The sequence below is a fragment of the Populus trichocarpa genome, chromosome 15 (assembly GCF_000002775.5).
Source record: "Populus trichocarpa isolate Nisqually-1 chromosome 15, P.trichocarpa_v4.1, whole genome shotgun sequence".
Classification (NCBI taxonomy): Eukaryota; Viridiplantae; Streptophyta; class Magnoliopsida; order Malpighiales; family Salicaceae; genus Populus; species Populus trichocarpa.
The window spans coordinates 4723853-4795941 of record NC_037299.2 but is presented as its reverse complement, the minus strand read 5'-3'; the positions used below and the strand labels follow the sequence as shown (position 1 = coordinate 4795941).

The 72089-nt window shown below is 34.9% G+C and overlaps 3 protein-coding genes across 6 annotated transcripts; 1 reads left to right on the top strand and 2 right to left on the bottom strand.

The window, feature by feature from the left end:
* Positions 1-37013: 37013 nt before the first annotated feature.
* LOC7475630 (pentatricopeptide repeat-containing protein At1g18485) lies at positions 37014-40722 on the bottom strand. Of its 3 annotated transcripts, none has more exons than XM_024586125.2 (2): positions 37909-40722; positions 37014-37785 (listed from the first exon to the last, which is right to left on the bottom strand). In XM_024586125.2, the coding sequence occupies exons 1-2, from the start codon at positions 40637-40639 to the stop codon at positions 37667-37669; spliced, it is 2850 nt and encodes a 949-aa protein (XP_024441893.2). In that variant the 5' UTR covers positions 40640-40722; the 3' UTR covers positions 37014-37666. The 3 variants fall into 3 exon arrangements, with proteins under 3 accessions (XP_024441893.2, XP_002322051.4, XP_024441892.2); XM_002322015.4 differs by having other exon boundaries at positions 37014-37493; positions 37593-40720; XM_024586124.2 differs by having other exon boundaries at positions 37014-37401; positions 37593-40720.
* A 4999-nt stretch (positions 40723-45721) lies between these two features.
* Positions 45722-53886, bottom strand: LOC7453871 (serine protease SPPA, chloroplastic). The gene is made up of 13 exons (XM_002322018.4): positions 53352-53886; positions 53096-53279; positions 52877-53014; positions 52336-52506; positions 52092-52195; positions 51354-51421; positions 50475-50641; positions 49731-49800; positions 47811-47965; positions 47441-47546; positions 47086-47173; positions 46828-46971; positions 45722-46311 (listed from the first exon to the last, which is right to left on the bottom strand). The coding sequence occupies exons 1-13, from the start codon at positions 53799-53801 to the stop codon at positions 46081-46083; spliced, it is 2076 nt and encodes a 691-aa protein (XP_002322054.3). The 5' UTR covers positions 53802-53886; the 3' UTR covers positions 45722-46080.
* Positions 53887-58566: 4680 nt separating this feature from the next.
* LOC7453872 (kinesin-like protein KIN-14C) lies at positions 58567-66673 on the top strand. Of its 2 annotated transcripts, none has more exons than XM_052447478.1 (22): positions 58567-58779; positions 59433-59616; positions 59703-59860; positions 59955-60047; positions 60335-60548; positions 60825-60952; positions 61068-61151; positions 61293-61370; positions 61468-61560; positions 61642-61671; positions 62098-62439; positions 62518-62599; positions 62682-62777; positions 62860-63039; positions 63186-63292; positions 63388-63567; positions 63770-63933; positions 64026-64279; positions 64426-64589; positions 65472-65908; positions 66145-66242; positions 66335-66673. In XM_052447478.1, the coding sequence occupies exons 2-22, from the start codon at positions 59502-59504 to the stop codon at positions 66388-66390; spliced, it is 3153 nt and encodes a 1050-aa protein (XP_052303438.1). In that variant the 5' UTR covers positions 58567-58779; positions 59433-59501; the 3' UTR covers positions 66391-66673. The 2 variants fall into 2 exon arrangements, with proteins under 2 accessions (XP_052303438.1, XP_052303439.1); XM_052447479.1 differs by lacking the exon at positions 58567-58779 and adding an exon at positions 58834-58909.
* The last annotated feature ends 5416 nt before the right edge of the window (positions 66674-72089 follow it).

Sequence of the window (72089 nt, the reverse complement as noted above, 5' to 3'; positions counted from 1 at the left end):
AAATAGAGTTACCATGGCCCTTTGGTAGGTGGCCCCAACATTCTTTGACCCAAATGGCATGACCTTGTAACAAAAGGTTCCCCATGGTGTTACAAATGTTGTCTTCTTCTTATCCTCTTACGCCATTTTTATCTGATTGTAGCCCGAAAATCCGTCCATAAAAGAATGTGGAGATACGTGCTGCATTTATCAAACATATCTATGTGTGGTAGACAAACTCTAATTTTATCTTCCTTTTTTGGTACAACCACTATGTTGGACACCCGTTGTGGATATTTGACTACTTCTAGAAAATCGGTGTTCCATTGCTTTTCAATTTCTACCTTTACTTTGATCAAGACATCCGAATGGATTCTTCTCAACTTTTCCTTAATCGATTTGCATCCTTCTACCAGCAGTACCCTTTGTACTACAATATCCGTATCTAAGCCAGACATATCCTCATAGGACCAAGCAAAAACATCTATATAATCTCGAAGTAACCAACTCTTCTCTTTCTTTAGGAGTGATCAAAGTCCCTATCTTCAGCTCTCTTTTAATTTCTTCATTACCTACATTTATGATTTCAAGTTCCTCTTTAGGGGTCCTCCAAGCTTGTTCATGTTGTCCTATTTCTATCCCATTCTTCCTCTTCTACAGCTACTATGTATTCTTTAAAGTTTGGCCATTCATTCTCAGTGTAAAGTGTAGGCGTTTGTTTTGGAAGATCCACTTTGAAAACGGAAAGTGATGTGTAAAAACATCAAGATGAACTTTTAAAAATGCATGATCTCATTAAAGGGAAAAGGTTGTCTCAAAACATTTGCTCGAGCAAACCGATTAGGTGTGCATCATCATTCCAAATTCCTTCAAGCTCTTTTTGGTACTAGGTGTGACCTTTCATCATTTTCCTTAGTCAGGTGTTGTGGATTCTAGAAGGGGGACCTATGTTTCTAGGTCTGCAGATGCATGCATAGATGTATAAGAAAATGCATGATATAATGCATGATTATGATAAGAACGTATTTGTATATTGGGTATGGATGCAGCCTTCTTGTGAACAAATAATAGCCACCACCTTATAAACATAGGTTCTCTTGTCACATTGCTAGGAGTACTGCCTTTCAAGTCGTTTGCTTGAATCATATTCACCAAGAGACAGATTTTGCATAAGAAGATGGGTCAACGCCCTTTTCATTAATGCTTGATAAGTTTATTACATTTATAAATAAAAAGGAAATACAAAATATATTAATCCCTTTCCTCCACAAACTCTCTAGCCAAAGGTAAAAAGGCAAAGCTGCGATTCTCAATCTTCCCTAGAAAGGCATCGGTTTCAGCTAGGCTTCGGCGATAGCGAATGATGTCCCCTCCCACATTTCGCGCATTGATTCTAATAATTCGAGCATGTGCAGCAGCTTCGTCCATTGCTCATCTGTCTTGGTCATCTTTTCTATGAGTAACATATTGGTTCTGTTTAAAGTAGTGTTGTTGGCGTCGATTTGATCCTTGTGTTTTTCCATTGCTGCTAGTTTCTCGTCCAAATACTTCACCTTTTCACGTTCCTTGTCAAGTTTTATCCTCATAAATTTTATCTCATTCTTCTTAACGGTTAATTCTGTTTCAATAGCCTCAAAACCTTTCCTTTTACTTTCTTTTGCAATCCCCATCGAATGGCTTTCCAACTCCATATATTTCTTGTTCAAATCCTCATACTTCCCAATTCTATCCATCAGTTCGAACTGGACTTGTGCAAATTTTTCTTGGAAATATTCTGCACTTCCTTAGCAATCGTTAAAGTCAATCTCCATTGCTTCAAGTTCAGAGCAACTTTGCATCCAATCGAAACTCATCCCTCTTAGCTCCTCACTCCTTTCCCTAGCAATCTTCTCCTCACCTAGCTTTAACTCAAGCTTTGTTATTCTCGCATCTCTAGATTGTATTTGCTTATCTAGAAATGCTCTCCTTTTATCCCTTTCCAGCATCATTTCTTCCAACATTGCCTTGTCTTTTCTGCTTTTGGTCAACTCTATCCGAAGTTTTTCCACTTGTCTTCTCAACTCCTCTTCATTATTGACCCTTTTCCTCTTAATAGGCTCTTCTACAGTTTAGGGAGTTTGACTTCTACACAAGGCATGGCTAAAGTAGCTAAGTCTCTCCATCTTGCATATCCTTCACTTGCACTTGGATCCTTTAAACCTTCTATCTCAACCAAAACTAGATGCTTCTAATCTTGTTTGATAATCTCCAAAACTTCTTGTGCAATGAGATCTTTAAACAAACCAAAGAATTGAGCAATTCCCATAGTCCTTGGAACAAACTGCATGCCCCTAAGTTGCCTTACGACCAGGGCAGGAGCATAACTCACATAGCCTGTAATCCCCACCAATGGCACCCAACGTCTCTGTCCATAACTCATTAGGACTTTCACTGTCATTACCCATGGGGCTCTCCACTTGAAATCACTATTAGGCAAACCTTCTAATTTGTCAACCCAACCTTGGTTGTCTAGATCTCCCCATTCTTCTTCTTCTACCAACTTCAGGGGTCTTTGGGTGAACCACCAAAAATTATTGAAGACAGATTTTTTTGTTTCGATATGGCTAACCATCCAGATATACAACAATTGCGTGCAACATCTCATTGCTCCTTTTCCGGTCCTCCTACAATGATTAAGCGTCAAGATGGTTTCAGCTAAAATAGCAGCCACTAGATTGATTTGTGTATTCTCATACTCTACATAAGTAGCAGCGGCCTCCAAACTCACTACACCTGTCTGACTTGGGAACAACACAAGGCCAAATATGCCCAAGGCAATCAATCTCTCTTTTTCTAATCCTGACTTCTTGTCCAGTTCAATTTCTAGCATCCTCCATTTCAGACCGGTAGCATTTTTTTCCAAAAACTTTTCCAAGTTGGAGATTCTGAGCAGTTTTGACAGTTCGGGGATGATCTTGTCAGATCTCAAAGGCAAATAAATCCGATATAAATTGTTTGGAAACTCAGTCAACATCCCATATTCCTCCATAGTGGGATATAGGTCTATGCTTCCAAAAGAAAAACACCGGTAGTCTGGATCCTAAAAATGCACTATGGCTCGCACAGCTGGGCTTAAAACTTCTACCCTTGCAATTTCCATCAAACATCCGTATTTCCTAAAAAATGCATCCTTATCCACATTCTGAAAGTGAGTCGTTAACTTGTTCACCTCATTCATAATGCAATTCAAGTTCTTGATTGGTGACAGTTTCTTAACATCGCTTCTAAGGCAGTCTCCTTCAGTCAATTGTGACAGTTCAGAATTTTTCCCATATTCTATGATGGAAAATTTAGCAATGGTGGCCATTTCGTTCACAAGTCCTGCAATTCAAAATGCCTTGGGGGTAGACTTGTTTTGATGCAAAAGATATTATGGAGCATACAACCTAAGGATAGGTTCTAGTTCCTTTACGTGAGACATAGGGTAGGTTTACTACTTGGTCTCTAAAAAAGGGTCTCTTGTTGTCCCAGTGATCGCCCTCGTAAAGGCAATATGGGGGTTCAGCAGATAGTGAGATGGCACATGTACCAATCACTATCAGTCTAAACACTCAGCAAAGAGTTGGGGTTTATACAAACTTAAACCTTCACTCAAGTCATAAGGCAAGCTGCTAGTTCCCCACTTAAAGTTAAATGTGTGTGCCCTCAAAAAAATAATAATAATAAAGTGATGCATTATTATACCATGTATGACAAAATGTAAAGATGCATGCTAAAGCTTTTAAAACAAAGTATCATTCATATAAGAAAACAAAAACCAATAACACATAGCATAAACAAACAAATTACCAAGCCTAGTCCTAAGTCCCCAGTGGAGTCGCCATCCTGTCGCACCCTCGCGGCGGGTTGCGGCGTCGCGGCGACCCTCGATTGATTTCAGTTTATTTGTTTTTTTGTGTAAAAGGGAGTCGCCACCTAGTATTATGGTCACTAGGAACCCTAACTGGTCTTTCAGAGATTCTAAGGCAAGGGACTGGTTGCGTAAAGGGAAGGTATTAGCACCCCTAGTACGCCCTACCTAAGGTAAGTTGCTTGGTGTTTGGTTTGTCTTAAAATTGTTATGGTGTTGGTGTTTTCTAATTCCATCAGTTTTTCTAAGTTTGATTCTAACTAAATTTATTAAGATAGAAATCCAAGAAGATTCCATGTGCTTTAAAAGCTCATTTTTCCCTTGGTATTTCAAGAGTTTGCGACTCGTAAATCGCAAGGAGGAGGGACAAAAATTTAGAAATCTAGGGCACTTTAAAAGCCTATTTTTACCTTAGTGTTTTATACTCTCACGGCTCGTAAACCGTGAAGTAAAAAATTGAAATGTCCTCGATTATAATCAAGGCTTCTTTCAAGGATGTGTGCGGATTTATTATTTCTAGAAAATTATTTTGGATATTTACCACTCCGGGTTTCTTTATCCAAATATTAACAGTGAATAATAACAAATTATTCCCAATAATATTTTGGATATTCGTCCTTTAAGGATTTCTTTATCCAAACATTAGCGGTGAATAATAGATGAATTCCCCCCAAAATAAGATTTTTATATTTTTTGGAATATTGGCCAATACCCTTTGGAGTTTTACAAACATGTTGTAAAATCCAGAAATGCAAGAAAACAATTTTTTTGTTGTGTTTAAGAAATCCATGCGAAAACACATTTTCAAAACTTCCAATATTTTTTGTATATAAAAAAACATTCAAAATATGTTAGGGTATTGGCCGTATGCAACACACAAGAAAACAAATTTGATATATATGTATATTTGTCACATTGCGTAAAAAAACAAAAACGGGTATTCTAAACACAAGACTAATATTTTTTACAACAAAAAAAAATTCAGACCTTAAAATAAATATACCAAAAAAATCATAAATCACTTTCTCTTTCTTTTATTTTTTTGAAGAAAAAGGGGGGGGGGGTTCTGGCCGGGTCACTTGCTTGGGCAAGTGACCCGGCTGGACACAAAAGGGGTGCAGCTCTCTTTTGTGAATGGAGAGCTACTGTTCAAGTGAATTAATTCACTTGAACAGTACAGACACATACATTACAAAGAAAAAGACCACACTAAAGTGCAAATACAAAGAAAAAGAAAGCATGCAACAGGTGAATAGAAAACCAACCTGGAGACGAAGAAACTGCAGTGGCGTTGGAAGAGTGATGGTTGCTGGGTCTGCGTCTGTCCTTCTTCTTATGTTCTGTGTTTGGGTCTGCCTATTGCCTCCTTCTTTACTCTGCGCCTCCGTCACTTTCTCTACTGATTCCTAACTTTCTTTTCCCGTTTCTGCAGTTTTTATTTGCAGAAAACAAATGGAGCAAAGGCGTCTTTCTTGTTTTTCTTTTGCTGTCTCTCTCCCGTTCTCTATTCTCTCCTCTCTTTTCTTATTTTTCTGCTCTCTTTTTCCTATTTTTCTGCTCTCTTTCTCCTCTTTCACGTTCCAGTGCAGGCTTTTTAGTATCAAAGAAAAGCCTCCTTTCTTTCCCCTTGTTTTGCCTCCATCTCCTCTTTTTTCCCTCCTCTCTTCTCCCTTTTTCTGCCCCCTTTTATGCTCTTTCTTTGTGCGTTTTTCCCCCTCCCTTTAGGTCAGCAGCCGAGGCTTCTATATAGCCTATACAGGGCTTTACTTAGGAAACAAATATTACATTAACTCTAGGGTGTATTCTCGGGTGAGCAGAAATAGGAAACCAGAATGTTTGATTCTGATTTTGTGATCAGCACTGATTTCTTTCCTAGTTAGAGGATGGTGTGGCTCTTTTCTTTCCTTCCATAGGGCCAGCTGCTCCCTTTGAAATGATTCAATAAAAACGTGGTCTCAAGCTCTCCAATCAGAAAGACAAACATGGAAACCAGCAGGAAATTTGCAGAGGAAAAAAAAGGAAAGAAATCAGATGGGTAAGGGTGCATGCAAGGTCTTATTTTCCTTATTCGGTGTGGTAAAAATCCTGTCATTTATGATGATCCAACCCCCCTTTCCAGCTTTCAATATCATTCTTCAATTCAATCCCTCATTTTAACACTTTTCGATTCAGTCCTTGGTCCAAAAAAATCCTTCGAATCATTCCCGCGAACTTGGGCTATATCCTTCCCGCAGCAGAATTTTCTGCCCTCACGTTAGATATTCAAATGGGAATATCTTGAGCTTCTGATATCGAAATCAAGTGATTCAAAAGCTCAAATTCATCTACGCGTCTAGGACTACAACTTTGATGAAGGAGTCGAAGTGAGATAAAATCTTTTTACAAAACAGAAACTGACAGTAATCTAGTTGGTCAAAAGGTTCTTGATCTGACAATACTGAGCATCCAAATCTGACTGAGAATCTGCTCTAAGAAAAATGATCCCTAGGACCTAATAAAGGTGTATGTCAATTTTTCAACATGTAATGAGTGACAGGATATACCTAGGATGGTCAGATATCGTACGAAACTGAGTCAGAATCAGAGCCTAAGTTGGAACCAAAAAATTGCGACAGCAGCATAACTATTTTTTAGTGCAAATTCTGAGGGATTTATTCAACCTTAAAGACCAGATAAAAAAGAACAAATTTAGCATTATGAAGACTCCTGATCAACCTAAGAAAACCTGATGATTTTGGTAGTAAAGGGGAAGGATAAAAAGAGCAGAAAACAGCTCAAACAAGGTTTCAAAAAAACAAAATATTTCTTTCTGTGCTTTTGTCAATCTTTTGGCGAATATGAGCTAAACTCCTACACTCTGTTCAAAAGAGGTATACACCGTCTCCAGCACGTGGGGTCCAAAATTGAGTAACAACAAAACATAAGATTCCATTCTAATATGAACTTGACACTAAAATGCCGGAAAGGGTCAATCTAATGAAGATAAAATATGTTGATCAAAGATTTGGGCTTGAATGTAAGCTCAAAACTAAAGATTATAGACGAGTTGTTGGTATAAGAAGAGAGAAAATAATGGCTAAAATTGAGGGAAGAGAGCCTGAAGAAGATCTGGTTATCCCTCTAATTAGGGTTTCATTCCCAAATACTGCATATGTGATGCAACCTGATAAAGAACTAGAAAACCTTGGTTAGAAACTTTCTATAATGAACATAAACACCTTGGAGAAAAAAAAAGGTTAAGGGAGATGCCAAGAGGACAAAGCTTAGAAATGAGGATAAAATGTTGCCATAACTGACCATCTATAATTTTAAAGAAGTCTCTACCAAGAATTTCATGCAAAAGCTGGCTAAAGGTGAGAAATTTCAAAACCTAGTGACCTAGAAAGCCCCATTGATAGTTAAAATGTAAACTAGCATTGATTGTCTCAAAGTGCTTTTATATGTCAACTAAGTTTTATCTTTGTTGTTGAGCCTACTTTTTCTGAATGATGAGGTCATGCATTTTTTAAAATTCTTTTTTTATTTTATTTGCGCATTTACACAGAACACTTTCCGCTTTCAAGACTTCTGAAAGCAGATCTTCCACAACATCATATACACCTTGCACCAATAATAAATTGTCAAATTTTAATGAATATGTAGTGGCTATAGAAGAAGAATAATGAGATGAAAATAATATCAAGGAATTCATAAAATTAATAGAGTAGTATGAATAAGCCTGGAAGCCCGTTATAGAAGAACTTGAGACCATAAACGTAGGTGATGATGAAGTTAAAAAGGACCTAAAAATATAAGCCTAGATTACTCTTGAGAAAATAGCATAAATGATTGCCCTACTACAAGAATATATAGATGTTTTTTCCTGGTCCTACAAAGATATGTCTGGTTTGGATACAAATATTATAGTACACAGGGTATCACTTGTAGAAGGATGTAGACCAGTCAAACAAAAGTTAAGGAAAACCCACCCAAACGTCTTGATCAAAGTCAAAAAAGAAATTGAGAATTAGTGGAACACTAATTTTTTAAAAGTAGTTAAATATCCACAATAGGTATCTAACATAGTTATCGTACCAAAAAAGGAGGGGAAGATCAAAGTTTGCATGGACTTTAGAGATTTGAATAGAACTAGCCCTAAATATAACTTTTGTTTTTCGTATATAGATGTTTTGGTCAACAACGTTGCATTCAATTCCATATATTCCTTTATGGATGACTTTTCAAGGTACGAACCAAATAAAAATAACTCTAGAAGATAAAGAGAAAATAATCTTTGTCACGCCTAGGAACATTCTGCTACAAAGTTATGTCATTCGGGTTGAAGAATGCAGGGAGCACCTACCAGAATGCCATGATGACTCTTTTTCATGATATAATGCAAAAAGAAATTGAGGTGTATATGGATGATATGATTGCCAAGTCTAAGAAAAGAGTCATGTTTAGGTTTTAAAAAAGTTGTTCAACAAATTAAGAAAGTACAAACCGAGGCTCAACTCTACAAAATGTTCATTTGGATTTAAGTCTGGGAAGTTACTAGGATTCGTGGTAAATAAGAGATGGATAGAGGTGGATCTTGATAAAGTGAAGGTCATTCAATCTATGCCATCTCTTAAGACAAAAAAGGAGGTGAAGAGGGATTCTTAGGGAGATTGAATATATTTCTCGATTTATATCTCAGCTAATAACATGTGAACCTATCTTTCGGTTATTGAGGAAAAAGAATCCTAGAACTGGAATAAGGAGTCTCAAGAAGCCTTCAACAAAATCAAGCAGTACTTACAGAATTCACCTTTGCTTGTTCCTTGTATACTAGGAAGGCCTTTAATATTATATCTGATAGTGACTAAAACAGTTATGAAATGTGTACTAGGCCAGCATGATGAAACCATAAAGAAAGAAAGAGCCATTTATTATTTGAGTAAAAAGTTCACAGAATGTGAGTCTAGATATACTGTAATAAAAAAAAAAAAGCTATGTTATGCACTAGTGTGGGCAGGAAAAAGATTACAACATTATATGTTGTATCATACTATATGGATAATTTCAAAGGAGGATCCTTGAGGTATATATGTGAGAAGCCCTATCTATCAAGTCAAATTGCAAGGCGATAAGTTCTGTTTGCGGAATACAACATAGTGTATATGAAAAGGAAGTCGTGAAAGAGAACGTAATTGGTGACCATTTGGCTAACAATGCCTTTGAAGATTATAAGTCATTGAATTTTGACTTTCTTGAAGAAGATGTGTTGTTGGTTGATGAAAGAAAAAAAGAAAACAAATTGGTGGACCATATATTTTGATGGAGAAATAAATATGTGTGGTAATGGAGCTAACACAATAATAATCTCTCATGATTAAAAACAATACCCGGTTTCGGCTAAACTGCAATTTGAATGCACCAACAATACAGACGAGTATGAGGCTTGCATCCTTAGTTAAGAAGCTGCATTAGAGCTGAAGATTAGAAAGATAGATGTGTATGGTAAATCAATGTTGATTATCTATCAGGTGAAAGGAGAGTGGCAAACCAAGGAAGAAAAGTTGAGACCCTATCAAGAATATATGTCTAAACTTATAAAAGAGTTTCAAGAGATAGAGTCCGTTCATCTAAGAAGATAAGGGAACCAGTTTACTAATGTTTTGGCCACACTGGTTGTCATGGCTAGAATTGACTTTGAGCATAGGGTACAACCAATACACATTGATATCAAAAATTTCTCAGCCCATTGTTGCTTAGTTGAAGAAAAGATAAATGGAAACCATTAGTACTACAATATCAAGAACTTTGTGCAAAGCTAGGAATATCCCAAGGAAGCATCCAAAAAAGATAGAAAAACCTCAAGAAGATTGGTTATGGATTTTTACTTAGACGAAGAGGTCTTGTATAAAAGATCATTCGGCGAAACCTTATTGATATGTTTCGAATAAGGTTGAGGCTAGAAATGCATTATGAGAAGTCCATGAAGAAATTTGCTCAACTCACGCAAGTGGTCACATAATGACAAAAAAGATACATAGAGCTGGTTATTTCTAGATGACTTTAAAAAGAGATTGCATCGACTATGTCAAAAAATGTCATTAATGTCAAGTGTATATTGATAAAATAAATGCACCTCCAGCTCCTCTGTTCCATGGACATTTGCGATGTGAGGAATTGATGTGATTGGGTCTGTCAATCCAAAATCCAATAAAAGGCACAGGTTTATCCTTGTGGCTATCGACTACTTCACAAAATGAATAGAAGCTAGTTCATATGCTTATGTGACATCGATGGTGGTGAAAAGGTTTATAGAAAATGACTTAATCTGTCGATATGGTCCACCAAAAAGATAGTGATTGATAATGCTCAAAACTTCAACAACAAGATGATAGTGGAGCTTTGTGCGAAATGAAAAATCAAGTATTCTATTTCCTCACCATATAAGCAAAAAAATGAACATTGTAGAAGCTTTCAACATGAATGTCAAGAAGATTATTTAGAAGATTATGGTCATTTACAAAGATTGGCATAAAATGTTCTCATTTTCCCTTCACACATTTTACGCTGCAGTTAGAACTTTAATGGGAACTACCCTGTATTTTTTAGTATATCGAATAAAGGTTGTGATGCCTTTAGAAGTAGAAATATTGTCTTTGAGATTTTTGATAGATGTTGAGCTGGAAGAGGCCGAGAAGGCCAAAGTGAGATATGAATAGCTAAACCTCATCAGTAAGAAAAGGGTAGCTGTGATTTTTCATCACCAACTTTACTAGAAAAGAATAGCTAAGGCATATAGTATGATGGTTTGACCTTGAGTGTTCCACGAAGGGAATCTAGTGCTGAATGGATGGAGAAGACCAGAGAAAATAAGTATCAAACTACGAGGATCCTTATGTAGTGAAGATAGTTCTCTTAAAAAAGCTTTAATGTGCTTAGAATGAATGGATAAGATCTAGTTAGACTTATGAATTCTGATTTTGTAAAGAAATACTACGTATGATGTATCCAATTTCTTCCCAAATCAATAAAGTGAAGTTTGGCCATGAATTCTTCATGTAAAGAACCTTTCTTTATAAATGGCATAATCTTATAGCATTTAAAATCCTTCCTAAAAAAATCTTGAAAAGAACTAGCTTTATGTATGATTACAAGGAATGAATCATAATATGTTCAAGATGAGATTTAAGTAATTATTGATTAGGAGGTGACCAAACCAAACAAACTAAAACTAACAATGAGATAAAACCTGTCTCAAAATGACATTATAAATTGCATGGATAAATGGTTGGTAGTGACTTAGTAATCACCCGCAAGTTCTTTTGGAAAAGGATAGTTTTTTTTTTATAATAAAGATGTGTTTGAAATGAAAAAATGCCATCTTTTTATCCCTTCACTTTCTAAGAGTATATCCCTTGTAGTCTTATTTTGAGCTTGAATAATTTTTTCTTCGTAAAAAACTCTTATTAGGATTACACCCCCATTAGAGGCAAAAAGGAAATGTGAGCAAACTGTCAAAATGCATGCATGGATCTATAGAAGTCAGATCCTAACACTAGGGGCCATCATCATTAAAAAAAAAGGAAAAAAAAATAAGAACTGGGAAGCAAAAAAGAAAGAAGAAAGAAAAGAAAGAAAAGAAAAGGAAAAGGAAATAATGATTTGATGATGCTTCAAGACTGAGGCAAAGATCTTGAGGCAAGACTCTTCATTAAGAAAGAGAGTCTATCTAAATGAAGTCCATGAGACAACTTCACAAAAGAAAAAAGATTGAAGAAAAATGATCTTATGTCTTTAAACTTTTAAATACTTTTTTTAGCCTTAAAACATCCATTTCTTTCATACCTCATAGCCATAGTCTACATCACATGCCTTTAGAAATCCTTTCTAATCAAGCACACATAACTTGGGTTGATAAACGATGATCTTACCTTTCACATGAAGTGATAAAATGAGTAGTGGCCCGCTCTTATTCATGCAAGAAAAATATAAATTTTAACATGAGGCAAACTTTGATTTTATATAGAGTTTCAATAAATACTTAGAAACCACTTTAAAAATTGAAAAAGAAGATCACCTCTAGTAAAATCCTTACCTAAGATAACTAACACTCTAAAAGTGATAAAATCCTTAGGGGAATTACTTGAAGAACTTTTTGGATGCATATATTAAAATTTTCATTTTTCATTAACAAAACCAAGTCTTTTAAAGATTTGTTCTTGAAAAAGATTTATGTGCTAAAACAAACCAAAAAGCCCTTGAAATGGAAAAGGAAATTAAAGTATTGAAAAGAGCAAAATGGAAAGCAATGTCAAATCACATATTCAGTGGAGTAAGAAAGAGCCCTACAAGAAACAAAAGCTAGAGACTTCTTCCCAAGAATGAAGACGGCAAGAGATGCAACAAAGAAAACAGATCTTGGCTCAAGCATACAAATGCAAACAAATGAACCAACTCACACCTTAAAGAGGAGTTCATAGGAAATCCTTCCAAAAAAGAGTTGCACAAGAGAATAACTATAAGAATATGGTTCTCCTTGTCACACGTGTGCGGTGTCGCGACGATCGTCCACCCTCTCAAGGAGGAATGTAAGTTTATCTGGCAAATATGGAGAGACAAGGAATTCTTGTTTCTTATCAGTAAAATATGGAATAGGAGTCGCCACCTAGTATTTTGGTCACTAGGAACCCTAACTGGTCTTAGAGATGGGGTACGGAGATTAGTTGCGTAAAGGGAAGGTATTAGCACCTCAAATACACCCTACCTAAGGTAAGCTGCATTTTTAATTGTCTGATAAAATCTAAGGTTTTGGTTGTGTTTTCTAAGTATTGGTCATGTCTATCTAAGATTCAAGAAAAGCGCTCCTCAATAAAGATGTTCTTATCTTAATGGGGGTAAAACCTAACCATTCTAGCATCGGAAAAAAGAAAATTTAATATCCAGAATACGTATTACGTGTAATGTCGTACCCCAGACACTAAAAGACAAACGAAATAAATTTTTTATTGTTTTTTTGTAATTTTGGTCAATGTTCTCTTGACTTTAATAAACTGGTTATTAAAGCCAAAATGCATGTTAAAAAATTGTTTTTTGGTGTATGAAAAACACAATATGATTGTTTAGCTTTAAGACACTTGGTCGTATGCACAAAAATAGTTTTTTTCTTTTTTCAATTTTTTTTTAAGTTGACGAAAACCAAGTATTTTAATACCGAATTTTTTATTTTTACAACATAAAATACAGACCGATATTATACAAAATAGCGTGAAATAAAATGCGTGAAAATCACAAAATTTTAAACATATATATATATATATATTGCTGGCCTGGACCTGGCCCACCATTGTTGGGCTGGACCAAACTCAGCCCAGCCCCCATCAGCTTCACCTCGCCTACAAAGACGTGCACCATGCACATCTTGCATTGCGAGGGAAGAAATGAAAGTGATGCAACCATATTATTCGATAGTTTCACCCACATTTAACTAGTGTTTTGCCTATGTTTTATATATAAAATGTCTTGATATTCTTTGTTTTATGTTTTGAAGGTACTTTTGGATGAAAGATGCAAAAAGGAGTAAATTGGAGGTAATTGGCAGATTTGACGTTCAGTCAATGTTTTGCGCAGAGCGTGAGTTCTAGAGATCGAAATGAAGTGATTCCAGTGGCACTAAAAAGCTAACATCCATACCTTTCTGAAAATGTAATTCAAGAAAAATAAAAAGAGAAAGATCATGGAAATCACATCCTGCAAAGTCAAATCTCGCATTCTGCCAGTGTTGACCTTTGGCCATTCAAAATTTAATATCTGGAGCTACAGAAGTCCAATTAATGCAAAATCAATTTTCGTGGATTCCTGACTTAAAGACCTATCAACGCTCCAAATGTCAGCCAAAAACAATGTCATATGAGGGAGATATGATTTTTCAAAGATGACAACTGAATTCTGCCAGCAAACAGGTTTCGTGAAGAAACAAGTCCAAATTACATTCCAAAGCATCTAAACTGACATCCAAGTTTTTATATCAGCAATTTAGCTCCTCTAAGTCAGAGCTTGAAGATTTCATGCAAGGCTATTTCTCCTTTTAGGAAAAATAGTTATTGAAGTACTTAAATGTAAACTGCCAACTCAAGGAAGGACTATTTTGTAAAATAGAGACTAGAGTTTCTTAGCATATAAAAAGAAAGAGAGAAGGAGGCAGCAGCCAGCAGAAAAGAGGGAGAGCAGAAGGAGGCAGCAGCCAGCAGAGAATAAACACAAATTCTCTCCTCTACAAACCCAAAAATCATGCTCTTTTCATTCTTTAGAAGTAGTTGTTCAATAGTTATGCAAGGCTAAGCTCTTTTCTTGGTTGCAAGGACACAACAAACCTTCGGATTTCAAGAACCGTGAGATTTATTCTTCCTTTTATTTTCAGTTTATGTTATGAATGAGTATGATTGTTTTCCTATGCATATTTCCTATGATTGTTGTTGATGATTTCTAGAGCGGACTCTAAGTTATTGTTGTGAACAATCTATTGCTAAGTTTAATATCAAAACCGGAGTTGTGATATATGAACTTGTGAAGCAACTAAACTTGATAATTGTGGCGGAACTACGTTATTGAACTTAGGGAGAACATTTGAACAAAGTGACACAAGCTGCGGACAGCTTGTATGTTAATCTTGATGAAATTATCTAGTTCTTAAAGCTACCATTAAATTGAATCATTAGTGCGGACACTTTGATTGTTTGTTGGTTAGGATTAGTTATACGGCGGATCCGTTAATTAATCAACGTTAAGAAAAGATAAAATTTCAGAACATAAACTGCAATTTTCGTTTCAAGGATCGGTTCTAATTTCCGTTGGTGGATGTGTGCTTGCGACCAAGGTTTGTTTTCTTGATAAGTTTCGGTTTTAATTGATTTTGTTTGCTAGTTTAATTGCTGCCATAGTTTAGATAATCACAAACCAAATCCCCCCAATTACATAACATACAACATAAAAATCTGACTTGAAACTTCCTCGTGGGATCGACCCCTTGCTTGCTCTATACTATCTTGTGTGTTGTGTTTGAAGCTAGGGTAATTAATTTGTGCGACCGCGACATCGCAACAAATTTTGGCGCCGTTGCCGGGGAAGTAATTTTAGTTGATTCTTGTGCTTGTACTGTTATTTTTATTTGCTGTGATTCAAAAAAAAAAAGAGACAGAATTTTTGCTTGCGACGGTACTGTTCACTTGCGGCAGCGGTACTGTTCAAAACAGAGTTTTTGATGGAATTAGGTATCGGTCTTTTGTTTCCTGAAGGGAAACGACGTTCTGAACAAGACTAGTGATTAATCACTAGCCCCACCCTATTGAGGCCAAATTCCGCTGTTTTCTAGTGTTTTTAGGCAGTTTTAGTTTTCTACCGTAGGATTTTCGTACAATTTGCATTGTTTTCGATCTCTTGTGTGGTTACTTTCTTTTGAGTTTTCTTAGAAATTTATGCCTGTGACCCGTTCTACTAATCAAATTCAAGTGCAGGTTGATCTTGAAATAGAAAGAACTTTACACAGGTTAAGAAAGGAAGCTCGCCTCAACACCATGACGGTTGCACGGCAACAAACACTCAAGGAGCTTGCTGCTCCTAACGTGGAAAATCAACCATTGTGCATAAACATTGACAATAATGTAAACTTTGAGCTCAAATCTGGTTTTATACATTTGTTACCAACATTTAATGGTCTTGCAGGAGAAGATCCTCATACTCATCTCAAGGAGTTCCATATGGTTTGTGTTGGCATGAAACCGAATGGAGTTGATGAAGAACAAGTTAAGTTGAAAGCTTTCCCTTTCTCTTTAAAGGGGGCAGCAAAGGCATGGTTGTTCTCTATTCTCCCAGGATCTATTGGAACTTGGAATGCTATGAAGAAGATTTTCCTTGAGAAGTATTTCCCAGCATCTCGAGTTGCCAACATAAGGAAAGAAATATGTGGGATTCGACAATCTCATGGAGAGACACTCTCCGAATATTGGGAAAGATTTGAGCAACTCTACATTCAATGTCCTCATCATCAAATACCCGATCAGCTGCTCATTCAATATTTCTATGAAGGATTGATGCCTACTGACCGTAGTATCATAAATGCTGCAAGTGGAGGCACATTGGTGGATAAGACACCCGAGGCTGCACGCCAATTGATCTCAAACATGGCAGCCAACTCAAAACAATTTGGCACTCGTGGAGACTTCTCCAACAAACGAGTAAATGAGGTAAGTGTTTCTAACCTTGAAAGTAAAGTTAATGATCTTACTTCTCTTGTGCGTTCTTTGGCTTGTGGAAATGTGCAGCAGGTGAAAGTTTGTAGCATATGCTCCTTACAAGGACATGCTTCGGATATGTGCCCAACAATGCAAGAAGACTACATTGAACAAGCTCATGCAATTGATGGAGCATTCAACGGACAACCCCAGTGTAAATATGATCCCTTTTCCAACACGTACAATCCTGGATGGAGAGATCATCCCAACTTACGCTACGGTAACCCATCCCAACAAGGCAATCAAGCCCGACAGTTCCATCCCCATGGATTTCAATCCCAACAGAATTATCAAGCAAGACAACCTCCTCCATTCACAAACTCCAATGTTGTGGGGTCGTCATCCAATGATGATCTTCGTGAGATGATGAAAACTTTGGCTTCTAATACTGTCACCTTGCAACAAAATGTCATGTCTTTTCAACAGGAAACAAGGTCCAGTATTCACAACTTGGAAAAGCAAATGGGGCAAGTAGCTTCAAGTGTAGGGAAATTGGAAGCACAAATGAATGGAAAGTTGCCCTCCCAAGCATTAAATCCAAAAGAGAATGTTAGTGCAATCATGCTACGAAGTGGGAAAGAACTTGAAGAGAAAAGGTTGAAACAAATTGAGATGGAGGAAGAAGAAGAGATAGAAACTGAATTGAGTACAAAGAAGGAACATCCTCCTCCTCCACAAACTGAAATAAAGACCAACACTCCAAAGGTAACTCCTCACTCAATTAATTCCAGTTTTAAACCAATTCCACCCTTTCCTGTGAGTTCTTCTAGGTCAAAGAAAGAAGACAAAGAAAAAGAGATTTTAGAGGTTTTTAAGAAAGTGGAACTCAACATTCCTTTGCTTGATGCTATCAAGCAAATTCCCAAGTATGCAAAATTCTTGAAGGAGTTGTGTACTACCAAGAGAGCTTTCAAACTGAAAGGTCATGAAACGGTAAGTATGGGTGAAGTTGTATCTACCGTTGTTCAAAAGAATCTGCCTTTGAAACAAAAAGACCCAGGTGCGTTTACTATCCCATGTGTTATTGGTAATGCTAGTTTTAAAAGAGCTTTATGTGATTTAGGTGCATCCATTAGTGTTATGCCCAAACATGTTTATGATTCTCTTAGTCTTGAGCCTTTGAATAAAACTAGCATTGTAATACAACTTGCGGATCATAGTTTTGTTTACCCACTTGGTGTGATAGAAGATGTCCTAGTCAAGATTGATAGTTTGGTTATTCCATGTGATTTTTATATTCTTGATATGGAACATGATTCTTGTGATTCATCAACCAGCACTCCTATATTGTTTGGGAGACCATTCTTGAAAACCGTCAACGCAAAGATTGATTGTGGTAAGGATACCTTGTCTATGGAGGTAGGAGATGAAAAAATTGAATTCAATTTTCATGATGCAATGAAATATCCTTATAGCAATGTTTATTCTATCACATGCTATGAACAAATTGATAAGTGTGTGCAGCAAGTTTGTGATTTTGATTGTGAAGACGGATTAAGCATAGCTTTGAGCTATGGCTATGATTTCACCAAGATAGAAGAGATGGAGAGGCACGTGTGTGTTCCCCAAAACGTGCACGAATCAGTATTGGCCTTACAAGCTTTGCAAACTGTTCCCCATGGTAATGTCTTTGTTGATTTAGTACTCTCACATAAAAAACTTTTGCCATCTATTTTACAGGCCCCCGAGTTAGAATTAAAACCTTTGCCCGATAATTTGAAATATGTATTCATTGGCGACAACAATACACTTCCCGTTATCATAGCAAAAGGTTTGACAAGTATGCAAGAGGAAAAACTTGTGAAGTTGTTGTGTGATCACAAGACGGCCATTGGATGGACTTTAGCCGACATCAAGGGCATTAGTCCCTCAATGTGTATGCATCATATACTATTGGAGGACAACGCAAAACCAACAAAGGAAATGCAAAGGAGGTTGAACCCGCCTATGATGGAGGTAGTGAAAGCTGAAATTTTAAAACTGTTAGATGCAGGAGTCATTTACCCCATCACTGACAGTAAATGGGTCGCGCCAATCCATGTGGTGCCCATAAAGACCGGAATCACGTTGGTGAAAAACAAAAATGATGAGCTCATTCCTACTCGCATCTCGAGTGGATGGAGAATGTGTGTTGATTACAGAAAGATCAATCTTTCTACACGCAAAGATCATTTCCCATTACCATTCATGGATCAAATGCTTGAATGCCTAGCAGGTAAGTCTTTTTATTGCTTTCTTGATGGATATAGTGGATACAATTAGATTGTTATTAATCCTGAGGATCAAGAAAAGACTACATTTACATGTCCATTTGGTACATATGCATATAGGAGAATGCCTTTTGGTCTCTGTAATGCTCCTGCAACTTTTCAAAGATGCATGATGAGTATTTTTTCTGACTATGTTGAAAGAATAATCGAGGTTTTTATGGATGATTTCACGGTGTATGGTGATTCTTTTGATAAATGTCTAGAAAATTTATTTTTAATCTTGAAAAGGTGCATTGAAACTAACCTTGTCTTGAACTATGAAAAGTGTTATTTTATGGTAGAACAAGGAATAGTTCTTGGGCATGTTGTGTCTTCACGTGGATTAGAGGTTGATAAAGCTAAGATAGATGTTATTTCATCATTGCCTTACCCCTCATGCGTGAGGGAAGTTCGTTCTTTTCTAGGCCATGCAGGTTTCTATCGACGCTTTATCAAAGATTTCTCGAAGATTACAGCACCCTTGTGCAAACTATTAGCCAAAGAAGTGGATTTTGTGTTTGATCAAGCATGTAAAGATGCCCATGATGAGCTTAAGAGACGTGTCATATCTGCCCCTATCATCCAACCACCAAATTGGGATGAACCTTTTGAGATAATGTGTGATGTGAGTGACTATGCGGTAGGAGTTGTGCTTGGGCAAAGAATTGGGAAGAATTTGCATGTTATCGCCTATGCTTCTCGCATGTTGGATGGAGCACAATGCAATTACCATACAACTGAAAAGGAACTTTTTGCAGTGGTGTTTGCTCTTGAAAAATTTAGGTCATATCTACTTGGTACAAAAGTCATTGTTTTTACTGACCATGCAGCTCTCAGGTATCTTTTGAAGAAGAAGGAGTCCAAACCAAGACTGATTAGGTGGATCTTGCTTTTACAAGAATTCGATCTTGAGATCAAAGACAAAAAAGGTGCTGAAAACCATGTGGCTGATCACTTGAGCCGACTGAGGACCGAGGATATACAGATTGAAACAATAAGAGAGACATTCCCCGATGAGCAGTTGTATATGTTGCATTCCTCTACAAGACCATGGTATGCTGATTTGGTAAACTATTTAGTCACCAAAGAATTCCCTCCAGGTTTGTCTAAACCCCAAAAAGATAAGTTACAAGCTGATGCTAAATATTATTTTTGGAACGATCCTTACCTTTGGAAATTTTGTGCGGATCAAGTAGTTAGGAGGTGTGTACCACAAGATGAATTTCATTCCATTCTCACTTTTTGTCATTCTCATTCTTGTGGTGGGCATTTTGGAGCAAAAAGAACAGCCCACAAGGTACTTGAAAGTGGTTTCTATTGGCCTTCTATTTTTAAAGATGCATATCACTTCTACAAATCATGTGAAAAATGCCAAAGAACAGGTAATATCACTCATAAGAATCAAATGCCTTTAACAAATATTCTTGTAAGTGAAATTTTTTATGTTTGGGGTATTGACTTTATGGGTCCATTTCCTTCTTCATTTGGCAATCTTTATATTCTTTTTGCTGTTGATTATGTGTCCAAATGGATTGAGGCGAAAGCCACACGAACTAACGATGTTAAGGTTGTTTTAGATTTTGTCAGGACTCATATATTTGACAGGTTTGGAATCCCTAAAGCTATCATTAGTGATCGTGGCACTCAATTCTGTAATCGTTCCATGGAAGCATTGCTACGCAAATATCATGTGACTCATCAAACTTCCACAGCATATCATCCTCAAACGAATGGCCAAGCTGAAATTTCAAATCGAGAAATCAAGTCCATTTTGGAGAAAACAGTGCAACCTAACCGGCGAGATTGGAGTCTATGTCTTGAAGATGCACTTTGGGCTTATCGGACTGCTTATAAATCACCTATAGGAATGTCACCTTATAGAATGATTTATGGGAAAGCATGTCATCTACCGGTGGAGCTTGAACACAAAGCTTTTTGGGCCATTAAACAATGTAACATGGATTATGATGCTGCTGGGATTGCAAGAAAACTGCAACTGCAAGAGTTGGAAGAAATTCGAAATGATGCTTACGAGAATGCAAGGATTTACAAAGAAAAGACTAAGAATCTTCATGACCGAATGCTTACAAGAAAGGAGTTTCATGTTGGAGACAAAGTCCTTCTTTATCATTCGCGTTTGAAACTTTTTCCTGGAAAATTGCGCTCTCGTTGGATTGGACCCTTTGTTGTTTCTAATGTTTTTCCTTATGGTGCAGTTGAAATTACAAGTTTAGACATAAAACAAAAGCGCTTACTAGGAGGCAACCCAGCACAAAAAAAAATCAAATTTGCTTTTTTTTTCCTTATCTTTTATTTTTTTCGCATTTTAATTTATTTTCTTTCATTCTCTTCTGTTCCTTTTCTTTTATTTCAACATTGAGGACAATGTTGTGTTTTAAGTGTGGGGGTATTGGGAGAATGTTGGTTTTCTAATTTTGGTTTTCTTTGTTATTTTTCAAAAAAAAAATTATGTTTGATCTTTTGAACTCCCATTGGTTTTTGAGAATATGAGTATTATGTATGAGAATTAGTTGAGATAGATGAAAATATAAATCAAATGAAGGAGTATGCATGCAAATTTTAAGGTTTAATTGGTTTAGGGATTGACTTTGAGAATATGCCATGTTGACTTTATAGTGTTATACCAATGCAAGCTTTTGAGCCTTCAACATTATATTCTTTGAGTGTGCATTCTTTCAATGATATGTATCTCTAGAACTTGCTTCATATCTTGTTGAGATTACATTCGCATTACATATATACATGAAGATGATAAAGGCATTAGAAATTTTAACCACTTGAGCCAAAAAGCCAACCTAAAACATATTATCCTTAGTGAGCCCCTTTTGAGCTTGTTTATCTTTTCTTTGCTTTATCCATGTATAAGCCTTAACTTTTTATATGTTTTCCTTTTCCCTTGGCCAAGGATTAGAAGAGCATATACTTATGATATCTCATGGAATTATGGTTGGAAATTATATGAAAAGAAAGAAGAAGTGATGCTTGATGAAAAGATGGGCAAAGTTGCCAAAGGTTAAAAAAAAAAGGAAATGAAAGAAAAAAAAAAGGAAAGAAAAAGAAAAAGAAAAAGAAAAAAGTGTTCCTTTATGTTCTTAAGATTTTATATTGAAAAAGCTTGAAATCAAAAGAAGTTAAGCATTGGTGATTAAAGATGGAAAATTTATGTGCTTTGATGGAATATCTTGTTTGAAATATCATTTTTCAGAATGCTCTACTTTCTTTGGTTTGAACCTTTTCTTTTACTCTCTTTTACCTCACCTTTACCTTAGCCCCATTACAACCAGAAAATAAGACCTTTTGATTCATGCATTGTTTGTAATATGTTATTAATGGAGATGAGATTGAAGAGCAAGCTTACGGTAGAACATATTCATTGATTGAATTTGAGAGATTTAAACATATAAGCCTTAAACACGTGAGTGTTGGAGCGTATATCAATGAGAGGACCTATCACTTTGGCATGGCATAGATTTCATTTAAATCCCGACGATTAATTGAATTTTGAAGTTTGCATGTAAATAAATTCATGAAAATTTATACTCTTTATCCTTCTTAATTGTGTTCTTGTTTATAATGCATATATTCTTGGATATTGATGGGAGATTAGAAGATTAGTCATAGTGATTTCATTTAATTTAACTTCAATTTGATTTTACCTATCCTTTCTCGAGGACGAGCAAGAGCTAAGTGTGGGGGTATTTGATGCAACCATATTATTCGATAGTTTCACCCACATTTAACTAGTGTTTTGCCTATGTTTTATATATAAAATGCCTTGATATTCTTTGTTTTATGTTTTGAAGGTACTTTTTGATGAAAGATGCAAAAAGGAGTAAATTGGAGGTAATTGGCAGATTTGACGTTCAGTCAATGTTTTGTGCAGAGCGTGAGTTCTAGAGATCGAAATGAAGTGATTCCAGTGGCACTAAAAAGCTAACATCCATACCTTTCTGGAAATGTAATTCAAGAAAAATAAAAAGAGAAAGATCATGGAAATCACATCCTGCAAAGTCAAATCTCGCATTCTGCCAGTGTTGACCTTTGGCCATTCAAAATTTAATATCTGGAGCTACAGAAGTCCAATTAATGCAAAATCAATTTTCGTGGATTCCTGACTTAAAGACCTATCAACGCTCCAAATGTCAGCCAAAAACAATGTCATATGAGGGAGATATGATTTTTCAAAGATGACAACTGAATTCTGCCAGCAAACAGGTTTCGTGAAGAAACAAGTCCAAATTACATTCCGAAGCATCTAAACTGACATCCAAGTTTTTATATCAGCAATTTAGCTCCTCTAAGTCAGAGCTTGAAGATTTCATGCAAGGCTATTTCTCCTTTTAGGAAAAATAGTTATTGAAGTACTTAAATGTAAACTGCCAACTCAAGGAAGGACTATTTTGTAAAATAGAGACTAGAGTTTCTTAGCATATAAAAAGAAAGAGAGAAGGAGGCAGCAGCCAGCAGAAAAGAGGGAGAGCAGAAGGAGGCAGCAGCCAGCAGAGAATAAACACAAATTCTCTCCTCTACAAACCCAAAAATCATGCTCTTTTCATTCTTTAGAAGTAGTTGTTCAATAGTTATGCAAGGCTAAGCTCTTTTCTTGGTTGCAAGGACACAACAAACCTTCGGATTTCAAGAACCGTGAGATTTATACTTCCTTTTATTTTCAGTTTATGTTATGAATGAGTATGATTGTTTTCCTATGCATATTTCCTATGATTGTTGTTGATGATTTCTAGAGCGGACTCTAAGTTATTGTTGTGAACAATCTATTGCTAAGTTTAATATCAAAACCGGAGTTGTGATATATGAACTTGTGAAGCAACTAAGCTTGATAATTGTGGCGGAACTACGTTATTGAACTTAGGGAGAACATTTGAACAAAGTGACACAAGCTGCGGACAGCTTGTATGTTAATCTTGATGAAATTATCTAGTTCTTAAAGCTACCATTAAATTGAATCATTAGTGCGGACACTTTGATTGTTTGTTGGTTAGGATTAGTTATACGGCGGATCCGTTAATTAATCAACGTTAAGAAAAGATAAAATTTCAGAACATAAACTGCAATTTTCGTTTCAAGGATCGGTTCTAATTTCCGTTGGTGGATGTGTGCTTGCGACCAAGGTTTGTTTTCTTGATAAGTTTCGGTTTTAATTGATTTTGTTTGCTAGTTTAATTGCTGCCATAGTTTAGATAATCACAAACCAAATCCCCCCAATTACATAACATACAACATAAAAATCTGACTTGAAACTTCCTCGTGGGATCGACCCCTTGCTTGCTCTATACTATCTTGTGTGTTGTGTTTGAAGCTAGGGTAATTAATTTGTTCGACCGCGACATCGCAACCTCAGTCATTAGTGATGGCCAGCGGTGGCGGTGGTTCCATGCGGCGGTCCGTCTTCTTCCCTCCCCTTTTTTTTCTTTTTTTTTCTACTCTGTTTTTCTCTTTCTCTTCTTCCTTATTTTCTCTCTTTTGTTCTTCTGTTCTTTCTCTTCTTTTTTTTCATATTTTTCTCCTCTGTTTTTCTTTCTGTCTCTCTCTTCTTCCTTATTTTTTTATTGTTCTTTCTCTTCTCTTTCTTCCAGTCCCCTGTCTCTTTTCTCCCTTGTATTTATAGGCAAAACAAGGGAGAAAAGGAGACCTACTACCCCTGCCCAGTCAATGGCACAAGGGTAGGGTGGTCGGGGCGGCCCCTTTGCAACCGCCCCTACACCACCCGAGGGACACCTCTCCTCCCTTTTCTCCAACACGTGGAAAGCTTTGGGCAAGTAGGGGTCCTTGGTCAGCGTCTTTTTGAAAGAAAAAGCGGTGGAAAACAGAGGAATAAAAATCTTCTTCTTCCCCTGCTTCGCACGTCCAAGGGAAGAAGAAGACCCACGGTGCCATTCAAAACGACATCGTTTCAAGCTTCTTTTTTATTATAATGAATAGTGGATGAAACGACGCTGTTTTGGACAAAATGCGTCGTTTCATTTAAAAGAAAAGGGCGGCAAAAAAGTGTCAAAGTCCAAATCAGTCTTCAATTTTAAATTTATTCAATCAAGTCCTAAATTGCAATTTTGATTTTCAAATCAATTCAATTGTATCCCTGCTAAATTCAATCGTTGGCCCTGAAGTTGACCGTCTTTTTCAAATTGGTCCTTGGTTTCGGATTTATGCAATTCGACCCTCAATTGATCACTAACTTCTGATTTTCTTCAATTTAGTCCCTGATCCAATCAATTTTAGTGCCTCCATTTACGCGCCTTTTCCCATTTGGTCCCTTGTTTCGGATTTCTTATATTAAGTCTCTAATTGGCCATCAAACTTCAATATTTATGCAATTAAGCCCCTGATTTGACCAAATTAACTTTCAAAAATTATAATTTGACACCAGAACTTTAATTTCTTCCAATTAAAGACCAAATTGACTTCAAAATCCAATTTTCTTTCAATCAAACTCTTCATGAACTCAATTAAATCTTTAATAAATTTAATTTAGTCCAATAAACATCTGATTTTGGACATTTCTTCCTCAAATTGAATTTTCTTTGTCAATAGGGCTCTCATCAGTCAACAAAATACTGTCAAATCTCAATCTTTTTATTTTGAACCTCCTTAACCAAATTTTAGCCATTTTCTGGACGTTCTAGCATCCTCTTTTCACTGCTATTATTTTTTATTTTTCTTCCGAATATATTTTTGATTTTTTTGCATTTTCTTCTTTTTTGTGCGTGGACCCAAAAATGGGTTACAACAGATGCCCCCTCTTTACAATACTTACGAAGCAAAGACTTTGCGTAGTAAGTTTTGTAAAGATAAACAAAACTGGTCTTCCAAAATTGGTCTTCTCAAGCTTGGTCGACCAGAAAACTCATTCGACGATTCCTTTGTATCAAAGCTAAAAGGTTATGTGTGGTTGGGTTAAACTGAGATCCTTTTCGTCGATCCCCTTTAACCAAAACCAAAATCCTGTGTGGTTGGGCTAAACTGAGATTCCTTTCGCCAATCCCCTTTAACCAGAACCAAAATCCAAAGTGGTTGGTAATACCACGGTTCAATAAAGACTATTCTTGCAAACAAGATTGCTCCCTTCTTTTTCCCTTCCCTGGTAAAAACTAATCTCTTTGTTACTCCCCCTTCAGTGATTCCTTCTTTGTCCACAAACTCGCTGGACATCAATTCAGATATTTCCTCAAGCAAGTCAAAAACAAAACTATGTATGCAATACTCTAAATTGGAATGATAATGCATGCACCCTTACCTGACTTGAAACATAGGTCCCCAAGGTCTCGTAAAACCCTTCCCCCAGTATGAGCTTATTTTCTGTGTTTGCAGTCAGATGCTGGCATGTGTTTGTTGCACTGTCTTTCTTACCCATCATATTTCAAGGAAGAAGTCTCCACTTTTTCACTAGGTGCCCCCCTTTTGATTCTTCATTACCCTTGTTTATCATGCTCTTGCCAATGCTTCTATTTGTCTTTCTCAAAATGAAGGGCTTTTGGGTTTTTGTCTCAGCATAAAAAGATAAAGACAGGTTTTCCAGAAGAAATCTTTAACAAAACTTGAAATTGTTTATGACTACTAGAACTTTCAACATACACACTAAAGACTCATTTAAGCAATTCCCATTACGGGTTTTATCGGTTGCAATTTGTCTTTAGGTCAAGCTCTTCTTTTTCCTTTCAAAGGTGACCTTCTGTTTAATCTTTTCAAAAGGTTTCAAGTATATACTTGAAAAGGCTGTATAAAAAAAGGATTGTCTCATACTAGCATTTTTCTTGCACGGACAACAGCAGATTACTACTCCTTTATCAGGTCCTGTGGATCATGAGACCAACGTTTATCAAAAAAGGATGACTATTGTGAGTTCCACGAGAGAGAGGGACATCATATCGAGGATTGTATCAAGTTTCGCCAAAAGGTTGCGAAGATGCTAATCATGGGAAAATTGAGGATTGAGAACATGGGGGGCAACCAGGAGGTGAGTATGATGGAAGGCCGAGATAAATCATCAGAAGTATGTAGAGTTCAAACTATAGTTAATGGGTTCCCAAAGCTGATCCTGACTAAACCTTCATTTACAAAAAGAGATCACAGTGCAATGTCATATAATTATGTTATACCTCGAACATTCAAGCCCCCCTTCCTTTATTTCATACTGAGATCAGTGGACTAACACGGAGTGACCGTTGTTTTACGCCCGAGGAGTTAAAAAGAGCCAAAGGCAAGGAAGTGGTGGATCTTGACAAAGAAATAAAGGTTAATAATCCAGTAATGGAAGAGGAGTCAAATGAATTTCTGAAGTTCATAAAGCAGAGTGAGTACTGCATAGTAGATCAACTCAAAAGGACTCCAGCTAGGATATCCCTCATGTCCTTGATGCTCAGCTCTCTGAGCCGCATCAAAATGCCCTGCAAAAGGTACTGAATGAGGCATATGTACCCCAGGACATTGAACAGAAAACTATGAAGCTCTAGTAGGGAGGATCCATGCATCTAATTAACTATACTTCACTGCTGATGAATTAGACGCTGAAGGAACTGGACATAACAAACCCTTGTATATCACTGTTAAATGCAAAGAATACCTTATTGGAAAGGTACTCATCGATAACGGCTCTGCTTTTAACGTATTGCCGAAACACATGCTGAAGGAAATGCCAGTCAACGAATCTCATATGAAGCCTAGTACCATGATGGCAAGAGCATATGATGGCTCGCCTAGACAGATCATTGGGACTTTAGAGGTAGAGCTGTATATAGGACCACAAATGTTCTTAGTGGCACTCCAAGTTATGGATATCCACCCTTCCTATAGTATGTTGATGGGAAGGCCATGGATTCATGCAGCTGGGGCGGTAACTTCATAATTACACCAGTGTTTGAAATATATCATGAACGGGATGTTGGTAACCGTCAAAGCAGAGGAAACAGTATCCATGGTAAAGAATGTGGCCATACCTTTCATTGAGATGGAGGATTGCAAGGATGAGAATCTCCATGCTTTTGAGATTGTAAACACTGAGTGGTTACCTGAGAGCATGATGCTAAGAAAGCCAAGAATTTCAGAAGCAGCAAGGATGGTAGCTAAATGCTTCTTGGAACGTGGAATCCCATTCCAGTATCACCCTATCACTGGAATACCGAAAAGGATTAATCCAATCAAGATGAGATGTGCTGACCAAAGACTTAGGCTAGGATATAAGCCTAAAATAAGGATCATTGTTGGGCTGCTGATAGACGAAGAGAAAGAAGAATGGCTAGAATCGAGGGAAAAGAGCCTGAAGAAGAAGAAATGGAAATCCCTCCCCTTATGGTATCTTTCCCAAAGGCAACGTATGTGATGCAACCAGATAACGGAGCACAAGACGTTGTTCAAAGATTGGTAACCGTGAGCATAAACACCTTGGAGCAGGATAAGGTGAAAGGAAGTGACACAAAAACAGTAGTTGAAAGGGAAGATAAATCGATACCACAACTGACTGTTCATATTCTAGAAGAAGTCCCCACGAAAACGTTTGTGCGAAAGCTGGCCGAGGGTGAAAAGTTTCAAAACTGGGTGACCCAAGAAGCTCCATTTGTGTTTAAAATGTAAACCCACTTTGTTTTCCTTCACATGCCTCTGTCATTGTTTTATTTTCTTTTGTCATTCTGGTTGACAATCAAGGCTCGTGATGTCAGCCAAATTTTTGTCTTTGTCATTGAGCCCACCTTTATTCTCATCAATGAGACCATGTTTTTCTCTACATTCATTTGTCTTTTTATTCTCGCTTTTACATCAAACATTTTCCGCTTTTAGGAATCCTGAAAGCAGATCTTCCACAACATCACATATATTTAGCATCAAGAATGAATGGCCAAACTTTAACGAACATGTGATCATGATGGAAGAAGAATAATGGGATGAAATCAATATCAGAGAATTCATAAAGTTAGTGGAGCAACATGAAAAAACCTGGGAACCTGCTGCCGAAGAACTCGAAACCATAAATGTGGGTAGTGATCAGTCTAAAAAAGAACTGAAAATAGAGACCTTGATCACGCCTAAGCAAAGGGCGAAGTTAACTGCTCTACTACATGAGTTTGCAGATGTTTTTGCTTGGTCTTACGAGGATATGCCTGGGTTGAACACAAATATCGTGGTACACAAGATCCCATTAGAGGAAGGTTGTAAACCAGTCAAACAGAAATTGAGAAGAGCACATCCGGATACATGGATCAAAATGAAAGCAAAACTCGAGAAACAATGGAATGTGGATTCCTAGAAGTTGTTAAATACCCGCAGTGGGTATCCAACATTGTTGTCGTACCTAAGAAGAAAGGAAATATTAGAGTTTGCGTGGACTTCCAGAATTTGAACAAAGCTAGCCCCAAAGATGATTTTCCACTGCCCCACATAGACATTTTAGTTGACAATGCTGCCCGTAGTTCCATATATTCCTTTATGGATGGTTTCTCAGGATACAACTATATAAAGATGGCTCCAGAAGACAAGGCAAAAACGACTTTTATCACCCTTTGGGGAACCTACTGCTACAAAGTTATGCCGTTTGCTTTAAAGAACGCAGGGGCCACCTATCAGAGAGCCATGGTGACTCTATTCCATGATATGATGCACAAGAAAATCGAGGTGTATGTAGATGATATGATTGCTAAGTCAAAAGGGGGAGAAGATCATGTCAAGGTGTTGAGGAAGTTATTTGAGACTTTGAGAAAGTATGAACTAAAGCTTAACCCTGCAAAATGTTTGTTTGAGGTTAAGTTCGGCAAGCTGCTAGGATTTGTAGTTAGTGGCAAAGGTATAGAGGTGGATCCTGATAAAGCAAAAGTCATCCAATCCATGCCAACCCCAAATACAGAGAAAAAGGTGAGGGGATTCTAGGGAGGTTGAACTATATTGCCCGATTTATAGCTCAACTAACTACCATATGTGAACCTATCTTCCGACTGCTGAGGAAGAAGAATCCTAAGACTTGGAATGAGGAGTGTGAGAAGGCATTCAATAAAATCAAGCGTTATTTGCAAAGTCCGCCATTGTTTGTTCCTCCTGTGTCAGGAAGGCCGTTAATATTGTGTATCTGACAGTGACAAAAACAACTATAAGATGTGTATTGGGATAACATGATGAAACAGGGAGGAAAGAAAGGGCTATCTATTACCTGAGTAAGAAGTTCATTGAATGTGAGTTTATATACACGGTGATAGAGAAAATATGTTATGCATTAGGATAGGCGACAAAAAGATTATGACATTATATGTTATATCACACCACTTGGTTGATTTCAAAAGTGGATCCATTGAGGTACATATGTAACAAACCCTATCTAGCCGAATTGCAAGGTGGCAAGTTTTGTTGTCAGAATATGACATAGTTTACATGACAAGAAAAGCTGTGAAGAGGACTCAGAAAGTGGTGAAGAGGTTTATAGAGAAAGGTCATGGTCTGCCAGAAAAGATAGTGACTGATAATGCACAGAATTTCAACGGCAAAATGATAGTGAAGCTCTGTACCAAATGGAAGATCAAGCATTCAAATTCCTCACCATACAGGCCAAAGATGAATGGTGTCGTGGAAGCAGCCAACAAGAATATCAAGAAAATTATTCAGAAAATGGTAGTCACTTACAAAGATTGGCATGAGATGTTGTCATTTGCTCTCCATGCATATCGCACTACAATAAGAACCTCAACAGGAACTACACCATATTCTTTGGTATATAGAATGGAGGCGGTGATGCCTTTGGAAGTAGAAATCCCCTCATTAAGGGTGTTGATGGATTCAGAGTTATAAGAGGCCGAATGGGCCAAAGTGAGATATGAACAGTTAAACCTGATCAGTGAAAAGAGGATAATCGCAATCTGTCATCATCAACTTTACCAGAAAAGAATGGCCAAGGCATATAACAAGAAGGTTAGACCTCGAGTGTTCCAAGAAAAAGATGTAGTGTTGAAGAAACTATTGTCTCTACCTGGAGAAGATCACAACAAGTGGGCTCCAAATTATGAAGGTCCTTATATAGTAAAGAAAGCTTTCTCAAGAGGAGCTCTGGAGGAGATCTAGCCAGACCTGTGAATTCCGACTCTGTAAAAAGATATTATGTCTAAATGTGTTCGGTTTTCTCCTGAAATCAATAAAGTAAAGTTTGGTCATGATTTTTTTGTGTAAAGAACCCTTTCATTACATTGATCTCGCGTCACTTATTTTGTTTATCTGGAAAGAACTGATTTTGTGCGTGATTACAACAAATGCATCATAAAGTGCTCAAAGATGAAATTTAAGCATTTCCCAGTAAAGAGGTGACCAAACCAAAATAAACCCCAAAGCTAACTCTGAGATAAAACCTTGTCTCTCATAGCATTGTTTTTTGAATTTGCATGGATAAATGGTTAGGTAATCATCTCTGTAATCACACACATTTTCCTGGGATAAGAACAAGGTTTATCAATCCTAACAACGTGCATTTTGAAATGAGAAAAGACCATTTTGTCATACATTCACTTTCTAAAAATTTCATCCTTTGTGGTTTCTTCCTTATGACAACAATATTAAAGTTCGATAGGCAATTAAAGACTTAATAAAAAATTCAAAACCAAAGACCAAATCATAAAAGGTGCGAGACTTCAGGGACTTAAAATAGCAAAATTAGAGGCCAAATTGAAGACAATTGAAAGTTTGATGGTCAATTGAGGGTCAATTTGCAAAAACCAGGAACTAGGGACCGAATTGGAAAAGGCATTGAACTTTGGGGCTGACAATTGAGTTTGAAAGGGGTGGAATTGCATGAAATTAAAAGTTGGGAGGCAATTACGTGTGCAATTAAAAGAAATTGGAAGAATTGGAACCAAAATAAAATTTGTCAAATCCCAAATTAAAAACCCTAAATTCTAGGGTTTAACATAGACGACGCATCGTTCGGCCGCTATTTATCTTCTTCTTTAGCAATCTTGGCTGATTGAGTATGCATCTTCAAGCGAATGTAACTACCACCATTTGACTGGGAGACACCCCTTCTACAAAGATCAGTTACTCTCATCAAACGTTTACTTCGCATGTTATCCTTGATCAGTCATCACTGCATTGACAGATCCTAGGTTTATCAAGTTGGCACCTTCAAACAAATGGATGTAAAGTTATAAATCTCCAAATTGAGCAAGGTTGGATTCAAACGAAAGGTGTGCACTTGCTCTACCAACTTCAGGTTGTAGTTAACAACAATGACGTCAAAGTTGCTCCAACGAGGTTTTGAAAGAGAATAACTCAGTCATCGATCATTGTGTACTCATTATGCAAAAATCACTCTTTTTTTTTATTTGTTCACACTTCAAAACATCTCAGAGGGTTCTTATCAAAGGCTTAAAACCTTTCCCTCAAGATCAAAAGGCTAAAAATAGCTTCTTACCTTCCAAGTCTAGTAAAACCACCAAAATTCTAAAAACCAAAACCATCATTGCAAAACCAACCTAGTATAGAGCTTCCAGTTATTAAGATTTGCCCAAAACCCTTATATTTTGATTAGAGGGCCAAACATTAATCAATCTTTGATTGAATCCATAAAAAAAACCCTAGCTAAATACCTTGGAAAATAAGGGAAGAGGGGGAAAAAAGAAGAGAAAATACTAAGAAAGAACCTTATTTGTGATGGTTCATAAGCCTATAACAAGGGTTTCTTTAGCTATGGAAGGTTTGGAATTTGTGGAGGTAAAGTTTTGCAAAAGAGAGCAAAAGGTTAGCAACCACTGTTTGAATATGTGAAAGTATAAAAACCTCATCTAATCTAGCAAGTGATGTCCATGAGGCATACCTCTAGCTCTTTCTTTCTTATTTTAATGACATTTTGGACTTGTTTTGGTGTCTCATGGTGTTGAACTTGTATTTTGATTAATGCATGGAAATGTTGTTTTTCTTTGCTTAATGCTACTTTAAGTTGGTTGTTAATGTTTCATGGATGTTTATAAAATATTTAAATGTTGTTTTTGCTAAGATGGAATGGTTTTTGTAATCTGCTAAATATGGTAGTAACAATGTTGATGCTTTCTCAAGGTTGTTAATGCATGTTATAGATTCTTGGGTTTTGGTTAAGTTTTTTTAGTGTCAAAATGTCAATTTTGAACTCTAAAATTATTAAATATGCTTGCTGTTAGTTTTGATATTTTTGAAAATTGAAACTTCATGCATGTTATTGATGATTTGATTTTATTTTATTTTATTTATTAATTCTTTGGATTCATCTATGTTTGGTATTAGTAATGTGGTTTGTGAGGACCAAAAGCAACATGTTTTAGAGGCCTAAAAGGCTAGTTTTGGGTTTTTGTTAGGTTGTTGGGTAGTGTTCTTCGTGTTCTTGCAAAGAACATTGCCTTAACTCTATGATTTAGACTAGTTTTGGTCCATTAATTTGCATCAATAACTATTTTTAATGGTTTTTAATCCTGAGGTTTTGGTTTTGAACTGAAACGCATTTTGACCAAATCGTGATGATTTTTTTATAATCAAAGTGAATGAATGCTAAATTATTGATCCTTGCATGATTTCCAACATGTTTGTGATCTTGGCTTGTCCATATATGGTCTGTTTTCTGGGTTCATGAGCATTCATCATGTTCTTCATTTTTTGGTGTTTGATATGTTTTCTTTAATTTTTTGGGGGTTTTTATGTTTCTCATAACTTTAATGTGTTTTTTAGCTTTGGTTTTGTTTTTGGGTTGTTTTCAGATCAAACTAGGGTCTTTGGTTCGATTTATGATCAAAGGGTTAAGGCCATGTTTGGTTTGCCACTATTTTGATAAAAGAAATTTTGGTTAAGGATGTGTTTAGCAAACACTCTCTTAGGCCTGTTTTGGCAATTTTATTACAAAAAATAATAGGTTTTTACTAAACAAATCCTAGAAAATAATAATAAAATAAATTTACATAGAACATTAACAACCAATTCAAAGCAACATTAAGCAAAGAAAAACAATATTTCCATGCATTAATCAAGATACAAGTTCAATACCATAACACATCAAAACAAGTCTAAAATATCATTAAAACAAATAAGAAAGAGCTAGAGGTCTGCCTCATAGATATCATCTCTCTTTGATTGAAATGGGAGAGTTTTAGACAAATCTTAACAGCTGAAATCTCTATACTAGACTAGTTTTGCAATGGTGGTTTTGGTTTTTAAGATTAAGGGAAAGATTTTAAACATTTGATAAGAACCCTCTAAGATGTTTTGAAATGGGAACACACGAAAAAAAAAAAAAATGGTTTTTGCATAATGAGTACACAGTCATCGATGACTGAGTTACCCACTTTCAAAGCCTCATCGGAGCAACTCCTACATCATTAGCGTTGACTACAACCCGAAGTTAGTAGAGGGAACGCACACCTTTCATTTGGATCTAACATTGCTCAATTTTAAAGTTCGTAGCATCACATTCATTCATTTGAAGGAACCAACTCGATCAACCTAGATTTATTCAATGTAGTGATAGCTGATCAGAGACAGGATGTTGTTGAGTTCATTAAAGAAAATAAGATGTAAATGTTCAGGCCTTCAGAGTTCTTTTCTTGGCAACACTCGCCAACAACAACTTTGTATGAAAGTAGAAGCCATTCTCTTTCATATTTCATCCTTTCAGCATTGTTGCTCCTCTATCTTTGAAGCTTGCCAAACATATAATAGTTCTTGTAACTTATCAAATTCTTGCCTCAAAACCCCAAGCACGCAAGACATGTATTTGTTTTCTTGAGCGAGAACCTTTCTATGTTTCCTTTCTCTTGGTGATACACGACACAAATAGAAAAACGAGATGGAAGACAAATAAGATATGATATAAAAACACTACGGAATTTGAATTATGACCGAAAATTTCAAAACTAAAACTATAGTTACCCAACTTATTTTAATGAGATTAAACCCAAAAACTTCAATTTACCTTGTTACCCAAATGAATCAACTCTTATAATCTGAATTTGCAATCTTGTTGACCTCTTCTTTTTTTTTTACTCTAAATAGATTTTTTGAACATAATTAAATGTCACTTTTTTTTATCAAATGACCCTTAACGCAAAACTAGACAATAACAAAATAAAAAAATAAAAAAAACTAACTCGAAACAAGACAAGGAAAAAAAAAGAAAATATACGTGGAAACAAATTTAAACAATGAAAAAAAAAGGATATAACCTGATTTATGAAGTCTAGCTTGATATCAACTAATGTGAACTCCGTGGATATAAAGATCAAAAAACCTACAATCAAGATTAACACAATCCTGGAAAGCTAAAAATCAAGTTTGATAAAAAGGATAACCAATGATTAACTGAATCAAAACACCAACACTAATAGAATATAAACCCTCACCCAACGATTAGCAAATCATGAACGAGGAATATAAGGAAGAACACCACAAAGTTAGTTATACTTTTATAAGCTCAATTGTTCTTTATTTAAACAAAGAAAAAAACATGTTGATCCAACAAAAAACCAATTTTATTCAATAATCTATAGCTAAAAAGCAAATCTAAGTTAAACTAAATAACCTTATTTATAGTAGGTAAAAAAAACATCCTAAACAATTTTGAAAAATTAATAATATATTTTTAAATAAAATAGAAATAAAATCTTAAATCAATTAGGAAAATAATAAAAATCTCACATGGTAGCTTCTGAACCTTATTTCAAGGCCTTTCTAATGTCTGGTTGATCTGAAATTTTAACTCAATATAAAACAATGCCTCTAGAAATTTCTAGTAAACTTTCAGCTTGATCCAGCTGTCAGATAAAAAATTATATTTGATAGCGTAAAATTGTGTAATAGAAAAATCAACTCAAAACTGACTTTAACTTTTCTAAATAAGCATGAAAATCATTTTAATAGCTTCTGCCCCTAGTTTCCTTGTAGAAGATAAAAACTCCCAAAATATTATGTCAACCCTCATTTTCTAGTGTAGATAGGATAAATAAGATATCTTTGTAAGAAAATAATTTTGGAACATTAAAGGAATTCTTGTCACACTTGAATACTATGTTGTTTCCATTAAATATTCTTGTAGAATTAGAAAATTCACAAGTCAAAAAATAACAAATAACAAAATTCAATTATCCTGAAATTTTAACTTTATGTAGAACAATATATTTGAAAACTCCTAGTTAAATTTCAACCCGATTCCACAGTCAAAATAAGAGTTATGCTCGATAGCATAAAACCAAACAGATAATAGGTCAAATAGGGTGGTTAATAGGAGTTTAGACAACCTTTTGAGGTATATAATGAGTGATCATAATAAGAATTGAGATTTGGTTCTTCATATGACCTAATTTGCCTTTAATAGCTCTGTTAATAGGTCAATAGGCATGAGTCTCTTTGAAGTTATACATGGTTACAAGCCTAGAAAACCTTTACACCTTCTTCTCATGTCTCTTCATGCTAGGGTGTCTGAGTCAGTCGAGTCTTAATACATAGAATTCAGGATTTACATGTTGAGATTACTAAACAGCTTCAAGCAAGTAATGCTCATTATAAACTTTGAGTTGATTTATATAGACGATATAATGAATTTAATGTGAGAGACTATGTTATGATATAGATTAGACCCGAGCAGTTTTCTTCGGGAACTAATCGAAAATTGCATACACGTAATGTAGGGGCATTAGCTATACATTTAACGTTGAGGATTTATTTGCATACCAGAAACCACATCATATTTCAAATGATCCCTTTAAGATACCACCTAACTCCCCTCCTAACAATCCTATTGAAACATCTACCCCTTTCACCTTATTCTCAGCATAAAAAATATAATATTGATGCTATTCTGGATGAACAAGTTATTTTTATCAGGAATGGTGACGTTCAACAGTTTCTAGTTCATTAGGTAGGCCGACCTGATTTAGATTGCACTTGGATTACTAAAGATACTTTGCAGCAAATTGACCCAAATCTTTGGGAGTACTATCAGAGTCGTCCAGAGCTACACTCAACGGGGTCGAGTTTCTCCAACCTTGGAAGAGTTGGTGGGGACACCAAACCCACACCTCAAATTACACAAGTACATAGACGGAGAAGACGTAAGATGACCCAGCCTATCACTTTTGATTGGAAGACTTAACTCATTTAAACCTATTTCATTTTTTTATTTTATTTATTTGAGTTATTTATGCTAGACAATTTTAATTGATGAGTTGAGCCCAATAATTAGATAATTTATGGTTATCCTATTCATATGTTTCTCTTTCAGTTTGTGAGACAGTTTTGATGATTAAATAAAAATTGCTAGATTTTTCCCTTCCTGAGTTCTCTTTTCTTCCTAGCTTTTTTCCCTCTCTTTGCTTTTAATTCTTAGCTTCTTTCTTCATAGCTTATTTCTTTCCTACTTTAATTCTTTTTATTTATTGTTACTCATCAGAAACCTACACATAACTAATGAATAACAACAAAGAATTGCAATCAAATAATGAATGCAAGACCCCTGTTGGATAAACATTTCGTTCTATTTTCTTAATTACCTCAGCCACAATACCAACAGCAAATTTAATGATCATGCTGCACTTGAGGTTTCGATGCACACGTCAATATTAGAGGTTAGCAATCGTAACTATGTGCAGAGACATCTTTATGGAAACAAAAGCAATCAGAGAAAAGAAATGCGAAATTTCTATGATAAAAATATTCATACTGCATAAATATTCACAGCAGGTAAAAATGAGGAAAATAGTTCCAGGATTTAATTTTTCTTTTTACCAAATCCATATAACCATGGACGGCAATTCATGTTTTTAGAAATGCTAACTCATACCAGCAGCCAAATTATATAAAACCAACTATAACAGCTTCTCGTGTAGCATGCGATAGATTTTCGCATAAGGAGTCAATCCCTCCTTGAATCCTTATCCTTCTTGCCAAAAGAAGAATATACCCAATCCCTCTTCTTCAATCCTTCCCCTGTTATCCATCCTTCCCTCAATCCCTCCTCACAAACAGAGTGTTAGTGAATGCTAATTCAGAGACACTATGCAGGGAGCATCTTGGGCACAACAAAAACATGTAGTCGAATTCTTTTTCTTTCATCTTTGCTAATCTTCTTTTTTTAATGAGTTACTTGAATTCTTGAAAGTACTGAGATTGTGATAGAATAACAACACCTTATATCCTATATCAGAAGCCACTGGTATAATGAAAATTTAGTGATACTAAAAATTAAAAGAGAACATTTACCTGTAGTTTTGTTGTGGATCTCTGAGAAATAATTTCTCAGCCAAGCAACTATGAAAAATTTTCTTCACAGCTCTTCACCAATAATCACAACAAGAACAAAGTCCATCTCTAAAATGATGAAAGCGCTTGTTGTCTCTCACAACTATCTCCCTTTCAACTGCCTTCGATATTAACTTCGCAGCATTATGACAATCTGCACAAATGCGTAGATTCTTGTAAATCCTCAGGGTTGTACCTTTAGTTGTCTTTAACAATCCAAAAGAAATTGCTAGTTTTTCACTATGCCCCCGCAATATGTCAATCTTCTCCTCCTCACCTACTTCATGCAGCACAGAACTTGTGTTAGGCTTATATCCAATTTCACTGATCCTTTCCTCCAATCTTCTCCATATCACCCGGATCTCTGCTGATTTTGGTTGCAAACTGTCACCAACAACAAAGCTATAAACTCTCCCTCCAACCTCAATCCAACTGCAGCCAGCATCCTTTTGAAGACCAATCTCTTTCATCATTTGCCTCACCCTTCGCACACCATCCCATTTCCCTAATCCAGCATACAAGTTAGAAAGTAACACGTAGTTCTCTGCTTTGTCTGGTTCTAATTCTAGTAGCTTCTTGGCAACTTTCTCTCCAATTTCCAGAGCACCAAAAGTTCTACAGGAACTGAGGAGCGAGCTCCAGATTCTATTGTCTGCTTCCTCAGGCATCTCATTGACAAGCCTTAGAGCATCATCCAATCTTCCAGCACGGGCCAGCATGTCAATAAGACATGCATAATGCTCCAATTTTGGTTCAATCAAATTGAAATTTTGCATCTCTTTGAAATATTTCAGTCCCTCTTCAACAAGCCCTGCATGACCACATGCCATCAAAATGCCAATATATGTAAATCTATCAGGCATTTGGCCAACTTTCTTCATTCTTTCGTACAGTTCTATGGCTTCTTTTCCATGTCCATGAATTCCATGTGCCACAATTATTGCATTCCATGATGCTACGTTTTTATCTTTCAACCCATCAAAAACCTTGCGAGATTCTTTTATACAACCACTTTTTGCGTACATGTCAATGATTGAACAGCCTACAAAAGCATCTTCTGTTTGCAGGGCTTTTAATACATAACCATGAGCTTCTTTTCCCAGCCGTAGAGCTGACAGTTGAGAACAAGCCCCAAACACACTCACTATGGCAATCTCGTGAGATTGTATTCCCTCAGAAAGTGATTTTCGAAATAGAGCCAGGGATTCATATGGTAGTCCATTTTGTGAGTAACCTGAAATCATTGCATTCCAAGATACTAAATTTTTATCCTTCATCCTGTCAAACAATACACGAGCAGAAGATGCTTTCCCACAGTGAATGTAGTGGGACAGAAGTGAGGTACCAACAAAAAAATCAGTTTCTAGTCCATTCCGTAGTACATATCCGTGAATCTCTTTACCATATTGCAGGGATTTCAGATGGGCACAAGCTAACAGCAGGCTACTAATGGTAAACCAATCAGGTTGTTGGCCAGAATATGTCATCTGAAATAACAAATGCAAAGCTTTTCTAGGATCACCATTCTGTGCATGACCACCAATAAGTGCATTCCAAGAGCTCACAGTCTTATCCCCAATACCATGAAAGACTTTCTCAGCAGAATTCAGTGCCCCACACTTAGCATAGGCTAAAATAAAAGCATTGGACAATTCTACATGTTGAAAACAATGTCTAAATGAATAGCCATGAAGTTCTTTCAAGCTCCTCAATTGCAACTTGTCCAGACAAGCTGGCAAAACATTCAAAATGGTGACCTCATTAGCTTTCATTTCCTCTCCTTGGATCTGCATTTCCTGCAAGAGATTAAATGCCTCATTGACATCTCCTTCCAAAGAAAAAGCACTGATCATGGTGTTCCAAGAAACCACATTTTTGTTATTATTCTTCACAAATGACATTTGCGCTTCATTCAAGTACCCACATTTTGAATACATGTATACCATAGCATTGTTCACCATCACCTCTTCGCTCAGACCTAGTTTCACTGCCAATCCATGAATCCCCATTCCTATATCAACTTCTCCTTCTCCTGCGCAAACAGGTAATATAGTCACCACCGTCACTACATCAGGCAATAACCCTTCCTCTCCTAACATCTCCATCAGCAAATCAAAACTATCTCTAGAAAACCCATTTTCAGAAAATGCACAAATCATGGAATTCCACGAAACCAAATTCGTTTCGGGCATAAAATCAAACACTTTCATCGCCTCATCCACAGCCCCACATTTCCCATACATTCCCACCAATGCATTGCCCACAAACACATCCAAAACCAAACCCATCTTAATCACCATCCCATGAATAACCTCTCCTAACCTAACATCCAAAATCCCACCACAAGCCTTGATCACAGAAGGGAAAGTAAAATTATCAGGCTGAAAATCTGTATCAGAAACCAAATCCATAAACACTTTAACTACATCGCCATAAAGTCCATTCCTTGTGTATCCACTAACAAGTGCATTCCACTGAATCAAATTCTTAGTCTCCATATTATCAAACACAAAACGAGAATCCAAAGGATACCCACACATTGCATACATCTTAATAAGACGGGTATTGAGAACATAATCATTTCTATAATGGGTCGAGTCTGAGACAAACTTGTGTAGTCGTCTACCAGTCTCGATATCTTTTTGGTTGCCACATGCTTGAAGCAATAAACCAATTGCTTCTTTTGCTTGTAATGAAATAAAAGCAGCATTTTGAGAGTGTGATTGAATAAGAGTTAAAGCTGTAGTGAGGTTATCAGTTTCACAGAGAGCGGCTATTTCTTGGAGAAATGAGGGGCGGTTGGTTTGATCAGGTAGAGAGTCGGTTTGGTTAGAGAGAGAAAGAGATGATTTTGGGTAGAGGGAGTTAAAGCTTTTGTGTGGTTTAAGGTTGGTTCTGTACAAGGAAGACTGCTGCTGCTGGTGGTGGTGGTGGTGGTGGTGGTGGTTGCGGGATGGCAGTGACGGTGCTATTATAATTGTATTAGTGAGTTGTTGCAACCAATTCATGGTAGTCCCGAAGTAGTTTACCAGAGGAACAACTGATCTTTGTTTTTATCTTTCTTTTCTTTTCTTTTCTTCTAATGGCTTCCCGTCGTAAGGTTTTAAGTATCATTGGAGGTTAGATTTAAGTTATGTTTTACATCTCTTTTAAATTTTGTTTTAAGTTAATTCTTCACTTTTTATTTAAAAAAAATCATAATTATATTTAATTAAAAATAACCCTTAACTTAAATAAGAAATTTGTTATCAAATTGAATTAAAATCTTACAAGTTAAATTTTCTTAACTTTTAACCTATAAATCTTAACTTATATTATCTTCTCTTAACTAATTTTTTAATAATTTATTTATAAAAAATAATTTTTGAATGATAATTCAAAATCAAAAATTATTTTTCATAAATCATATCATAGTCAACCAATGATTCAAGATTTATTTTGATTTTGAATTATTATTTTTAATTAATAATTTAAGTCAAAAATAGCAAATGATAAGTATATTTGATAAGAAAATATAGATTATAATTTTTTTGAAAAAATAATATAGATTATAATCCTTAAATAAAATTTAATAAATTTAAAAGTAAAATTGTAATACAAGTTATCATTTAGATTACTGAATCTAAAATTTTAATATTATTTGCTTTTATAAAATGAATATCATACAGTGACATATTATATAAGTTGTTACAATGCGGATTGAACAAAAAAAATTAAAATATAAAAAATATTTTGGTTATAGAAAATTTTTTGACAGTATCATTAAACTCACCTCATTAGATCAACTTTGAAATCTCTTGACTCGACTCCATGTTTAGCTTGGGCTTCAAATTTAACCGTGTGAGAATTTTCTTGATGTGACCCAAACAACTTGGTCTGTTCAAAAATAATCTAGACGACCAGAAAAATGTGATTTGAATTAAAAAAAAATAAAGATGATATCTTTTTTTAAAAAAATATTAAGAATGAAATATATTGGATTGACATAAGTTCCATAACTTAACCCATTAAACTCACAATCTTCGTTATTGACTCAATTAGGTTTAGAAACTTTGTTTTTTAGCTATTTTTTTAATTATATGATAAAAAATAGATACTCATAAAATTAAGCATCAACCCAATATTAGAACGTTTGTTTGAGACTGCAATAACCCCATAAAAAACAAAGTAAAAAAATTATGAAACTTAATTCTCAATCAATTCAAGTTAACCCACCAAACCTACAATTTGGATCATGGACTCCAATGAATTTAATAATTTTGTTATTTTTGAAACTATAAAAAATAAACGCTTACAAAGTTGCACATCAACCAAATATGAAAAACCATCAGAAAGCAAATCTAGATAAATTATGATGATTAATTCAAAATTAATTAAATTTTGAAAGATGAGATAGAGAAAAAAAATCAAAGAAAAAATCAAGAAAACATTTCTATGAAAATCCTATAGTTTTTTTTTACTTTGCAACCAATTTTTTTTAATATTACATTTTGCAACCTGAAATTTGATAATACACTTTCTAACCCTATCTCTTCTCTTTTTGAGGCCCTATCTCTTTCCTTCTGAGTGCACATTTGAGACCTCATCACTTAGATAATGCACATTTTAGCCCTATCTCTTCTATATTTTAGTGTGTCTTTGAGCACTCATCACTCAGGTAGTGCATTTTCTAGCCTCATCTCTATCTCTATTTCCTTTGAGTGCGTCTTTAGACCCTCATTTTCTAGATAGTATGATTTATAGCCCTGTCCCTATATCTTATTGAGTGCGCTTTGAGCCCTCACTTCTAAAGGATTAACAATTTCTTGATCTGGTAAGTCCATTATCTCTCATTCTCTTTTTTTTCTTTACAAACTTACAGTCGTAAGCACTGTAAAAAGGGACAACTATCATGACCTATTTTTATGTTATTTCCTCCAAATTAACCCTTTTTCATAGTAAAAATCAAGAATAAAAGTAATAAGATTGGTGACGTGGCAAAAGCAAGCTAAGAGGGTTTCAAATATATATAGAAGAATCAAGCTGGAGTTTTGAACAAAATTCATACCCTATTGTACCCAAGACTAAATAGACAATGCAGATTCAAGGTCAAATTAAATGATTATTAGATGAATCTGCATAAAAATTAAGTTCAGGGATGCAATTAGATTTTTAATAAGTCAATTTGATTTAATCTTGGGCCAAATTAAAAGATTTAATTAGGTAAGTACTTAATAATACTTTTAATAGGTCAAATTAATTTTATTAAGGATTTAATTGGTGAAAATTCAGTTTGAGAGCCCAATTTGGATTTAATTGAGAAGATTGATATTTTAACACAACAAAAAAGTACAAGATAAAAAAAATACCTAGTAAAACTCAAACAACCTAACACAAAAAAAACAAGCCTAAAACAATTGTTTTCCCTAGAAAGAGAAGAAATAGTGTGTGCAATACAATCTGTCTAGCACAACCAGCCATTAAAGTCACACCACAATAAACCTATAATTTCTAGAGATTCCCAAAATCAAAGAAAATAGCCTAAGTTGACTCAACAACCCTCGTAGTCACAAAAGAAATTGACATAGAAAACCAAACTCAAGTTTTTGGCTTTGATAATATGTCAATTGTTTTTAATGCCCTCTTTGTGAGGGTTCTACTCATTATATAGAAATGTTTTAACTAATTACATGGCTCAATTTCAACAATTACATAAATTCTACCTAACTAAATAGGAAGCTAAAATATTCAGCAAATCATAAAATATTTACAGTTATAATCATTCCATAAATAGATAGGCTAATTATGATTATGTCTTGATATACTCTAATTGACAGTTGTTACTGATGTCGAGAAAAAGAATTGATTAGTTACTCGTGGTGGTATTATAAACTGAAATTGCTAGTGTGGCTTTACTTATTTCTTTTCTTGTTGTAGTAATTTTCATTCTTAATATTATAGGCTTTTGCATCCTTTTTCTACCAATGAATCTTTTCTTTTTAGTAACATCTGAGATTTTTTTAGCTTTAATAACTTGCTCTATCATTTTAGGCACAATTACTACATTAGTGAAATATTAGGCTGAACTTCCAATAATATTTTCAAAATAAGATGCTTTCAAGATACTAGAGAACAAGTTGATCATTTCCCTTTTCCAATAGAGGGATGTATCTGGGTTTCCACTTCATGCCATCACTGGGCGTGCTCTCAGATTGATTCTTTTAGATTTTTCTCCATGTTTTATAGGCTTAACATATATGGGGCTACATCCATGTTGAACTTGTACTATTTAAAAAATACATCCACCAAGTTTTCTCCTCTCTTGATGTTGATGTTATCCAACTTCATATACCAACTTAGGGCAACGCCACTCAAACTCTCATGGAAAAAATGCATCAACAATTTCTTATCATGTACTGTTTCTGCTATTTTACTACATTATACTTGTAAATAGGTCATTGGGCATTATATACCAATGTACTTTTTTTTTTATTAGATTCACCTTGTTTTCTATTTGAGTTCAGCTTTTTATCCTAGTCTTTTTAGCTCTCAACCTAGTTTTAAAATCCTTGACATAATAGTGTAGCCTGGTCATATCCTCTTTAGCTCCAGCTAACTCCACCTTAATATTTATATACTAGGTCACCTTTCAAGCTCTTATATTTTGATTGCAACTCAATTTGGGTTTTTATAGCCAAAACCTTTCATAGCTCTGTGGTTTGATAATATTTACAAGTGAACAAAATTACAATAAATAGTAAAGTTTTTTATGAAGAAAAGAGTGTTGAACCCATAAAGACTAATAATACTATTCAATGTTGAAATTTATCAAATTAATTACTTTTTAGAAATCAAATTGAAATTTTATAAAATTGACCACCTAAATTAAACTTAAACGTTTGATAAAAGTAAATTAAAAGTAGAGAATAAAACTTAAGTTGTAGAGATAATAAAAATAAATCTAGAGCTTTTAATTTCACTTAGTTAATTCTACACAATTTATTATTTCTTGTCATAAAATTTCAAATTTTCCAGTTGATGATTAAAAGATAGCAGCTAAGGTTTTTGAGTTTCGACAAATAGGGTTATAAAATATGCTTGGGAAGGAGGACAAGAGACAGTGCAGCGCGCGCGCACACACACACACATATATATATATATATATATATATATAGAGAGAGAGAGAGAGAGAGAGAGAGAGAGAGAGAGAGAGAGAGAGAGAGAGAGAGAGAGAGAGAGAGACGTGGCTATAAAACAACATTGTCTGCCTTAGCAAGGTTTTAAAATGAACCTTTCATGTCAGACGTGGCTAAAAAATTAAACTAAAAAATTAAAATCATTCAATCAGGTCCCTAATCAGATTTTTAAATAAGCTCTTTAATTTCCTCGCTTTTCAAAAAGGCCTCCGGATTTCAAAATTCTTTTCATTGAGGTCAAAAATCAATTATAAAACCCAAAATATATCCAATTAAATCCTTGATTAAATTAATACCTCCTGAATCTAGCAAAATTGATAATTTTGGTCCCCGATCCTTTAATTCCTTCATTACAATCAAGTTTTATTCAACTACACTCATTAAAAATTCATCACCTAAAAGATTTTGACCAGCCAACTTTACAATATATATATTTTAAATTTTCTTGTTTTTTGATGTTCTTAAAAATATTTCAATGAAAAATAAATTGACGGTAAAAATAGATTATATCAATATTTAAATTACATGATCCAAGCCTTGTAGTTTAATCAATTAGACTCTTTTTTTTTGGCTAAGGTCTACCAAAATCAGTATTTTGAACTTCGTATGGATAGCTTTAAGATTGATTAGCGCAACAAGTAATATCTTCCACATTTTAAGACTAAAGTAAATATATCAAGATTTCAATAATAATAATAATAATAAGATTTAGGGACCTAATTACAGAGTCATAAGATTTAGAGATCAAAATGTATTTTAAAAGTCTAACGGGTCCAAGTTATGATTTGTCATTGTTTACTTTCAAAATTTAAAATGTATATATAAACACACACATACCATGGTTCTGCATAACTAGCACCATGAAAGCAAGGGAATAATAAATGTTGATCCCTGTGGAAATAATAACACGTGATGTGTTGGAAGCTCTGATCTTTGATTCTTCTATAACCTGAACATGTAAATAAGTTCTTTACATTTGACCCTGAGGAGAAAAAGCAAAAGATACAGCGGACCTCTTCACTGCTAATCCTGCCGAGATAGGTCCCTTGTATCTTTGGAAATCATTTGTTTCTCTCAAGACATCTGCTGATCCGAACCACCAAAACAGAGACGAGTTGGATGATCCCAATTTTACAAGAATCTGTAAACCAATATTTTATAAAAGGACCAGCTATCCTTCAATCACCAGACCATTTATAGAAACATGGTAATGATCAACTGTAAGGTAAATTCAGGGAGTGGGGGGAAATCAAGATGAAGGTAGAGATGTAGGGTCAGAGAGAACCAAGGTAATCTTTTATCAAAGTTAAGATGGGATTGTCATAAGAAGCCTCCTCCAGTCCCTGGAATAGAATACCATCCATCCGGGCTTGAACTCCATTGGAAAATGCCAAGTCTTGTAGCAATTCTTTTAAGGTTCTTTCTGCACCAACCACCGAACTTCCTATGCCACTTAGGATCTCTGGTAGCGTAGGAGATGGTCTTGATAGTTCAACCAGCATTACCTACACAACGCAAGCTATAGAGTCAGGTTGGATCTTACTTAAGATACGAAAACATGCTCAGTATCTATTAGTCACATATGATCTAATTTCTTACAATAAAATAACCAAAGGAAAGTAAAACAACTGCTAGTTGCACATTTCTTCTAGTTAACAAGACCTCCTAGACCTTTACCAAAGACATTTTCATGACTAGCCTTGATAATATGTCCTAATATTCAATTGCTTGCTGTTTAAGAATCCATTTGGGAGACGAGTATTGCATTATGCTGTACTCTACTGATTGTATGTATAGTATTTTCTGAGATAGGGCTGTCAAGTAGACCTCATTTGTATTAAGCCCTGTGTCCGGTGGCCTAAAATTCATGACACTAGGCTGACAGGCAAAAGTTTTTGACATCATGGAGAATCTCATTGAGATCTTGTGGTAATCAATTTGAAGCTAGTTTGTTCTCTTTCAATATGTGCTAACCAACACAGGGATTCATCCTAATAACAAAAGTAAAAATTCAGACTAACCTGTCTGTCCTGGGGTATATTAGCCTTCTGTTTTGCTATAGCAACTGCACGAGAAAACCCACCAATTGCATCCACTAAACCTCGCGAAGCTGCATCTTGACCTGTCCAGACTCTGCCTTGTGCAACCTCTTCCATCTTATCCACCTGGCAGCACATTTGTCATTTCTTTTTCATTCCTTCTAATTAGGCATTCTTCTTTGTATCTTTTTTTTCTAGGAACTTTATTTCATCTAAACCAAACATTAAAATCAAACATACTGGCATTGATCTTGAAAATGCTGCCTTATCTCGAAATTGCTCATAAGCATTCTGAGCAGACTTGGCAAAAAGTTCTGCTTCATCTGGTCTGTAAAAACCAACAATAGTTAAGTTTTCTTCAAATACCACAAAATGAAATGACAAGCCAGCAGGTAGTAGAGACACAATTCTGTGAGCTTCTCCGGAAAAAAGAAGCCTTTGTGGTATCATATGCCAGCAAGGCATAAGGTTGAAAACAGCTGTTTAAACAACGCCTGTTATCTCAGATCTAGTCTTAACCAAGTTTCAGAGACATCCAATTGTGTTTTTAAAGGACTCATACCACAATCGTTATGACAAGGACACGAGCTCTCACCTTAAAGGTCGCTGATCTGCTGCAAGGAGCTCAGCATATTTACCCCTTGATATGATCTCCTTGTTGAAGCCAATTTTCTCATACAGTTTACCGAGACTAAACTTCCCTGCAAGCAACAATTTCAATGAACTAAGACCAACAGAAAGATCCAAAAGAATGCCCAATCTCAATGCTGAAGTTAAATTGACACAACCAGCTTAGATATATATATTTTTTTTACTTTAACACACTGCATAAGACATTAGTAAAGATACGACTGAAACCCAAAAGAATGTATAAAGGAATGTGTGATTCAAACCAACCTCATGATTTTGCAAGGATAGCTTCTATATATATATATATGAGAGAGAGAGAGAGAGCTCCAATTGACCTGTAACAACTCCAATTGACCCAGTTAAGGTCAAATTTTCTGCAACAATGGTATCTGCGGCCATTGCCATATAATATCCTCCACTTGCTGCTACATCAGACATTGATGCAATCACAGGTTTTGATTCAGCCAGAAGTCTGATTTCCCTCCACATTCTGTACACAAAGAACATCAAATTAAGAAGTTTTCATTGTTGGTTTTCAAAAAAAAATTCCTTCTATCCTGAAGCAATATAAGGACAGAACAAATTATTACATCCATAATATCTATCCACAGATGATTCATATTGGCTAAAATAAAAAGTTGCCCTGTATCTTGACATGCCTAACAACAAAAGATTCGCCTCAAATAGTCTACAGGAAAATTTCTCCACTCTGCCAACAATGACACATGGCAATCCAATACCACGCAAGCTGATAGAAATGCATTTAAGAATTTCTGATTGTGCTAAAACCATGCTTAGTTGCCACATTGGCATCTGGAGCGTCCCTCTTATGCTTATTCAGCTATATTCCAATACACAGCAGATAAACTAAACATATATGTTCCTTGTCTTTGTTCACTTGTACTAGTCTTTACTGTTGACTAAAGGGATGCGAGTGTAAGACTCAATTTTCAGTGACATGAAGCCTAAACTAGTACTCAAAGTCGATACTTATGTACTGTTGGCTTTCATCATTACAGATTAACGTTTTCCTGAAGGGACAAAAGGAGCACTTCCAAGGGAAAAGAAATAAAGAATCCCCTGTTAGCATGACGTTGTAAGTTCCTTCCCACAAGATTAGCATCTAAACAAAAACCCTTCACCCAACCTGCAACATAAGCATCTCAACAACTCCTTGACCTGGTTTGAAGACATGCTGTAGGAGGTATTTTGGGAAATACAGATTGGTAGCCTGTACTGGTGAAATAGATGCATGAATGTGATGAAAAGACCTTATGTTTAGAGGCCTTTTAGGGGGTATTTTGCACAGGAATGGAGAGATGCGTAAGAAAAAAGTATGGTAGCTATGGAATCACTAATACATTCACATGCTCAATTCCCTTCTACCCTCGGAATTACATGCATTGGAACCTCTATCACAAAGCTGCGCCTATGAAGGAAACGTTTCTGTGGATGCCTACTTATTGAGCCATGACAAATTCTATTTCTCATTGTTCCAAATTTTTTAAACAAGTTTTTTGGGCCTTCTAGCCATATCTGATACTTCTTGTATATTCCTGGATACATATCAAAAACATAATAAATTTTAAGATATATGTTTTCGATATAAATGAAAAGGGAATTGTCATGCATAAACAGTGTGACAAGATATGCCCGTCAAACAGGGATTGTCCAGTTAATTGCACATAAAACTTGATAACTGCAACAGCACAGAAATTCTTTAGATATTGTTTTAGAATGTGTTGTGGCCCAGTGGTTTTCTTGGATACTGGGAGGGAGAGAGACAGAAAAACCTAATGCTTTGCTATGCATGTCATGATCTAGTGATTTTGGATGGAGGGAACTACCAAAACCTTTAAAATAAAAATCCACTCAGCTCCTTTGGCAGAGGGATTTGTGAGGATTCTTTAAGATGTCTGTTACTAAAATTTGCAGAGGAGATCTTTACATGACACCAGAAGATATTGTATTTGAGAATCATACTAGTCTGGAGTTTCCGTATTGTTCCCCATCTCTTTCTTCATAAAATTTCTTCTTCAATCAAAAGAAGAGATACCAAAACAGTCTACAAGGATTTGTACATGCATCTAATGCTTAGAATATAACCAAAAGAAAATTAATCATACTTGCACCAGAAACATTTTTTATCATATCACTGAGAAAGCTTATGTGTAACTTTATAACAACTTTCCTCGCGCTGAAGGTGATACATATCAGCTTAGCACATATTGTACGTATAAAATAGCAACACTTACAAATCAGATGCGAGGGCATCACCTCCAGGGCTGTCAATTCGGATGATAGCAGCTTTATATTTTTTCGACTCTAGGAATTGAAAAAAAAAAAAAAACATCAAAAAGGAAGAGAGAAAACAGCAGTCACTGTACAGAAAATTTTGTACAATTGAAAATCCAAAATGCTGATAACTAATCAGGCAAACTAACAGTACAATATGTTATCTTCTTTTCTTCTTTTATTTTTATTTTTACAGAAACTTTTGTGGATAATTGCAAGGAAATATTGGTTTATTAGCAAATCCTTAGTAGACACAACTAACTGGTCTTGTAGCTTCAATGTTTGTGATTCTTCCTGCATACCTAAACATGCTAACTGCAAACATGATGTTTTTCTACGGAAAGTATAAACATAGAACAGTTCATCCCCTGTAATGCTGATGCAAAACATGCAGATCTAACATCATTTCATCACATTATGTCTTAATCAAGGAAAGGATGGGAAGTTGATGCAAATGTCTCTCCAAAAATATCCAAGATACCATGAAAAATGAGAACTCGTGGCTAATTCTGAGAATTGCCCACAGAAGGAAAAAAGAGAATAGCTGTTGTGTTAAAGAATATGGTCCAGCTATATAGCATAAATTTATTTATATTTTTATTATTTTGAAATATGAAGGTTACAATACCCTGGAATGCACATTGACAAGAAAAAAAGAAAAAAGAATTATGTATTGGATTATGGGCTTGTTGGGTTAGGTATACCTCTTGCCTGACGAATCTTCTCAATGAGCTGTTCCCCGATGATACCAGAACCAGATAAGCTTAATGGACTCTTCACACGACTGATGCTCCCAGAGGCTCTGATAATGGCTATTAGGTCTCTGCCTCCTGTTAAACCAAGAGTCCAGTTCCTAACCCGCGAGTATTTGCTGCAGTTACAAAGGAAATGGGAGCTCTTATATGAGTTTGGCAGGTACTTTCAACTTGCAAGAGATGACATCAGTAGGATTAATAGGAAGCCACATGAGAGATCACTTTAAGAAGAAAAGAACATGGTAGTACTACTGAAGAGAAACAGCAGAACTACAACGTGCACATGCTAAGAGATTTCTGAAATGGGAACTGCAAGTAACAACAGGTATCTAACAATCCTGAAAGAGAAGTTTCAAATGTAGAAGAGTGCATACACCTGAAATATTTCACCGAGAAAATGCAAACATTTATATGACTATAAACTGCATCTCAAAAGAATATTTGCATGGTATAAATGGCACTACAGAACATGTAGTTCCTCAACTTTTATATGCATAAATCTTGTGAACTGTTCAAGCTTATGCAACAAAATGTTTTGACAAGAGTTTCCTTGAAATGTAAGGATCTATATCAGCAGGACAATAGAGTAAGGCTTTTTCCCCTGAATGTAAAATGAACCAAAAGAAAAATTGTAAAAGCTGAGCTAACATGACTTGAACCAACCCAAAGTTGGACCAATAATTTGATGTTAAAATCATATAAACTGTGATTGGGATAAGATGATTGTCTAGTTGATATAATTTCATAGAAAGAAAAAAAAAGGAAGACAATGTAATCCAGAAGATGCATGTTTTGTGGTACTAAAGTTGTCGATAAGAAGTTGATTACCTGTAATCAACCATAGGAAGAACTTTATCCTTTTGCACTCCAACTTTCTCTTTCAACATTGAGATAACCTGTGCATGATTCGTGTATTACTAAGACAGCATCAAAATCTTGTGCATGATTCATGTATTACCAAGACAGCATCAAAATTCTATCACATAAATATACCCACCCTGCAACATTTTTCTCACTGAATAAGTTTAGTAAGAAATTTAGAATGCCTTAGATGCCCTTCATTTTTGTTTACTTAGAAGTTGTGTATAGTAAACATATTTCAAGGAGCAACATCTGGCGTCATTCGTAGAAACATGAATTAATGAACATTTATTAAGAATTTTGGACTGGAGTTCTTTGTTTTTTCAATTGTAGGCAAGACTACCCGGAAGTGTAGCACCAAAGAGCATCCAGAAATAGGGAGACTGAGTCCTGAGCAGGCCAGCACAGAGATAATAAGTATGCTCTTAAATGACTTGCATGCCGGTTGTGTTTGAGCAAATTTCTTTCCTGAGAGCGGTCAAATGTAACAAGAACATGCTCCTTTTCCTTTGGCGATCACAAACGAACTTTAATACTACTATGGACGAAAAGAGAGAATCACTGAGCCTCCCAGAAGAAAAGGGCTGTCTCACCCTACCAAGTATATATGAATTTGCAGTGATGCAAAGATTTAGCAGGAACCGATTATTTTGAATGTACTTGTCCCAAATTTGAGAAAACAGCAAAAAAGGATGAAGTCTATACCTCGTCATCATAGTGCATGTTTGTTATCAAGCCCTCTTCTTTCAGCCTTTCTACCTTATAGACACCTTCATTAATGAAGTTCTTCATGTCTTCTATTTTCTTTCCTGATACAAAGTTTGCAGAAGCCCATAAATTTATAGTTAGAAGCATAAAATTGAGCCCAAAGTTTGGAACCAAGGCTTAGTACTGTATATTTGAATTAATACAACAAGTCTAACCCGAAGATTAAACAAACAAAAAAAACCTTTTGTCGAAGAAACTTTATCCAGCCAATTCCCATAGATGTTATCAAGAATTGCAGTCAGCATCTCACAATTTTCTTTAGACATACTTTTTCGAGTAAGTTGATCCCCGGCACTTTTATATTTACCAATCCGTTGTACATCTGGTTGAATTCCTACGTTCTCAAAAACACCTGCAAAAGAAGAGTACAAATTTAGAACCAAAGACATTGATTGTATAAATGGAAAAAAAAAATTCACATAATGGCAAAAAATTTTAAAGTACTTCTCTACATATAATTATCACAGGGTTAATGACATTGTTGGTCCCTTTACTTTTGACATTTTCATCCAGTCCCTCTCAATTCCTTTTCTAAGCTAATGTGCCCCCACTTACTATCATTCACAGTGTTGTTCTTGTTCATTGCCATTGAAAATGGAAGCACAATATGGAAGAACTCTACTATGCAAAAGTGTATTATTTAATAATTTTTTGTTAATTTATTTATTTATTTCCAATTTCACAACAAAGTAAATTGGTATAGAGAAATTAAGTTGACAAACCTGCAAGAAAAGCTGCTTGAACAGTGAAACCATAAAAAGAAAAATAAGCAGTGGGTGGGAGATAAAGGTCGTCACAGGCAGAGGCAAGATAATACTCTTTCTCCCTACAAGCAGGGAGGTAGGCAACAACGAATTTCCCTACAAATATAACAAAAGGGGTGTGTTAATTGGAATGTATATTTAAAAGGGATTTAGGAAGCAGTTGAGAAATGAAATGACCTGATTTCTTGAAATTGAAAATGTGTCTTCGGAGTTCCTCAACTTTAGCCCACCCACAATTCAACCCATCTATATGAAGATAAATACCCGAAATCCGAGGATCATAAGCTGCTTTTATAAAATTCTCACAAATTTGAGGCAATGACAATCCTGAAGAGAAACGGCTCTTTAGCTGATCAGATATCTGTAACCACAACCAACAAACATAAGAAAGCAATAAGTATTCCTCATCGCTTATAGTAAACCAAATTAATACCTGGCCCCGTAATTTCATTGTCAAAACGCTTCCTTTGCGAACGCGTTCCCAAGGGAAAGCAATAAGCATTTTAAGCTTAACAAGAAAACGATTCCAAGCTCCAATCTCCTGGAAATCGAACTCTCCACTTGGATAATCCTCATCGCTTTTCTTAACATGAAAAGATTCCTTCTTCTCTTCTTCTTGTTCGGTTTTGGAATCATCAGAATCAAAAGCGCGGACAGAGAAGGTTCTGCAGCGAAATGAAGAGGAAGGGGAGAGGAAAGAGGAGGATAGAGTGGCTTTTCGGTAGAGAGCGAGAGAGGAGGAGAGATTAGGAGGTTTTTTGGAGAGAATTGAAGCGCGGAGGAGTGTGGTGGCACGGTGGTGGAGGATTGGAGCTGTAGTGAAGTGAAAAGGAGGAGGAGGAAGAGGAGGAGAAGAGTGGAGTAGTAGTAGTAATTTTGACATTCCTTTTTTTTTCCTCTCTCACTTCTTAATTTCTTACGGATTGATTGACCACCGCCTCCTCCTTCTTCTTCTTCTTCTTCTTGCTCAAATGATATAAAACGAAGGAAAAGGATGACAGGTGATGTTTCGTCCACGTAGAAACGCTTTAGCGCATGACGTGTCATGGTTGTAAGATTACGTGTTGTTCAAGTACACATGGAAACTCCATCAACAATATTTTTGTATCTTCCTCCTCAGAATAGATCATCTTTGTCATGGATAATGACATGCCAGAAAAGAAATCAAACAACGTTCAAAAAAGTAAGTCAAATGGTAAATTTATTGCTACCTATCAGCATTGTGGAATTAAAGAACATGTAAGAAAAAACTGTTTAAAGAAAAATTGATAAGTTAGTACATCGATTGAAAATTTTAACAGAATAAAAATGAAAAACCAATGGCTGGTTAAGAAAAAAGAAAATATATTTAGTAATACATATTGCACTAAAAACTATGAATAATAATTTGTGGTTTTTAGATAGTGGTTATTCTATAAACATGTTAGGAGATAAAGATTAATTTAAAAAATTTGAATTCATAAATGGTGGTTAAGTGACTGTTAAAGATGAATGCATAGCTACCATTGAAGGTAAAGAAAATATTAAAATTCATGATTTACCTATTTTTCATAATATTTTGTTTGTGAATGATTCTAAGGATGAATGAAACATCTACAATTGTGCTGCTAAGTGGATCATGAAAGGTATTAGAACTTCGAACAATTCTTATGGAATTTCAGCCTTTACTACCTTGGGATGTCACAAGGCAACATTGGATGATCTTGATCTTTGATATCAACGCCTTGGTCAAATTAATTTTAAAGATTTATCAAAAATTTCTAAAAAGAAAGTTGTACAAGGACTACCAAATATGCAAACAGTCAAGACAATGGTGTGAGGAGCATGTTAAAAAGGAAAACAAACTAAAGCTTAACACAAAAAGATAGCTGACATTTTGACATCAAGACCACTTGAATTATTGCACATGGATCTAATGGGTCAAACTCAAACCGATAGTATTGGTGAAAAGAAGTATATCATAATCAGCGTAAATGATTATTCAAATATATTTGGGTTATACTATTAAGAAATAAATCTGAATCTTTTGATTTTGTAGGGAAATTGTTTAGAAGATTGCAAACAGAACAAGATCTCTCTATCTCTAAAATCCATAGCGATCACAGGAAAGAATTTGAAAATAGTAATTTTTCATCTTTTTATGATGATAGGATATACATCAAGAATTTTCTGCTCCAATCACTCCTTAACAAAATAGTGTAGTTAAGAGGAAGAATAAAGTTGTACAAAAATAGCTCGGACAATACTGAATTGCAAGAAAGTTGCAATGCACTTCTACAGGAAAGCTATCAATACAACTGTCCACATTTTAAATCATGTTGTATTTATAATACGTACAAAACTCACCCCTTATGAGTTATGGAATCATAAGAAACTCATAGTCAAATACTTCAAAGTATTTGGAAGTTCTTGCTACATCTTGAGAGATCAAGAAAACTTACATAAGTTTGATAGCAAGAGCAATAGAGGAATTTTTCTTGGATATTCATCACACAGGAATTTAAGTTGTGTCATTTACGAACTCAAATTGTCATGGAAACAATCAATGTGGTTATTGATGACAATCTGAAGGAACCTGTCATGAACAATCTTGATGACATGTTTGTATGAAGCAATAGAAGAAACCTCATCTGAACAAGATGAACGCTGTAAGGAAGGAAGTTCTATGCACAGGTTTGAACAGTCCCAAGAAAAAAAACCTTCCTCGAGGATAAAGCATAATTATCCTAAAAAGAACATCATTGGGAAATTAGATGAAGGTATGAGGTTAGAAAAAGAATTATTAATCAAGTCTCATATGTGTGTTACTTGTCATAGGTTGAACCTTAAAAGGTTGAAGAAGCTCTACAAGAAAGCTGGATCAATGCCATGCACAAGGAACTGAATCAATTCACTAAAAATGATGTATGAGAGCCGGTTCCACGTCATGATAGTCATAACATAATTGAAACCAAATGGATCTTCAAAAAGAAATCAGATGAGCATGGAACAATTATAAAAAAACAAAGCAAGACTGGGGGCATACTACTTATATTTGCTTGTTGCTAGAACTTTAAACTATACCAAATGAATATGAAGAGTGCTTTCATGAATAAGATTCTATAAGAAAGGGTATATGTAGAATAACCTATAAAGGTTTCACTAATCATTTGTTTCTTGATCATGTGTACAAATTAAAGAAAGCCCTTTATGGTTTAAAACAAGCATCGCATGCCTGGTATGAACAGTTAACAAAATACCTATTAAATAACTATTTTCAAAGAGGTCATACTGACAAGAAACTCTTCATAAGAAAAATAGGTAAGGAAACACTCATTGTTCAAATTTATGTTAATAACATTGTGTTTGGAGCTACTCATGATTCATTTTCTCATGAGTTTGCTAACGAGATAAAATATGAATTTGAGATGAGTATGATTGGTGAGTTAAATTTCTTTCTTGGCATACAAGTTAAGCAATATGATAATGGAATTTTTATTTCTCAATCAAAGTATGCACGAGATATAGTTAAGAAGTTTGGTATAGAAGGTAAGAGTCATGCTCGAACCCCTATGAGCACTTCAGTCAAGATTAGTTCAGACTCCGCAGGTAAGTGTGTTGATTCCACACTTTATAGAAGCATGATAGGAAGTTTGCTCTACATAATTGCAACCAGACCTGATATTGCTTTTAGTGTTGGTGTGTGTGCTGGATTTCAGTCTAATCCAAAAGAATCACACCTTGCTATAATCAATAGAATCTTTAAATACTTAAGTGCCATATCTGATTATGGTATTTAGTATTCAAAATACTCGAATTTAAGTTTGGTAAGTTACTCAAATGCTGACTAGGCTAGTAACGTTGGTGATAGAAAGGCATATTATGAGATTGTTTTTATGTTGGTGGAAATTTGGCAACATGGATGAGCAAGAAACAAAATTCAATTTCTTTGTCCACTACTAAAGTTGAATACATTGTTGCTGGAAGTTGTTACACACAATTTTTTTAGATGAAAAAGATTTTACAGGATTATGGTTTTACTTAAGATACTATGACTGTTTATTGTGATAATTCTAGTGTCATTAGTATCTTTAAGAATTCTATGTAATATTCACAAACCAAACATATTGACATAAGGCGTCATATCATTCGAGACTTGGTTGAATGAAAAAATTATGACATTAGAACATGTCAAAATTGAACATCAATTAGCTGGTCTTTTTCACAAAACCTTTGGATAGTTTTAGGTTTGAGTTTCTTAGAAAATATGTTGGTGTAAGCAACATGCCATGATTTTTTAAGATAATGTCCTTGTATATATTTAAAAAAATTTAAAAAATGATTTTTTTTCTTTGTCTTACAGTTAACAAGTTGCTGACATTAAAACAAAGAAAGAAACCTATAAATATACTCAACATATGCATAGGAACTTCTATGCTATGGCTGCATGCAATACTTTTAATCTAAACTTTATGCATATGCACTATTATCTGAATAACTGTTTAAAGTTTTTGCATGAAAATACTTTTTGAGTATGTTATGAATTGTTAAGAACACTAACAATTGTTCTCATGCCAATTGATTATGCTTGCAGGAATTTTTGTTTGATCTAAACTTGATGTTTACTAATCCATTTATGTATGTTTTGTCACAAATCAGGCCAAATGGAGAGATTATAAATGTTATTTTATTAGCTTAGATCAATAAATATCTTTTTACGGTTGGTAAACTAGATTTATTGCATGAGAATGTCTTATAATTATTATTATTAATTTTTTTTCTTTCAATTAGAGATAATTATTTTTGTTTTGGACTGGTTTGAATTTGGTTTGGTATTGTTTTTTTTTTTTTTTTTTTATCAAATTAGATCAAACTAGAAAACCCAATTTTTATTTTTTGGACTTTTTGGGTTTTTTTTATACTAATTATTGGGTTTTTTTTTGGGCATTTCTAATAAACAAACAATTCTAACAAATCTCTCATGAGACAGTGGAGGTTTTATAAAACAACCTAACAACAACCAAGGAAGTAAACAGAACATCTGACAAAGACTGAATATAAGGTAGTAACTGTTGCAGAGTGGTAACAAAATATCCATTTCTTCATTATTGTTCTTATAACAAGTCTATAAAAATAAGAAAAAAAAATCATGGAGGAGTTCCCCAACTAATAGAAATTAAATGGTGGGGGGAGTGGGAGCTAATTTGGAATTTTTGACTGCTTGGGGGGGGGGGGGGGCGCGGGCCAACAGTAATATATAAAGTATAAACACCGTTAAGTTAGGAAAGAGCACAACACCAAAATAATAACATATCTGGTTCAATTGATTTTAAATTTTGAAAAATAAAATTGAACCAGACTAGAATTTTTTGTATTTTTTTAAATCTCTTGTTATTTTTCTCAACTTTTGGTTTTTTGATTTAATTATTTTTTATTTTTGTCTCGCCCCTACTTTCAATGATGGCGAGGACTGGCTAGTAACATCGTTGTCACAACATAATCTCCAAACAAACCAGAATTAACTGGGACACTTAAGAGGCGTGGAACATAAAAGGCCACTTTCCACATTTCAATGATCACCACACAGAAAAGAAAAGGGCAAGGCCTAAAGGAGAGTTTCACTCCTCTTCTTACGCCCTTTCTCTTTCATTTACACGGAATACCAAACAAAATCATAATAAAAAAGAAAAAGAAAACAGACTTTGACTTTTCCTTTTAAAATGGAATTCTAATGTGAATCTAATACCTGTGTTGTGTTCTTGTTGTCTAGTTTAATAACAACACTTTCTCTCATGACATGACGACCAAGTTATATGCATGTCTTCTTTCTGTTTGACCTTAAAACGACGTGTGTATTGCTTTGTTCCACGTCTTTCTCTCAGGTGGCTCCCTTTTTCTTCTCTTTTTTTTATAATTGAATTGAATCCATTTTGTTTTTTATTTTGATATTTAGTTATTTGATGATCGCATTGTCTTGAATGTACCAGCATTGTGTTGTTTGTTTTAGTTTTGGTAATTGTCATCTGGGTTCCTTTAAAATTATGATCTCTTAGCTCATCCATTATAAGTGTGTGCGTATATGCATATATATATATATATATATATAGTAACTCGGTTTATTTCCTTTCTGTTTCTTTTTTTTTCCCTTCTGCTCATTATTGGTAGAAATCCTGTTTTGCTATTTCCAATGGGGATGGTGATTCTAGCTCATATTGCATGAATTTGATATCTGCATTTTGTTGCAAATTCATCAGTTTCTGTGAAGTTTTCTGGTAACCAATCTTCTTGGTCTTAGACTATGGTTTTAATTATCTGATGCTTGCTCTCTTCTTTTTAACTTTCCCATTGTTCACCTTAATGCTGAAATGAGTCGTGAATGTGGGAATAATTTCTGCAATCATACAGTATCTAGTGCCTAGTTATGTTTGTTCTTATAGTGAACTCAAATGAAACACCCTGTTTGCTTTTCTTGGTTAAAGGGGGATTTTTGCATAATTCATCAGTCTCGTGATGGTTGCTCTTAAAAACTTCTCAGGACTGCTCTGGAAAATTGTGAGGAATTATGCAGATGCCATGCTTTCATAATTGACTTCAAAGGTAAGCAATGAATTCAGCTTCGGATCACCCCATGGTACAAAATGGGAGAGCCAATAGCTCAAAGGTATCTGTCAGTTCGGGTGTTTTTGAACCAACTGTAATTCGTAACAATGACATTGAAGGTAAGAAAAAACTTACTTTCCTTTTAACTGCAGTTGTTTTTGTCCTTTGAACTGAATTTCTTCTTCTCTTTTTGCCCTATCTCCAGCCAATAAGCGAGCCGTATTGGTGGAGTGGATGAATAGCATTGTTCCTAGTCTAAATTTGCCAGTAAAAGCTTCATCCGAGGAGTTGAGAGCCTGCTTGATCGATGGCACTGTTCTACTACAGCTTTTAAATAAGCTTAGACCTGGTTATGCATACAAGGTTGCTTATTTGTTTTGCTATTTATAGTCGAGTTACTTATGAGTTGATGAATCAGCATTTGCCTAGTTGATTTGATTGTGCATTTCTATTTCAGGCTGGTAGTTCTAGCTCTGAAAATGTTAAGAAGTTTCAGGCAAGTATGGATGAATTGGGGATTCTCAAGTTCGAACCGTCGGACCTGGAGAAGGTAATCCAATGTTTGTCTGCTCTATTGTCCCCCCCATAGATTAATGTTATGCATATGAACATTTGAATGCTAAGTAAGAAGCAAGTTTATAGGTATGCTTTCCATCTACCAAAAATTCATGATTTTGCCAGCTTCATACACTTCGTTTCAATTTTGAACAATGATAATGCTGTCAACTAGAGCTAGTCTTTACCACTTCTTGGTGGTCTGTGCACATGCAGGATTTTATTATTCTTCTGGCGTCTCTCTCTCTCTCTGTATCCATCTGCTGTGTTTCAAATCTGCAGGGATCTATGAAGAACGTTATGGATTGCCTTTCAACACTTCGAGCACAATTCGCATATATGGGAGTTGTTTCTCCCACTGGTGGGATTAAATATGGCAGCCCTCGTGGGGATGCATCTTCCAATGGCCTTTCTTCTTCAACATTTGGGGAAGAAAAGCGAAAGTTTTCTCCAGAGTCAAAAATTCAACAAGCCTTGCGTAGTCCTGTTATGACAGGTATGGCTTACTCTCTCCCGTGATCGAAGTATACGGTTTTCATATGCGCACTTGATTGGCTTAAAAGGCTGGGCATGAAGAGTTTTCATATGTGCACTATAATACTGAACCTGAAGCAATTTTTAAGCTGATCTTATGCTATATGAAAATAGCACGCAACTTTCCTCTGCATGTATGACTAAAATGCAGATAAATTGTACTTTCAAGTCTATTAAAGTCTTACATGCTGTTTTTGAAATTTAAAAGCATCTTTAACGTTATTCTCATATTCAACAGAGCCATCAGCTGCATCCATGCCCCATGTTGTACATAAGTTCCATGAGATGTTTCAACTGAAACAAGGCTGCTATTCAGATCTTTCTGCTGCAAAAATCTCTGAAATGATGAAATCAAATAGTTTGGATGTAAGTTTTCATTTGTATTATTTGATGAACTCTCATGTTTTCTTATGTTACAGTTTTCTCATTAACGTTTTCATTCTGAGCCCTTGTCAGTAACATTTCAACATCTTGTTTGCAGAATGCACCAACTCAGTCACTTTTGAGTGTTGTGAATGGAATATTGGATGAGAGCATTGAAAGAAAGAGTGACGAGATACCACATGTATGTAATAGGGGTAACATTAAGTACATTAAATATGTTTCTGTATCTATGTATTTCTGCAACTACTATGCGTGCGTGCATGCATGCATACATACACTTGAATAGTTTATAGGTATGGTTAACATTTATTTTGTTTCTCAGCGTGTGGCTTGTCTGTTGAGAAAGGTTGTACAAGAGATTGAACGCCGTATTTCAACTCAAGCAGAACACTTAAGAACAGTAAGAATCATTTTGCCTTTTTTTAAAAAAAAAATTGAATTGTTTCTCCATGATTGACTGTACCAATGGCAATATCTTTATGCTTCTCTCCCTTCAGCAAAATAATCTATTTAAGGTTCGTGAGGAGAAGTACCAGTCAAGAATCAGAGTACTTGAAGCCCTGGCTTCTGGGACTGGTGAAGAGAGGGGGGTATGGAAAACTTATTTAAGACTAGACTGGTACAAACCTTTCCAAAATACACCTGTTTTTCTTATATTAATATTTTTTCAGGTTGTCATGGACCAGCTTCAACAAATTAAGGTATGTTTCAGAGACAAGAAAAAACAATTCTTAAGTTATTTACACCATAACTTGCTCAGTGAACTGCTTGTATTTGTCACTCTTTCCGGAATTATTCTTTTGCTATCTTCTCACATACTACTGATAGTTGTTCCTTATGTTCTGCATACAATTTCTGGTGGATTCGTGTGTCCTGACAAATGTCAATCTCTTTTGCGTAGTTCTCTTTTAGCGGACTCCTTTGAGCTGTTAGCCAGACTACATAAATATATTCTAATTGTGGTTTGTTTCAGTTTTTCTTTTATTTCTTCTGGCTAGTTTAGTAAGTATTAGAATGGGTGCATTTTACTATCCAAAAAAGAAAGAAAAGAATCATTTTCTTGTGCTTGTTGTGTGGATGTTCTTCATAATATTCATATAATGGGATTTTTTTTTCTCTCATTACAGATTGAGAAGTCCAAAATGGAAGAAGAGAAGAAAATTGGAGTGGACCATGTTGCTAAGTTGACCAAAGAGCAGGAGCAAAGAGATCTTGAACTTTCAGCCTTGAAACAAGAATTAGAATTAGTGAAACAGACACATGAACTACATCGCTTGCAAATGGAAACAGAAGCTAAGGCTGCTAAAGGTGGCCTTGAGGGGAGATTAAAAGAGCTTGAAATCCACTTGGAAGATTCGAGGAACCAAGTGAGAGTGCTTGAGGCATATTCTCAGTCAAAATCTAAGATGTTCAACAAGAAAGAACACATCTTTAAGAGCTTTGTTGAGCTTCAATTTGGTGCACTGAAGGTATAATATAACTAGGTAGTCTTTTAGCCTTGCAGCATTTTGTATCACGAATCTGACTGAATCTATGAAAACGTTTAGGAACTGAGGTTGTCCTCTAAGTCCATCAAGCATGAAATTTTAGAAGTACAACAAAGCTACTTGGAGGAATTCAATGGCCTAGGTTTGTTGGTTATTAGTACAGTTTGTCAATTTATGCAATAGTGATGGCAAGTTTTATAATATATAATTCTGATCTTGCTCAGGAGTAAAGTTAAAAGCATTAATTGATGCAACTGGGGATTATCATATAGTCCTTGCTGAAAATAGGAGGATGTTTAATGAGCTTCAGGAACTAAAAGGTGCCGCTGCTAGCCTCTGCTGTACCAGGTTTACACGTTGGTTCAGTCTTTTAACGTGTAATTCTTCCATTTTGTTTTGCAGGAAACATCAGAGTTTATTGCCGGATAAGGCCATTTCTTCCTGGGCATGGTGAAAAACATACAACGGTAGAATATATAGGTGAACACGGAGAGTTAGCAGTTGTGAATCCCTCCAAACAAGGGAAAGATAGACGCCGCAATTTTAAGTTCAATAAGGTCTTCGGTCCAGATTCTACTCAAGGTTTTCATCTCTTCATCTTTTTCAATGTGGATAGGGCTTACATGAGCATGCTATATTGTTTTTGTGCTTTTTTACGTTCTACTGGCATGACCGTGGAAGAAAATTCTTGCCATCTCTAACCTGCTATCTGCTCTGGATATTGGCAGCTGAGGTATATTCAGACACTCAACCGTTGATACGTTCTGTCCTGGATGGATACAGCGTATGTATATTTGCTTATGGACAAACTGGTTCGGGAAAAACTTACACAATGGTATGGGTTATTGACGTGTGTATCATTGTGTTTAGTCTCATTTCATGCAATAAAGTTTTCTGGCAATTCTAACTCAACTTGACTTACTGTTGCAGACAGGTCCTAATGGAGCATCTGAAGAGGATTGGGGGGTTAATTATCGGGCTCTAAATGACCTATTCAGTATTTCTCAGAATAGAAGAGACTCCCTGATATATGAGATTCAGGTTCAGATGGTTGAAATATATAACGAACAAGTGCGTGATTTACTATTGAGTGATGGTTCTCAGAAAAAATATCCTTTACAAAGTTCAGATTTTTCATCAGGGATGGTTTATTTTGTCCTTTACAAATTTCAGATTTAATTTAGGATTCATATTATTGTTTTTAAAGAGAAATGCTGAATTTTCCACCTATTTCTTTCTATAATGTGTACTATTCGAATGAAGAGCACACTACAATACTCTCAAATATTTTGTTTCCCTTGATTTGCACACACTCGGGATTATTTCTACTGTCCAACCCAATGGTTTGGCTGTACCAGATGCTAGCATGCATCCTGTTACATCAACTTCAGACGTGTTAGAATTAATAGATGTTGGACTAAAAAACAGAGCTGTTGGAGCCACTGCCATGAATGAAAGAAGTAGCCGCTCTCATAGGTACTTACAATCAATCTTTGTTTTATCTTTACTTCCATATTACATTTGTCTCAAATTTAGTTGTGATTTTGATTTTATCTCTGTGCACACAGTGTTGTCAGTATCCATGTTCGTGGAAAGGATTTGCATTCTGGTGCTGCTTTACATGGTAATCTTCATTTAGTGGATCTAGCAGGGAGCGAAAGGGTAGATCGCTCTGAGGCAACTGGAGACAGACTTAGGGAAGCACAACATATAAACAAATCGTTATCTGCCCTCGGGGATGTCATTTTCGCTCTTGCACAAAAGAATTCTCATGTACCATATAGAAACAGCAAGCTCACTCAACTACTTCAAAGCTCTTTAGGTACTGCTTTTTGGTGTTCCCTTCTTGTCTTAAACTTCCTCGAGTTATTCCCTAGTTCAATATGCTGGTGACCTTTCTTGAAAGCTTGTGGTAAACTACTTTTAGACTTGATATGAATGTATATTTCCTTACCTTTCACATTACAGGAGGTCAAGCAAAGACGCTTATGTTTGTACAGCTCAATCCTGATGTTAGTTCATATTCTGAAACTATAAGCACTCTGAAGTTTGCAGAGAGGGTCTCTGGAGTTGAGCTAGGTGCAGCTCGAAGCAGCAAAGAGGGCAGAGATGTTAGGGAATTAATGGGCCAGGTTTGTTCTGGTGTTATATACAATACCATCCTTCTTCAGATCATATTTCTGGCTGGAACTCAATGGATTCAGTTTTGTTCAATTAAATCTACAAATAGTTCACTAAGGTTAAAACAGAATGGAAGGACACACAAGACAGTTCGTAAATTAATAATACCAGTAGCTGCTTGAGTTTTCTGAAAAATTACCTTGATTGCGTCATCTGAAACTACATGGTTGGACTTGAAAAGTGCTAGAGTACTTTGTTTTTTGTTGATTTATGATTTATATCTTAGTCTTAACAGTATCTCAACCTGAAAAATCAATGAAATGGCAATAAAACACAAAGAGTGAATGATAAAACTTTGTTATGTGCTGTAATGAATTTATTAAAAAAATATTTGTGTTCAGCCTGTGGTGTTCTTAAGTTCTAATAATTAGGTAATTCTGCTATTTCAACATTCTCTTGGAACTGCCTAAACTCAGTCTGATATTGTAGAATTTTTATTCATTACAAATAATGGAAATCTGGGAAGAGTTCCACACAGAACGAAAATAAGTAGAAGTGAAACTGATGCATGTTGGAGTTGGACTAAACTTAGAAAAGAAATAATTTGCTGATTAACTGATGAGAAACATGGTTTAAACAGATTTAACTATTTCTCTGCTCACATTAACTCCAAAGGTGCCCTGAGAACTTTGAACTCCCGAGAACATTCAGGAGTAACATATATGCATGATTAGCTCTTTATGCCCATTAGTGACTTAATAGGTAAACAGAACATTTCATCTTCCATCCAAGTACATGCAACCAATAGACAATAAAAAATTTAAGAAGCTGAATTTATATTACAGCACAGCACATGTGGTTAGTGCTTTCTGAATCTTCTATTCATCATGCAGGTGGCATCTCTCAAAGACACAATTGCAAAAAAAGATGATGAGATTGAGCAGTTGCAATTAATAAAAGATCATAAAAACGAGTATCCTGGTTCAGCGAGGTATGGTGATTCTTCTGCAAGCTATGATTCTTCAGGTGTTATTCCTCATAGAACCCGAAAACCATCAGACAGGAGAAGTGTAGGAAGTGAGACTGCTTCTTATCAGGAAAGCATTTCAGAGTGCAGTGACAAGCATTCTGAAGCTGGTTCCCAGCAATCAAAACTTTCTGATGGGGACACAGGTCATGATATGTCATTTGCAGATGCTGAGATATTAAGATTTGAAGATGGAGACCATGAGGATAGATTAAGTGACATTTCTGAGAGTGTTCTTTCAGTGGGAACAGAACCTGATGACACAACAGATCAAGGCACAAAACTATCACAGACATTGCGGAAGTGAGTGACGAATTTCTAGTGTTTTTTTCTGTTTCCTTGAGATTTTTTGACATGATCTTACATGCATCTTATAAAAATCTATTTTTCTTTCAAAATGAAAGGGAGGTGCTTTTTTGACAGGACAACAATGCTTTGAAAGTGATAATTTGTGTCAATAGTAAAGCTTTGGACTTTCAGTTTTCAGTTATATACATATATTTGCAGACATGGGATTTTAAGAACTTGGTTTTATGCAGGAGTAAAGTGGCATCTACGATTCGACTCCTACAAAACCAAACGCAAAACGCATCAAAGACAGTGACTGTGTCAAGGGACAGCCCAAAAGGGTCCGCAAGTAAGTAAAATAAGATAGGAATGAGCAGATTGTCTTCCTCGGTGATTATACTTTAATTTCTCTCTTGAATTTCCCATAACTGGTTCTTTCAGGTATTAAGAAAACTGTCAATTCCAACCTAGTCAAGCCTTCAAAGCGGTGGCAGTAAATTAGAAGCCATTCATTGAGTTTATCAAGATTACTTTTCATTCATTGATTTCTTCATATAAGTTAATTTATGTCTTTATTCACTGACTTGCAGTGATATGTAGTGTTTATAATCATAGATATATCGAGGCTTCTATCCCCTCCATGAGTTCTATATTCTTTCTTCCATTTCCGATTCTTACAAAGGGACAGTTTTGTATTTACTTCGAACTGAAGCAACAAAACCTTAGAAATGTAAATTCTCTCTGAAATGCAGACTGTAAAGTCCTTCGAACAATTTATTATACGTGCCTGTCATGTTCATGTTATTGGGACTGAATATTCATTCCTTACACTGAAGGAAAATGGTGCAAGTAAAATATATAAGCTTTACTGCCTGCGGAATGAGGATCTCATCACGTGTCTGCCTCACTGCTGGTTATCTTTGCTCTAAATTGCCAGAAACGAAGCCGAGTGTTTTGAAAATTAGCTCAGAAGCTAAGGTAAATTACTATTTTTAAGTAACATTTTGATAAAAAGATGAGAACATCTGGAAATCTCACCTTTAAATTCATGCATTGTCATACAAATACTGATGCATGCAATGGTATGGTCCAGGGTAGGGGACCCTTCAGCCCATGAACTGCAATATATTACGTGCCTGCATTCCAAAGGTTCCTTTCAAGTTTCAAGTTAAAAAATATATTTAAAAAAAAATCTAGAATAATATAATTTCTATAAATTTCACATCCTTCCATTCCTTTAATTAAAATCTAAAATAATATATTAAAATCTCCAAAAATAGAGAAATTAAAATAGACATTCTAAATGGGAACTCTTGTATATATACCACAGTGACCCAAATTGTAAATGGAAAGTCCTAATCTCCGAATGAAGGGCTATAAACCATTTCCACGGTCACTCCTACCTTCCTGTAATACAAAGATGATATAAGGATATGGGCCCTTTCCACGTGGCATTCCGAGAGGGGTGCCTTACGATAAGGTTAACATCCAATCTCTACCTTCCATGTGTGGCCATCAGGACGTAATATCATCAAACTAAAGATCCAACGGCTAATATCCTAAAAAAAAAAAACTTTCAAAACCAAATGAGAACCGTTAGATGGAGGTGTGTCAAGAGTCAAGACCAAAGAGAAATGTTTCGCTAGTGTTATTATAAATGATGGAGGCTGATAACACATGGGATCTTTGTCAGGTTACTCAAAACATATTTGCGTATTGAAAAAAATAAATTTAATTTTTTATTGTGGAGATTCAAGAATTTTATTAGATAGATTTAGAGTTATTTAAAATTTATAAAAGATTAAGTGGAGATCAAATATTTTTTTCCGCTTTAAATAATTATTTCAAAACTAAGTTATTGCAAACCACAAGTTATTCACGTGTTTGGCTTCTAACGGTAATTTACATAAACTACTAGTAAAAAATCTACTAAACCTTTTTAGAAGAGAGGGATTTTCATACCTTTAAGTGTTAGCTCTTTTCTTTTATATTTTTTAAATGTTTTGTAACTTGCATAGTTTTTTATTCTTACTACTATATATAAATTAATAGGCATGGCATTTTATTTACAGAGAAACCTGAAAACTCTATAAATGGTAAAATATCAATTTTTCCTTCAATAATATCACATTTATGATTTCAGGATAATTTTAGAAATTTATTCAATCAAATCTCTATTTGATTTTTCTAAGTTTAGAATTGTAATTCTCTATATTAATTACATTCTAATTCTCAATTTCTAAAATTTATTTACAATCAAATCACACTTAATTAATTATGCTACCCTAGCTTAGGCTACCATGATGACACCATTCATTGGCCTCAAGTCCACCTATACTTTCCTAGCTACCTAAAAGACCAATGATATCATCTTTATTTCTAGCAATGATGACAGGTACAATACATGCAAGTAACCAAAATATAACAAGAGTTGTAATATAATTAGACTTACATTACAATAGAATTGTCTGGTTACTCATGGGAGCAAGACTAATGACATTTCAAGAATATAAGTAACATAACCATTTAGGATGTAGCCCAGTGGTAAGAGTTTGGGATTAAGGGGTTTGCTCTCTCTATGGTCTCAGGTTCGAGCCCTGTAGTTGCTCATATGATGGCCACTGGAGGCTTACATGATCATTAACTTCAGGGCCCGTGGAATTAGTCGAGGTGCGCGCAAGCTAACCCGAACATCCACGTTAATAATAAAAAAAAAGAATATGAGTAACATTTTCCATAAGGATTGTGAAATAAATATAAAATGATTTTGCACCTATCTTCATAACAAGTCATGGTTCATTGAAATCAAGTAACATATATATATATATATATATATATAACCACATTCCCTTTCAAAATAGTATTAGTGCTTAAAATCAAGTAATTCTTTACCAAAATTTCTACTAAAACTTTTGCAAAGTTTCCTTCTATATTTAAAACATATCAAGTTATCAACAATCACTTCTATACTTCTAAAATAATTTTTTAATTCTTGATCCAACCATCCTGGATCATTTCTTTTACCATAACATGACAACCATATGGTTGTCATCATCATCAACTCATCAAAATAAATTATTTTGATAGTCCAAGATAATATCATATAAAGCTATAAAGATATTACACATAACAATACAGTTTAAAAATGTTCTTACTTATTATATACACACATTCAAAATTGAACTATTTAGGATACATATCATCAAATGATAATTAGATTACATACAATCCAAATTACTTGACGTAACAAATCATACAATGTACAAAGTCTAATACTTAAAGCTAAACAATAATAATACAATCCTAAGCTATTGTTCTCAACAAGTCTGCGATGAACCTGAAGTCATACAATAGACATGTATCATTTTGTTAATACAATATTAAAAGGCATATAGTATTCAATAAAAGTATTCTTTAATCCCCTCCCCCCTCATTTTTTGTTGTTTTTGTCTAACTGAATCTTAAATTCAACAATTAATCATGTAGTTAATATCTTCTAAATCAATTCAATCTTGATTGATCCCATATTAATATTATTACTCTAACTATCACTTCCAAAAAATACTAATGAACATGACTACCTTATTTAATTATCTATAGATTCATTTATTTTTCACAAACATCAACTAGTCGAACCATCCTTTATGAATGCCCATAAATCCACCTAGCTCATCTTTTCTTACCCTTTATAATATTAATATTCACATTACAATTTCGTATTTAAAGAATTTACAGTTACAAAATATATGGAATTCTTATAACGGTACAAAGTGTAAAACACCTTCTTGGAACTTGTAAATACCCGGTACTCTTAATTGTTGTCCCCTCACCGCCACTTCTGTAACCTTTCGTGCATTAACAGGACACAAATTATTTTAACTCAATAGTTCATTATCAGAATTGTATTCAGATTCTTACTTAGTTTTACATTGTCAACCCAATTAAAAAGACTCACATCATTAATGCACACTCTGTAAGGTCTAAACCTTGCACATACTCCAATCATGCTTATTTATTTCCATGTAACAAGTGACTTTGTTTAAACACATAACCCAATATACAAGCTTTTACTTTCATGCATCTAGAATCTTTCAACAATCCAGTACTTTTTATTTTTAGCCTTCACATCAATTTCCTAACTTAACATGCATGAAATATCATAATGACCCTCAATTTTCCATGTATTCTTTTCCCAAAATCTGCTTAACTTCCATATCATCTGTTGTTGTCACTACATAGTTTTTCCTTCCATGTATGTTACCCATAATGATTTTCATCATATTATCTTTAGGTTAACCGATCATCCATTAGCACATTTACATCTTTACTACCTATCATTCATCCATATAACAAGGGTCTTGATAACCCTACTCTCCACTCACATGGTTAATTAGATCAAACAATGTTGGTCATCAACAACCACTGATGTCATTAGTCTCCACACCATGACAGACTAATCAAACAATAACGGTCATCAACATCCACTGAGGCCATTAGTCTTCACATAGTGGAAGACTAATCAAACAATGGTGGTCATCAGTAATCACTGATGTCATTAGTCTCCACACATTAACAGACTAATCAAACTTTACTCCTAAACATTCCATACTAAGTTCTCCACATGTTCTTGGTAACATACTCAACACATTATTTCACTTCAATTAATTTTTTTTCATCATAACACCTTATGTATTTCACTAGGTTACCCTAACCAGAAACCCATCATACTCACTTTACTCTTTACAATATTTACACTTGTACAATTCATTCATCTTAAATCCAAACATAAATCATGATATTGTATTTTTATTATCCATTTTGAATACCATGCACAACTATTCTTCTTTGTATACCCACTTTTACAATCAAGTGCAAGACTGCCCATTTGAAATGCCTAAATTTTTAGTACCAAGCATGACGTTTCATTCCTAAAACCAAAGTCCATATTAGGAATACACAATTTTACTATGTATGCATACATTTCAATTCTATAAATCAATACCTTTTCCACTTCTAATAACATACCTTATCTATATTGTTTCAGTTATAACCTTTTTTTATATGTCTTTTTTAAAATAATTTTGTATTTTGTATTTTACTTCTTTGTGATTCTTTTATTTAGCTTTTTTAAATAGTAATTATTTTTTAATTATATTAGATATGTTTAATGTTTTAGAATGTTAGTATGATTCATTTGTAGTTTTTTTATATTTAACATAGATTAAATTTATTTTTAAAAATAAAAAATATTTATTTTTAATATGTACAGTCTTGCATGATATTTTGTTTCCTTTTATTTTATTCAATAAATTTTATGTGTGCGTCAATTCTATTACAAATTGATTTTAATAAAAACAATTCATTAAACACAACTAGGTAAATGACCCGTGTTGTGATATTAAATATTTTGATCTACATTTATCTCTTGGTTTTTCCAATTTTGTTTTTATTTATTGTTAATGACTTTTTTTTATTTCTTTACACAATAGTTGATTTATTTTCGCCTCATTTGTTTTTGTGATTGAAAAGTGTTTTTGTAAAAAATTAAATTTTGTTTTGCTTCAAATTAATTTCTTTTTGGTGTTTTTAGACTGTTTTGATGTGCTGATGTTAAAAATAAATTTTTAAAAAAATACTTTAATGCATTTTCAAGCGAAAAACACTTTGAAAAAAAAGTACCACCATAATACCCAACAAGCTGAATTAGATGTGTGCATAAGTTTTTCAATTTATATTTAGGAATTGTTTTGTGTTAAAAAACATGTTGAAAAACTCTGCATGTTCATTTTTTTTTATCATGTATTGATGTTTTCAATTTGATCCTTGTTCTTTGAATTTTTTTTCCTTGAACCTTTTATAATTATTGTTTTTATTTTTACCCTTTAATCCAAGTTTATAGTTTAATGTTTTTTTTCTTTTTGTTCCTAATTATTTTGATTTTTTTTGTTAGTATTTTTATTCTTTTCAATTTAATTCTCAAATTGAAAATTTGATGTTGCCCTTTAATTTATTTTTTTAATTTTAATTTTAACCTTTATTCTTTTAAATGCTATTTTTTATTTTGGATTTTTTATATAATTATTTTTCAATTTCATCCTTCAATATTTTATTTTTAAAAAATGAACTTCATGATTCGTTTCATGTATAATGTTTCTAATTTGATAACGCAAATTATAAGTTTGAAAAGATAATAAAA

Excerpts from the sequence above, each read along its gene's own strand:
- LOC7475630 (XM_002322015.4), bottom strand. The coding sequence starts at position 40,639 with ATGAATTGGTTGCAACAACTCACTAATACAATTATAATAGCACCGTCA.
- LOC7453871 (XM_002322018.4), bottom strand. The coding sequence starts at position 53,801 with ATGTCAAAATTACTACTACTACTCCACTCTTCTCCTCCTCTTCCTCCT. Across the intron at positions 49,801-50,474 it reads GAAGATTCGTCAGGCAAGAG|AGTCGAAAAAATATAAAGCT; the intron begins GTATACCTAACC and ends TTCAATTCCTAG. Across the intron at positions 46,312-46,827 it reads ATATACCCCAGGACAGACAG|GTAATGCTGGTTGAACTATC; the intron begins GTTAGTCTGAAT and ends TGCGTTGTGTAG.
- LOC7453872 (XM_052447478.1), top strand. The coding sequence starts at position 59,502 with ATGAATTCAGCTTCGGATCACCCCATGGTACAAAATGGGAGAGCCAAT. Across the intron at positions 60,549-60,824 it reads GCGTAGTCCTGTTATGACAG|AGCCATCAGCTGCATCCATG; the intron begins GTATGGCTTACT and ends CATATTCAACAG. Across the intron at positions 65,909-66,144 it reads CTATCACAGACATTGCGGAA|GAGTAAAGTGGCATCTACGA; the intron begins GTGAGTGACGAA and ends GGTTTTATGCAG.